The 70,565-nt window shown below is 49.1% G+C and overlaps 1 protein-coding gene across 1 annotated transcript; it reads right to left on the bottom strand.

The window, feature by feature from the left end:
- Positions 1 to 22,634: 22,634 nt before the first annotated feature.
- On the bottom strand, positions 22,635 to 27,867 carry BOD1 (biorientation of chromosomes in cell division 1). Its single transcript, XM_054287960.1, has 4 exons — positions 27,676 to 27,867; positions 26,504 to 26,628; positions 24,585 to 24,785; positions 22,635 to 23,447 (listed from the first exon to the last, which is right to left on the bottom strand). The coding sequence occupies exons 1-3, from the start codon at positions 27,865 to 27,867 to the stop codon at positions 24,587 to 24,589; spliced, it is 516 nt and encodes a 171-aa protein (XP_054143935.1). The 3' UTR covers positions 22,635 to 23,447; positions 24,585 to 24,586.
- Positions 27,868 to 70,565: the final 42,698 nt, after the last annotated feature.

Here is a 70,565-nt window from a genome sequence, read left to right on the forward strand (position 1 = left end):
CCCTCTGGTCATTCCTCCACCCCACAACTGCAGGACAAAGGGGGAGGCCTTTGAGCTCTTCTGGTGAAAAATGTTCCCAGGAGCAGGGGACAGCAGTGACAACCCTCCCACAGCATCCAGGTCCCCAAACTTCCAGTGCGGGGTGCTGAGGGGACATGGCTGTGAGAGGGTGCCAAGGGCAGGGCTCCTGCAGCCCACTGAGAGCTGTCAGCATCCCAGAGTGGGAAAAGAATGGGCACCAAAGAGCCAGGAACTATAGTTTCAAATGTAAAGCAATCCAGGCATTTCCAGCCAGAGGCTTTCCCCCAGCTGTTGGTTTCCAATAGAGAATTATGATCAGTAATTGATACTCTCAGATGTCTCAGTGCAATCCCCAGAGAAGAATGGTCAGAGCAATATTTTTTTTTTTCTCCTCTCACTGGAAAATTGAGCCCCAGCTGGGGCTAATAAGTGCTTTCATTAAAATACTGATCTTAATCCAAAGCTGAGAATAATGTCTCCTCTGTGCTGCAGCTCTGACAGGGGCTCTGCTTTTGAACAAGAAATGAAAGAGGATAAACAGACACTTCTCACCCCAACACCACAAAAGCACTGATGGAGGATCCCAGTGAGGGCAATTTCTATTTGATTGCACCAGTGGAATATGTTCTGAGTGATGGAGATGGGTGTAGGCAGTGATCCCCCTGCATCCACCCTGCTGCTCTGCCCAGGATGGTCCCAGAGGCAGAAAATGGGGAGCAGGGGTGTTTGCTGGGCTCCAGGCACAGCCAGAGCCTTTCCATGGTCTCAACACAAGGAATTGTTTTGTTCTTCCACTTCTTCATTTCCTTCTGGACGCCACAGGGAGATTATTGGTAAAATTTTCTCATCCAGAGCTTGTCAGAGAGAGGGAATTTGCAAACTACATCTTGAAAGGGTGAAGGGATTTCCCCCCACTCTCACACAGAGAAAGAGAAGGGATCTCCCCTTTTATTTCTAGGAATAGGGCCTGTGCATTTCATTAAGAAATTGCCAAGAGCTTTATTTCATGTTTTATTTTGACACTGACCTCTTTCCAAGGCTGGACATGAGTTTTGTCCTGATCCAGAGCAGGATCATAAGGCATCAAGTATAACTCAGAATGCCACTGCTCTCCCTCACTTTGTCCTGCTCTATTTCTGTCACCCCTTTAATTTAAAGGTGATCCTGTCCCTGCTCACATCTTTTTTACTTGTTCTACACAGAGGACTCAGACAGGGACACTCCAGGAGAAGCCTCAGGTGTCATGGGAAGAGAAAACCTTGATTTTCTCTGCAAGTAAGGCAGACTGGGACTCCCAGCAGAGCCTCCTGCTCGTGTCTCAGGTGTCAAACCTGTGAAGCTCCCCTGAAATGAACCCTGTTTTTTCACCCTCTCCCTCTCAGTGTCCAGCTTTCTGCCTCCTGGTTTTCCTGGAGGGGATAAAAAGGACATTCCAGGTGGCAGAGTTAGAAAGGGAAGGGCCCAAAAATAGAGAATTCATCAGATAACTCTGAGAATGTGATCAGAGGAGTCACAGAGCTCTGGGGAAAACTTTAAATGAATGGCTGCTCTGGGATTTATTCTCTTCCCTGGTGGATCTAGGATGTCCCCTTGAACAGCAGCATCTTCTTGCCCTCACTGGCCAATAAAAGTGAGCAGCCAAGTTTTGAGAGTTCCCCTGACAGCAAATTGCACATTAGTTCTTAAGAACTGCTCTTCACTTCATTGACACCACTCCTGATTAGTGCTTGATACTTTTTAAAAATCTCTCGCTTTGTGAATCTTGATTTAGTTGTCAATTAAGGATAAGACATCTTGTGTGCAGGTTTTGGCTGTCCTTGGATTTACTGATATGGTTTATAAATATATTTATATGTTTTAGTACTGAACCTTGACAAATTCATTGAATTGTCACCTACACTGCTTATTCTCAGGTGGGATAAAAGTAATGCCTGTTTGACAGAAACAGGAGAAAAACTGCAGTTAAAACTAAAGCATGAGGGATGTTCTATGTGGATTTAGGAAACAAAGTGGAAAATACAGAGATTTCACAGCAAATCTAAAATGCTGCACGTAGTCAAAACTACAATTTTGACATCACAGCTGGGAATTAGTCGCACTCAGAGGCAGACAGAGCACACAGAGCCCTGGAGAGCTGCTGCTCCTGCTGCCAGAACTGCCCCATGCTCCCACCCCTGCACCCAGGTCTGGCATCACAATTGCCCTCTACCTCACAGATATTCATCCTTTAAACCAGGTCTGCGCATTTATCTTTGCTGCAGCACCACCTTGCACTTATTCTGCAGGGACTCCAGGGCAGGAATTGCCTGATTTGGATTTTTGGGGAGCACCTGACACTTCCAAACCAGCCCAATCCTGCCTTTCCTGGTCTCCTCTGGGAGGGCAGAGAATTCCTGCTGTTCCCAGAGAATTCCCTGTTCCAGGATCCTGCAGGGAGGGTCCCCAGGCCAGCTCTGCTCCAGCTGCAATCTGCTCAGCTTCCCAAGCAGCCCGAGGAGGACAAGCCACCCTTTTAGATTGCACGTAACCCTTTCTGAGCCAGGCAGCCCAAAATAGCAGAGAGAGGGCTTGGCAGCCTCCCCTGCGGGTTAAGAAGGAGCTGTTTGTTCTCCTAATTACTCGTCTAGCAGAGGGGTCTGTCTGACAGTGCTTTCCTGCAAAGCATCGTGTTTGCCCTGCAGCCAAATGAAACCTCGGTGTAAACTCCTGCCCAGGGAGAAGAAAAGGCAGCTCACAGGGAGTTGCTGTGAATAAAAAGGCTGTAACCATTTCAAGGCTGTAATCATTTCAAAGCGTCTCTTGTGCATCAAGTGAGGGTGATCCCTAATACCTCACATGCCTAAAGGGCTCTTTAATATCCAGGAATCCAGGTGTGGGCTGGTTCCCTTCCCTCCACTGAGACTTTTTAGCTGTGTGTGTCAGACCCTCTCCCACGCCGTGGCATTCCTGACACTTTTCCCAAGCCATGGCAGCACTGAAAACCTGGATTCCTTTCCCAGACAGGAGGTGCCTCAGGGCAGGAGGGTTCAGGCCCTCTCCTCTTGGCTTTTCCCACAAATGCAGAGCTGGGATGGCTGAGAGCAGCTTGGGCAGCGTGGCTGCTGCTGCTGCTGGGCTGCTAATTGTGGCTTTGGGGTTTTGTGTTACCCACTGGCTAATCCCGTGCAATCTTCTCAGGTTTCCAAGGTTCACTTCAAGCCAGACTGTCCCTTCTCCCACTCCCTGCAGGATCTGGTGATGACATTTGGCTGTTTCTCTGGGAAGGGGCATTTCACCACGGTCCTGACCCCTGCCAGACCGCGGGGCATCTGCACAAGTGAGGGTTGGGCAAGTGCCTCTTGATTCCAGAGGTTTTCTTTTGTTATTTCAGCCACTTGAATCACTTTAACCTCATTTCCAGTAACAAATGCACCTAATGAATGGGTAGAAGGATTATTGCCCTCTGTGGTACGTGGTCTGAATTGCTCTACTGTGTCCTACAGTTGTGTGCTCGAGGTCAAGGGAAATCAGCTGTGGGGCAGGTTTGTGTTTTTGGAGCACACAGACCTGAGTTCTTGGAGAGCCACTGCTGTGAGATCCAGAGTAGCTGTGGCAGCCTGAACTTCCCTGAGTAGAGAACCTGTTGGAAATTTGGGAAGGAAAACAGCATCCTGACCTCCCTGAAGTTACAGTTTGGAAAATTTTGTCTCTCTAACTTGAAAACACAAAGGCAGCAGGTGCACTGCTTGGGCAAAACAGAGTTAGGGGCGAAGTAAATCCCTGAATACTGAGAGGTGACTTTTGCTAATTTTCAACCTCTTTTTTTTTTTTTTCCCCTGGTATTTCCTATGGACGAAATTTCCCTCCCTTCCCTGGTGCAGCTCTCTGAAGTGAGGCCAGCACAGCACATGCACAGGAGGTGCCTGAAGCTGCCCAGAATTTGAGGACCTGGAAGGGGAAGGTGCCTGGTGACCTGAGAGTGGTCTCAAGTTGATATAATTCTGCTTTCCTTGGCTTTCCCTGAAATGCTTGGTGGAAAAATAACACCTGGGCCAAATCCCATTATTTCCCATCAAGGTAATCAAAGTGGTCACTTCACTGGCTGCTGCAGCACGAGCTATTTCCTCTCTGAATTAGCCAGGTCAGCCTTCAGTTTCTCTCCTCTTTGAAGAGCCAGTGGGTTGGGGGCTGAATGTCCAGATAAAACACCTTCAAACTGAGCTGGGCTCAGTTCTGGAGACATTTGGCTGTGTGAGATTTCATTGTGTGCCAGAGGCAAAGCAACCCCAGCAATTCATGCAGCAAGGGGGTGTGAGGGAGGACAGTGCAAAAGAAAGAAAATGATGGGCCTCAAACTGATAGACAGGCACATTTTGAGGACCTCTGAAGAATGCTTCAAATAAACATTTAAAAATTTGGATTAACATTTTGGACATTGTGGCACGAAGCTGAAAAAATTCTCTTTGTTTGTTCGTTCGTTTCTACAATCTTTTGATCAGCTTTTCTGTTTAGATTTGTGAGGTTTTGTCAATGGTAAGTTTTAAACTTTATTTCTGTGTCCAAAAACCTTTGGTCCCCTTCAGAATGAGTTTCCCCCTTTTCTCCAGGAAAGGATATAATTTATCCTGCCAACCACATGTGATCAGGTTGCCACACAGGTCTGGTTACAGGATTATGTTTCCAGACACCTATCATAATTTTTGTGCCTCATTCTCCTTTTCTACGTATTAATTCTCCCTGCTGCAGCTGGACAGAGGTGGATGCTGTTGGTGGAGGGGTTTAGTTCTCATGAAGTGCTTTAGGATTCACTGAGGGATCATCTCTTCTGAGATGGAAATAACCCCTGGCACATCTTGTGTTTCATAAGAGGAGAACATGATTTTTCTTAGCTAATAGGTTTCTAGAAAGGTGCCTCTCATTATAATGGAACCCATTTACACTCCCAGGCTAAAAGAAAGACTGAAGCTGTTCTTAAATATTTTGTTAAAAGGTTTCCATTGCAGTCTCTGGTCTTTAAGCAAACTCTGCTTGCAGGGAATACCCATTTTTTAGTGAGTTTTGTGCCTTGAAACCTACACTTGGTCAGAGTTTCAGGAGCTGTGTCTGCAGAGCATCCCAGTGTCTCAGAGCTAAGGTGTGCTCAGGTCAGTGGAGCAGCTTCAGGTCCTTATGCCACTGAAACCCTTCAGGGACAAACTTCCTTCACCCCATGAGATTGCTATGAATGAGATCAGCCTCTTCTGATGGAATTTGGCCTTTGGTCAAGGTTAATATAATAGAGGAAGTTGGAAGATTTTTGGGGGGATTTTCTGCCCTGCTGGGCACAGGTGGTGGCTGGGTCAGGATGAAGAGGAGGGGGGGTGGCTCATCAGCAAGTTGCTGCTCTTGTTTGTGGAAGAGTTAGAGAGATCCACCATCCCTTTTAGGATGAAAACCCCCCAGATCCTTGCCTTTCCAGGGGACTGGTCCTTAAAAGACCCTCTCCTGCTTTTTGTGGTTCCCAGCCGGCTGGCAGAGTTTGCTCCATTTGTCACGTTGGGCTGGCAGTGCTGAGTGCTGTGACTGCAGAGCTGGCAGGGAAATGTCCAGACAGCCCCTGAGCAGCAGCTTAATGCCAGTGCAGGTACGGAATGTATTTATAGCTGAATGCACAGTCTGTGTGTGTGCACATGTGTGCCTGGGAAAGTTTCAGAGGCAGAGCAGAATGCATCTCAATTACACCCCCGTCTGGAGCTGCAGCCCCGCTCAGGAATTGAAAAGCTGCAAAGAATCCACTGAGGTTAAAACCACCATTTGGTTTCCCTCGCCAGAGGGACACTCATCAATATCTCTCTCTGTTAACAGCACAGGGTTAAAGCCTTGGCAGGGCTCTCAGCCACCAGATGCAGGCAGAGGTTTTTTGTGAAAGGAGATTTCATTGCTGCTGGGTTCAAGCTCCAGTTTTGCCTGACGCTGCAAAAGCAGGAAAGGAGTGCACAGGCTGCTGGCTTCTCCCCTTTGTGTGTGTCCTGGGGATGAACTGGCCTCCTTTTTATCCCAGACAGGACAGATTTCCCTACAATTCAGCCCTCACTTGGCATCATGTGGAATCCTGGATGCCCTGAGGTGAGGGGCTGGTGCACCTCTGGACAGTGCCCAGCTCTCCATGGTCACTGCTGGAGGAGCTGGCAGAGCAGCTCTGGGTGCAGCTTCATCATCTTCCTCATGCCTGCCCAGCTGAGCTGATCTCAGAGGAGGGTCCTTACTCAACCTTGGGCTATCTCCTGTGTCAGGCTTAGAAGCAACCTCAGCACTGCTGCATCCTTTTTCTTTTCCCTCTTTAATAAGAAATCACCTTTTCCTCTCTGCTTGACAAAGGACACTCCCTCCCAGAGCAGATTTCTTCAGCACAGACCCACTGTGCTGCTCAACTCTGCCTCTTGAAAACTTAACTTAAAAACATTTCCCCTACTTCCCTGAGGTTACACAGCAGCTCCTTGGCTTCACCAAGTGACTGAGGCAGCCCTGATGCAGTGGTGGTTGTATTCCCATCTCCTCAGTGAGGAATTTGCTCTGTCTGACACCCCCAGTCCCCTCCAGCTGCCCGAGGGGCTGCACAGCACAGCTGGGGACACCTGGCCCTGCTTCTCGGGGGCTCTGCAGCCCAGGCAGGGACATCTGCTCCGAGCTGAGAGCTGGCACAGGAGGGGTTTGGCCTTGGAAGGGAGATATTTACTTTGTGCAGCTTGTCTGTAACCCAGCACTGGCTGGAGAAGCCCAGCAATCTATTTAGTCTAGGAACAGCAGAGCCAGTTCCTCTGGAAGAGCCCCCCCTCAGTCCAGCTGGTTACTGGGACAACACTTTCCTACAGGAGGGAAAAAAAGATGTTTTATTCCTCCCTCTTGGTCATCCTTGCTCCTCAGCACTGTACAATTATCTGTGGCTCACAGGTCAGTGTGGGGAGGGAGCACAAACCCTTTAAGTTCTGTGGAAATGAAGGAATTTCCATAGAGGAGGACGCTCTCCTTGGGATAATTTCTGTTCTTCTCAGCAGGACCTGCTGCAGAAATCTCTCCAAGCTGCTGCCTTGTGCCAGCCATGGCTAAACTCAAGTGGACCCTGCTGCTCTTCCACAGTGAGGTTCAGCCAGCTGGTCCTGATGGCAGAGCAAGGGTTGGGAAAGAGTGTGAGGATGAAAAGTTTATATGAGGCCTTTAATGAGGAAAAGCACAGCTCTGTGTGTGTGTGTGAGTGGCCCTGGTGACAGGATTGTGCCCGTGCCAGGGTGCTGAAGCCAAGGCAGGGATCCCTCATCAGCCTGGGAAGGACCAGCCCAGGTGCTCCATGGAGCTGGAGCCTCCATCTCTGTCAGGAGCCCAGGGCAAATCTCCCAGCAGTTATGATGTCCCAAACTCTTCAGGTTGGAAGAGATCTTAAAACTCATCTCATTCCCAATCTTCTTTTATTTTCCCATCCATTTCTGCAGTGGCCTCTCACCCCCTGTGTCAAAATCACCACTTCTAAGGCTTCTCTTTAAATCTACAATTTCCAAGACAAGAAAAAGGGGCTGGAGCATCCTTTAGCCTGCCATCCTTTTGTGCCCTGGCCCAGGGCAGCCACTGATCCTAGAGGGAGCTGCTGGCCTGTGCTGCACAGAGCAAAGGGGGTGCCAGGGGCAGTGCCAGAGCTGGCAGGGACTGGAGAACATCGGGAGAAGATCCTGAATGGGGAGCACAGAGCCAGAGGGGTGCCCTGGGCAGGGACCCTCAGGAGAAGGAGCTCAAAGCCCTGAATGGTGACAAGTTTCACTTATCCCATGTCTCCATGGGGAATTTTGGGGATTTCACAAGGCTGGGCACAGGCAGGAGCAGAGTGTGGGTGTCCTGCCAGGATACCCTGATGACACGGTGCTGGCCAGGGCACCTCAGGGCTTTGTTTGGACTCTCTCAATTCACAGCACACCTGCCTGGCCTGAAATGCTGACTCTGCAGGCTGGGGAGTGTCCAGGAGAGGCTGAGACCCACTGCAGCTCTGCCCCCTCATTCAAACCCCCTGGACTGCAGCATGAGGGTTCTCCTGTATTGTAGCTCTGTGAGCCCCCACGAAGGAGGAATGATGAGGAGGACTCCATTGATATCAGAAGGCTAATTAATTACTTTGTGATACTACATTATTCTATACATCTAAAACTGAACCTGCCAAGCACTCAACCCTGCACACAACTGCTCAGAACTTGTGACTGTCACCCTACAACCCTGACACACACACACACACACCAGGCCCTGAGAGGCCAAGGAAACTAAACACCATCACTGTGGGGAAACAAAACACCATCACTGTGGGGAAACAAAACACCAACACTGTGGGCAAACAAAACACCAACACTGTGGGTAAACAATCTCCACACTGCATTCTACTTTTGCACAAGCACAGGCACAGCAAATTATAAGAATTGTGGTTTCTTTCTCTGAGGTTCAGAGAATGTGAATCCCAGAAATATTCTTGGGAGGAATTGTGCCTTGCTTTTCTCCGTGGAGGGAAATGTGGGGCTGCACTCCTGTGAGGGCAGGAGCAGCTCTGTGCTGCTCCAGGGGGTGACCTGGGGCACAGGGACGTGCCTGCTGTTCCTGGGATGGGGCCAGCAGGAGCAGCACAGGGCTTGGCTGCCCTGTGGGGACCATGCAGTGCCTGCCTGTGCTCACTTTGGCTCTGCACAGAGCTGACGTCTCCTGGTTTGTGTCACATTATGCATTATGTGATAATTATAAAAATGTGAAAATAGAACTCGCAGTACCAGGCAGGCAGCACGCAGCTCTGAGTGGTGCCATGTGTGTTTTCCTGCCTCCCCTCTGAGGATAAATGGCTCTTTTAGAAAAGAGCCGCGTGTTTGGTTTAAGTTTCTCATTACTCCACAGGGGTTCTTCCTTGTAGGGCTCTTGGAGCAGGATTAGCTGGCAATGGGTGGCACAGTTCCCTTGGTACATAGTGATCCAGCCCTGCTTCCCAAAGGGCTCAGGGCTGCTGCAGTTGCCTCTTAACCCCTGCCAAGTGCCCAGGGGGGGTTGATGTGAGCCTGTGGAAACGCTGGGTCCATCCTGGGATGGATGTGAGGGGATGAACTGTGGTTTGCCATTTGCTGCTCCCAATTACCCACACAAAGCCAGGTCCCCTCTGAGGCAGCTCCTTGGGGAAATTGTTCATTTTCTCTTGCTGGGTGGCACTGGTTTGTGTTTCAGCACGGGTTTCCTGTTTTGCTGGCAGCTTCCAAGGCCAGTATGGGATGTGCTGAGTGGGGGATGAACCTTCCTGTGGTCCCAGAGACAATGGGATGTGCTGCTGTATGTCACCAGGGCAGAGGGGGAGCAGCAGGTGCTGCAGTGCCCTGGGGGCTCCTCTCCTGCCACTTAGAAATCACTGAATGGTCCAGGTTGGAAGAGACCTTGAAACTCATCTCATTCCCAATCTTCTTTTATTTTCCCATCCATTTCTCTCTCACACTGACCAAGAAGCCCCCTTGTTATATTTTTATTCAAGAACATCAGAAATGAGAGGAGGAGGAGGGCAGATATTCCCAGTGCTGCTGCTCAGGCTCTTGTGGGATCTCTCTGATTTTTGCTTCCCTCTGTGGACTCCTCCTTTCACCCAGAGCCTGCAGCACCCATCATGTCCTGAACCTCATCCCAAAGGCAAACAGCTGCATGGAGAACCTTTGGGTGTGACACTTTGAGTGCCACAATTCAGTTTCTTCCAAAAACTGGGGAAAAAATTGCCCTTTATTCAGAATCTCACTTTGTGTTGTGAGGTTTCTGTTCCACACAGGCCCCCTGTGCCTTTGCAGTATTGAGAGGAGGATTCCAGGTACAGATCAGTTCAATAAATATACTCCCTGGTCTTTTTTTTAGATTTCCTAAAATACAGGCAATATGTCATTGTCAGGAGACAGCGATTCTCTTCAGATCTGTGGGCTGAGTGATTACCTGAAAAGGGTTTTTTTAAAAATAAAAAAAATTATTTGAGGGAAGGAGAAGCAGCATTATAAAGGATTTTAAAGCAGGTACGACCTTCCTACCCACTGATGTAGGAAGCTGATATGTCAGATGTGTGAAAACAAATGAGAACTTAACAAGGGGAGGGGATAATGACTCGAGAGAAGTTTTTCTTGTTACGCAACCAGAAATCCCAGGACCTTAGAAATATTTGAAAGTATCACATTTTGCCCTATTATTTAAAAAAAAAAGAAGAAATAAGCAAACCCTCTTTTTTAGCATCCAGTCTAGAGGTAATCCAGTGCTGCCTTGCAATTTGAACCTGCAGCTTGTGTCTCATATGGGCTGAAATAGTTGTGTTGCACAATTTTCAAGCAGGTTGAGGGGAGAGAAATAAAATGCTGAGGTTTTATTTATTTTTTTTAAGAAATATCATTCCCTGGTAGTGTTTACAGCCTTTGCACTTTCTGATTTGTTGCCACCCTCAGGATGTGTGAGGTCCAGGAGAAGAGGCACATGTGGGGCTTTGTCATGGGTAAAAGGGGGAATTTCCTCCCCCTAATGGAGCAGAGAGTGCTGAGAGGAGTGAAGGGAGGAAAAAGGGTTATTGATAAACTTATTGATAACACTGATAGAGTGTTATTGATAAACTATTATTGATAATATTATAAAAGTGCTATTGATAGTTATTGATAACTTTGATAAAGTGCTGTTGAAAACTGTTATTGATAATGTTATAAAAATGCTATTGATACACTGTTACTGATAACTGAAAAAATGCTATTTATGAATTGTTATTGGTAACACTGATAAAATGTTATTGATAAATTTTATTGATAACAATGATAAAGTGTTATTGATAAATTTTATTGATAACACTGATAAAGTGTTATTGATAACATCGATAAAGTGCTATTGATAAATTGTTATTGATAATACTGATAGAGTGTTATTGATAAACTGTTACTGATAACACTGATAAAGTGCTATGATAAAGGGTTATTGATAAAGTATTATTGATAAATGTTATTGAAAACAGTGATAAAGTGCTGTTGATAAGCTGTTATCAATAACAGTGATAAAGTGCTATTAATAAATTGTTACTGATAACACTGATAAAGTGCTATTGATAAACTGCTATCAATAACTCTGATGAAGTGCTGTTGATAAACTGTTATCAATAACAGTGATAAAGTGCTGTTGATAACCTGCCCTTGCACTCCATCCCTTTAAGGGGCTGCAGCCCCTCTGCGGTGACACAGAAGGGATGTGGCACCATTTTCCAGGATGATAACTTTGGTTTTACAGAAGCCAGCGCTGTGAGGAGTGCAGGGGGTGGCTCTGAGATGAGAGCCGTGGGCAGGGCAGCTGCTGGCAGTGATGGTTCAGGGTGGGGCCAGGCCTGCCCGAGCAGGCTCTGACTCTCATCCCCACTTGCCTTGAGTGAAACCCTTCAGCCAAAGTGCCACAGTGAGCTCTCACTTGCAGGGACAGTGACAGCGGTCACTCAAGCTGTCATCAGGTGTGCCAGCAGGGCAGGACAAGGTTCTCAAGGCATTGCTGCCTTCAAGCTCAGGGTAGCACAAGATGCTCGCTCTGTTCTGCTGCTGCAAGTTATGTTTAGCCTCTTGGAAATATTCCCAGCCCACCAGGAGTCATTTCTGACTAACAGGCACCCCTTAATCTGTCTCTAATCCCCCCTATAATTTTACACCTATTTAGCCTCATCCAAATAAAAGCCCTCAGTTGCTTAAGTAACGACTGACGAGGCTTTGCATCTCTGCTGGGAAATAAATATTATAATCTCCTTTTCTAAACAAGCAAACTGGCTCTTGATGAGGCAAATAACTTCTCAAGTGAGGGAGGAGCAGGTCTGACAACAGATGCTCTGCCAGTGCCCTGAACCATCCATAAAACCCCCAGTGAGCACAGACACCAGCCCTTCCCCAGAGGGGATCATCCCTGGGAATGATCCCTGCATCCCTGGGGACAATCCCTGCATCCCTGGGGATGATCCCTGCATCCTTGGGGACGATCCCTGCACCCTTGGGGATGATCCCTGCATCCCTGGGGATGATCCCTGCACCCTTGGGGATGATCCCTGCATCCCTGGGGACAATCCCTGCATCCCTGGGGATGACCCCTGCATCCTTGGGGACGATCCCTGCATCCCTGGGGATGATCCCTGCCCACTTGGGGACGATCCCTGCATCCCTGGGGATGACCCCTGCATCCTTGGGGACAATCCCTGCATCCCTGGGGATGATCCCTGCACCCTTGGGGACGATCACTGCATCCTTGGGGACAATCCCTGCATCCTTAGGGATGCTGAACTCCCAGAAAACACAGCAAAGAGGACGTAGCACCCCAAAAAGGGCCACTCTGAGAGGAGTTCTGCCCTCCTTTGGCAGTGCCCAGGCATGGGGTGATGAGATGAGGCAGGGGTGGACGTGCCCCCGAGCATGCAGGGAGCAGAGCAAGCAAATCCCAGGGGGTGCTGCCAGCGCCTGCCCTATTCAGAGGGGGCTGCCTGTTTAATCAGTGACTTCAGTGATTTATGGAGGGCTGGTTAAGCGTTCCTTGAAGTCAACGGGAGCCTTTTGATGTCAGGAGGCTTCAGCTGGAGCCACAGCCCGGCCATTCTTGCAGCAGCTGGGCGGTGCTGAGCAGAGAGCAGCGATGATAAAGCAGCACTGAGAGAGGCAGGGCTGAAAGGGAAAAGCCTCCCTGGACAAAAGGCTGGCTCCAAGGTGCAGCGCTTCTCAGAGCCCTGAAAAATGCACAAACTGTTGCTTTCTCTGGGGGCTTTTCAGGGCTGTGTTTTGTTTTTTAACGGGCAGTCTGTGCTGGGGCTGTTCTTACCCCTAAGAGCTGCAGCCCCCCTTTGTGGGGGTGCCACAGCAGTGGCTTCATTAGCATTTATTTAGATGTGTGCCTTGGAAGCAGCTCTGATTGACGAGCTCATTGTCTGCACTTCCCAAATGACTCCCTGGCTCTCCTTATCTCCATTGTGCCATTCAGTTTTAAGCAACAGTGATGGGTTTGGGGTGAGTGCTGGGGCTGGATTCAATCTTCAGGACATCCTTCTAACCTTGATTCTCATAAAATTGGTCTGGATTTAATCTTCAGGACATCTTTCTAACCTTAATTCTCACAAAGTTGGGCTGGATTTAGTCTTCAGGACATCCTTCTAACCTTGACTCTCACAAAGTTGGGCTGGATTTAACCTTCAGGACATCCTTCTAACCTTAATTTTAATAAAATTGGACTGGATTTAGTCTTCAGAACATGCTTCTAACCTTAATTCTCACAAAATTGGTCTGGATTTAGTCTTCAGGACATCCTTCTAACCCTGATCCTCACAAAGTTCTCAGTTTGGGGAGGTGAGGGTGGGTAGATTGTTGCTGCTTTTCCTAACTGGGGTGATGATGTAGGGAGCCCACAAGTGTTACCCCAGATGGAGCACGGGATCCCAGCTGGAGCTGGGATGGGAACAGAGGAGATCCTGACTCATCCCCAGAGGTGACTCTGTGCTTTCCTTCTGCTCACTTCTGGCCTGATGGAGCAGTTTCTGGGTGCCCTGTGGACAAAGGATGAGCCAGGTGAAACAACTGCTGGCTGTGTGCACTCACACCCACACTGTCAAAAGGCAAAAAAAAAAACGCTTTTCCATCAGCATCATGTGAATGTTTGGAATATCTGCATCCACAGCCCAGTAACAGCTACTTGGAGATGAGGCAGTGGAGACAGAGCAGGCAGCTGTGAAATTTGTGTCATTTAGGAGCAAAGGCTCATACAGAGGTGACATTTTGCACAAGCCAGGCCTATTTCAGCATCTGCAAGAACTCTGAGAGGGTTTTTCCACCTCTGAGTTGTTAAAGCCTAAAAAAACTCCAAGTCTTTTTATTATGCTGCTCTTTAAATAATAGCAGCAATAATCCTATAATCAGATGCTTCATTTCCAAGACCCTTTGGTCTTTAAAAATCGCCCTTTGCTTGAAAAGAGTTGATGGCAAGAAAATAAACTTGAAGGGCATTTTCCTGCCTCTCCTGGTGCTGGGGAAGCTCTGGACTTCACCTTTTGCAGCCATTTAGAAAATGGCTAAATTTTCCACAAGGACACCAGACAGGGGAGGAGGGATCAGCTCCTGCGAGTTTTGGTGTCAGGAATTATCTCCCTCTTTCATGTGCAATTCTTTGTAGGGTGGATGCTCAGGTCAGGATTTCCATGAAGGCTGAAATCCCACAAAAGTGGTGAAATTCTGCAAAATGCTTCCTGCCTGCATTTGTGTGGGTGACAGGGCTGCTCAGCACCTTGCAAGTGTGGAGCCCCTGTGGGGTGTTGGCTGGAAAAGCTGGAAAATGGAAAATACATCTTCCTTACCTAGCTATTTGTAGAAATCAGTGCAGGATTAGTACCTAGAGAGGCAGAGAGGAGAAAGGGAGTGGGTAGAAGCACCTTACATCAGAGTCATGTGGCACAGGGGATGGGACAGCTGAAAATTCCTGCTCCTTCCTGTGCCGGGATCGAATTCCTTTAGTGGAAAGAGGGCAGGGTGCCCCGGGGAAATATCTGCAGAGCCCCAGGCCCCTCTGACATCAGGTCAGACATTCTGGGTCACGTAACTGGAGGCTGCAGCATGAAATTTGATATTTCAATGGATCAAGTGCTCCTGGCACATGGAGCTCCTGCCTGGATGGGCTTGGTGAGCTCAGCACGGGGAGAGCAGAGGGTTCAGCCACAGCCTGGGGTGGGAATGATGGAGTGAGGGATGGATAAACCCACTGCCAGTGCTGGTGGGAGATGGAACTTGGCTGGGGTGGGAGTGGGACAGGGGAATTATGTTGTGGTTTGCTCTGCTCTAAAACGAACAAGAAAAAAAACTCTTGGAAAAAAAAATAAATTAAAAGGCAGCCTTGATATGCCCAAAAGGAGGAAGCACCACTTTCATCTCATCCACTGGCAAAGCCTAAAATTTAAACCTATAAAATATCTAGGTCCAGAGAGTGGAAAAGTTAAATATTGCACATATTTAAATATGACTGACAGGCATTAGAGTGGAGAGACTGATCCTGCACCAAGAATCTCAGGTGGTCTGGCCCCCTTTCCAGAAAAACAAAGCCCAGTGAGTTGCCTCCAAACCCCATTTTCAAAGCTGAAATCACTTTAAATCAATTTCTGCTGCAGGTGTCCAAATAAGCTCCCATTTCTACGTCTCTTTTTGGTAAAAATAGCTTCTCCTCTGACATCTGGGAGAGGTGAAGGTGTTACCAAGCACTGAGCTGTCAGAATCCCTGTCATCATTTTATTTCTGGTGGTTGAAAGTCCCATTAGTTGGATTTTTGTTCTTCTTTTGTGCTCATTTCCATCTTGTGCTGGGAAGGAGAGCGTGGCTGATGGGGAGGACTCCCGGATCCTGCAGAAGAGGCAGGGAAAGTTCCACAAATGCATCCCCTGCCTGCAGTGCAGGCTGAGCCCTTGAACACCTTCAGGGCTCTAAGAAATGTGGAAAAGTAAGATTGAACAGCAAATCCAAAAGCAATTTTTTTCCTGCAGATTTGGTGGTTCACCCAATAAAAGGCTCAGAATTCCCAGAATTTTTAATAAAAGGCTCAGGATTCCCAGAACTTTTAAGAGCTTCTGGAACTTTTCTGTCACTTAGACTTGCCCTCTGATTTTTTGTGTGAATAAAATCCAGATCTTCAGGATGATCTGGTGTGAGCACAATTAATTGGTGCAGAGTGGGAAGTGCTGGATGTGAGCAGAGGGAATTGTAGAATCACAGTGGAATATCCTGAGTTAGAAGGGACCCACAAGAACAGGACAACCCAAGAATTTACCCTGTATCAGCAGTGCTGTTGCTGAATTTGCAGTTTAAATCTTTTTCTCTCTCTTCCTCCTCATACTCATCAAACTCTTTCCTGAAGAACCTTTCAGTTTAGAGTATCTGTGCCCAATCAGACTCTCTGCCCTCTGCTGAAACTCTATAAAGACTCTCCAGTTTTTTTAAATTTCTGATTAAAGCCATAAAGATTTTGACCAATTCTTTACTGTGCATCAGCTGCTTTTCAGTGAGGTCAATTTAATTCCTATTATGAGCCAGTATCTCATAAACTCGTTTCTTTTGGAGCCTTTTTCCATTCCCCAAGAACATTATTTCCATGCCTTTATTTCCCTTGGATGGGCTCTCACATTGCAACTGCCCTCAGCTGGTGCCTGCAGAATTCTGAGCCGCTGGTTTGGCTGGAATATTCTGCATGGATCACCTCCCAGTGCCTCTGTGTCCTGCAGGCTGGTGCCTGAGCTCTGCCTTCAGCTCTGTTTCTTCACTTTCCCTTTGATTTCACTCTCTGCAGAGAAGTCAAAAAGCTCTCACAGAGGTAAGGGATGTCATACATATTACATCTTCCAAAATTACAAATTATTCATCACAGCTCGATTCAAAGGCAGCTCTGTCATCTCTCCTACTGCTTCTCAGAGATCCTGAAGCCTCCAGAGTAAAACTCTGCTGCTGGGAGAGGTTTTTCTTTTATGCAATGGCAGAAGGAGCTGAGCTTGAGAGGGACAGATGGAATCTCTTGATCTGATCTGGCAGGAGCAATGGTCAGGGCGGCAAATCATCCCACAAACGCTTCTCATGGTGAGCTGACTGAAAATCAAAGCAGAAAGGAGATTTCTCCTTAGAAATGGAATAATCTTGCTCAGGAATTTCCCCAGGACCACATTTCTTTAGTATGGAAGATTTGGAAGATGTTTTCTTTGGTATGGAAGATTTCCCTGCCTTTGGGATAGAGGGCACTTCTCTCAGGTGTCTGCTCAGTGGGGATGGACAAACTGCAAAGGAACCTAATATTTAATCTAAACCACACCCAAACGGCTGCTCCCCTTAATTTCTTCTGCATGCAGCATTGTCCGAACAATCAATTGCCTCTTTATGCTTTTCCATGCAGGCTTCCAGGGCTGTGTGGTGGTGCAGACCTGCCAGCCCCTCTCCCTGAGGGTGCCCTGTCATTGAGATGGTTCCTGCACACGTGGCAGAATTTCCTTCACCTGCTTCCTTGGTTTTCCTACCCAAATTCCCACTGTAACTCACTTCAGGCAGCTCCCTCTTTGGGAAGGATGTGCACACTCATGAAACCCTGAGAGCAAACCCTGCCTTGATGCAAAAACTGTGACAAATGGCTTAATTGACAGGGACCATGGTGAAGTTTACCCACCAAACTTCACTTTTTTCCTTTGTGTGAAGGAGACTGTTTTCCTACAGCACAGAAAACTTCTTTTGAGATCCAGTGAGTCTCATAACCACATAAACATTTTACATCCCGCCCAGAGAGCCCTGCAGCCTGTGGGTGAGCTGTGTTTTGGGTCACCAACCCCATTTCAGCCCCACAACGAGAGCGACACCAAACAACAAAATCGCATCGCTCGGGGACGGAATTTGGACTTGATCTAAAAACCCTGATTTCCTGTCTCAAAAACCCCCCAAAACTGAGAAGTCTCATATCTCAAATCCTGCCTGGGGTTGCGTTTTCTGACACAACTCCCTCCCCCTGTCTCGCTGTCCCTGCAGAGCCGGGCGCTGCTGCAGCCCCGCACGTCGGCAGTGGCGGCTGGGGCTGGGGGACAAGGGGGGCTCGGATGGGCCGTGCTGTTGTCACAGCAACCCCTGCCCTGCCCTGCAGCCCCTGGGGCTCCCCGGCAGCCTCGGGGGCTGGGAGGGCTCCTGTCAGCCGGCAGGGATGGAGCCGCATCCCGCTACCCGCCCTGCTGCCCTCCCGGTACCCACGGAACCGGCGCTGGGTGAAAAAGGGGATTTGTCCCCAAAAGAACCCACCGGGGGTGGCTGCTGGGCACCCCCAGCCCTCGAGTGTCCGTGACATCCCTGGAGGGAGCGGGTGGGATGTTCTGGGAGCAGGGTGGGATGTTCTGGGAGCAGTGTCAGCCTGGGGGAAATGTCAGGTGTCGCCTGCGGGGCCGGTCGGTCCCAAATCCCACTTTCCCAAAGCGTTTTGGGAAAGATGTTTTTTTGCACGAGATCCTGGCTATATTCAGGTGAGTTTTTGCACGAGATCCTGGCTGTGTCCGGGTAGTTTTTGGGACGAGATTCTGTCAGTGTCCAGGTGGGTTTTTACATGAGATCTTGGCTGTGTTCAGGTGGGTTTTTGCAGGAGATTTTGGCTGTGTCCAGGTGGATTTTTACATGAGATTCTGGCTGTGTCCAGGTGTGTTTTTGCACAAGATCTTGGCTGTGTTCAGGTGGATTTTTACACGAGATTCTGACTGTGTCCAGATGGGTTTTTGCACAAGATTCTGGCTGTGTCCAGATAGGTTTTTACGTGAGATCCTGGCTGTGTTCAGGTTGGTTTTTACATGAGATCTTGGCTGTGTCCAGGTGGGTTTTTGCACGAGATTCTGGATGGAGGGGTTTGACAGCTGGCTTGCAAGCAAAGCTGAGTTAATAGAAGAAATAACAATTGGTGATTTTTGAGTGTATTTATAGTAAGGAAGAAGACAAGGCCACCAACATAGAAACAGCTTAGAAAAGATACATGAAAATATTTGTAAGCTAGACTACGTGCATAAGTAAATGTGTACATGCTCCTTATTAAATTTTTGTAAAACTTTCGCCAATTATATTGATGCTAATTGCTCTGCACCAATGAATATAGTAAGTTATTGTAATGTAATTAATTACTTAAGATCACACTTTGTTAAAAGTATATAAGCTGGAGAACACGCAGAATAAAAACTTTTTTCTTCTTAGACCCTAAGCACATATATATGTCACATCTGACCTAACAGTGACAATTCTGGCTGTGTCCAGGTGGATTTTTACATGAGATCCTGGCTGTGTCCAGGTGAGTTTTTACATGAAATTCTGGCTGTGTTTAGGTGGGTTTTTGCATAAGATCCTGGCTGTGTTCAGGTGAGGTTTTGCACAAGATCCTGGCTGTGTACAGGTGGGTTTTTGCACAAGATTCTGGCTGTGTTCAGGTGAGGTTTTGCACAAGATCCTGGCTGTGTACAGGTGGGTTTTTACATGAAATTCTGGCTGTGTTTAGGTGGGTTTTTGCACAAGATCCTGGCTGTGTTCAGGCTCTCCTGTAGGAAGCAGAGGTTCTGGCAGGGTCAGAGATAATCAGCCATCCCTTTTTGCAGGTGAAGCAGCTTTTTATTTCCCCTGGGAGTTGATTGGGGCTGGGTTGGGAGGGAAGGCAGTGGCTCAGGTGTTTCTAGGGTGAGGTGAGATGAGATTAACTGCTCCCCTGAGCCCAGGGTGGGCACAGACTGTGCCAGAGCCCAGCAGAGAGGAGCACAGAGCTCTCCAGAGCAAGGTAAGGCTCAACTGGATTTTATTTGGGGTTTCTTGATAAGATTTGTGTTAGTGATGTGCTTTTTGCAAGGTGTTGTGTGCATAGCATGGTTAGAGAAGCCAGGGGTGAAGGTGTGGAGCTCAGGCTGGTGCAGAGCAGCCCAGAGCTGCTGCTGGTGATCCCTGAGGCTTTTCTTGGTCAGAGCAGTTCTGGTTTTACTGGGATGGCAGAAGTTGGGCAGAACTACCTGGAGGAAGGATGAAATGCTGGCAGAGAGGGGTGTGTGTTTGATGTGCTGGTGTCTCACAGGAAGGGCTCTGGGGGAAGAGTTCCCATCAAGTTTTCTTTTTTTCACTGCGCTTGTGCTGCCCCCTTGTAGAAAATGTAAATTTTGTGAGCGTTCTCTGAACTGTGGTGTTTCATCTCCCTTTTGCAGAGTTGAAATGTGAAACTCATGGCAATGGTTTTCTATTTCTGTTAGAAATCCCTTCCAAAATGGGTATATTTAATGTATAAGGTTGCTTGGAATTCCCAAAAGCCCCAATGCAGCAAACTGCAGCCATCTGTTCTCATGTGAATTCTTTATAGGGCCAACACCTGAAGTGCTTTGGGGATTTTTTTCCTCTTTTTTTCTTGAGTGAGCAGGGATCTGTTATAAAGACATAGCACAAAAGGCAGTGAATTCTGTGAGTCAGGGAGATGGAATTGGTGACACACGAGGTCCTTCAGCCTGTTCAGGTGGGCTGGACTTGTTGCATTTTGCATTTTGGTTTGTCCCAGTGCTGCAGGGGATGGCAGGAGCCAGCTCCCCGGCTGATGGCTGAGGTAGCACATTTCTCTGAGCAGGGCTATGATGGTGTCTAGACTGGGCTGGTCACTGCCCAGTCATGTTCCTGAGGCTGAGCCCACAGCTCTGCTCTGTTGTGGGCTCAGCACCTGAATCACAAAAATGCAGGAACTGCACCAATGGTTCTGATACAATCTCATGGCACAACCAGCTGGGGCCTCAGCCTTGTTCACACCTGTGAATTACAGATTTGGGTAGGCCAGGATTTACAGCTTCACATCCTAAAGCTGGGATTTTGTCCCTGGTCACTGGGGCTGTTCACTTCTCTCCCTTAATCCTGGTATTTGTTCCTTTGCTAAACCTCTTGAGAAATATCAGTGTTTGCTGTGTGATTTGCACTGGCCAGGCACAGCCAGAGCTCATGGAAACACTTTGGGAACAAAGCTGTGTCCACACCTTGCTGGGCTGAGTCACTCAGGAGGCAGCGAGAGAATCCTGGCTCTGCTCGGGATTTGCAGGGAGGAACTGAGCAATGAAGCGAGAGCTGATCTCCCTCTTACGGCCGAATTCCGAACAGCTGCGTTGGGAAGGGAGGGAGGGAGCTGCAATTCCTGCCTGGGGATGTGAGACCCCAGTGCCAAACCCAGCTCTCTTCAGGGAAACTGCTAAAGTTTTTTTTTCACTGCAGTATAAACCACAAAATACCTGTAAAAGAGTTAAACCGCCCCAGTTCTCTGTGAGTTTGAAACCAGAGCTGGGCAAATATTTAATTATGGAATTTTAGAATGGTTTGGGCTGGAAGGGACCTTAAAGGTGACACAGGTGATGGCAGTTTGGTTCTGCTCCTTCTGGTGAAGTCTGCTTGGGTCTGTGACCCACTCAAAAACTGTCTTTGAGGAATCCAGAATCCCCTCAGGTGGAACTGTGACCTTGATAAGGTGATCAGCAGCTGTGGGTTCTGCCTGGCTCTGCTGGTAACCTGCTCCAGGTTTCACTGAAAAGCATTTCTGGAGTTATGGCAGAACAGTTACACAGCAAGTGCCTCAGGAATCATTCCTTTATTTTATGTAACATTTGCATAAGTTAAAAAAAAAAAATCCAAAAATGCTTATCAATTTAAAGGAAGAATCAGTTTTACTTTAAAAAAATGTTATAAACACATTATTCATCATTTAACTCCTGTTCAGTACTTGGAATTTAGTTTATCTTGGGCTGAAATATGTTTGTAAAAATGGATTGTTTTGTGTGCTTGATTTGCATTACCTGGAATAATGGGGGAAAGGCAATGGAATTCTGCTGTTGAGGTTTTCTAACAGGACAGCATTTGGGACATAGAGAGGTCAGAGCTGCTGAATGGCTGCAGGGTTTGATGGAAGAAGGGCAGAGTGGGAAAATAAGGAATGTTCTGCAGTGATGCTTGTGCAAATATCTCGGTTTAATGAGAGCTTCTGATTCCTTGAATCCTTCATCCCCAAACTCCTCAGGCTGTGTTTAACACACCCAGCACAGCAAAACCTGACTCATTCCCCAGCTTCAGTCCAACATCCTCCTGCAGGGACAATTCCCCTTCTGCACAGGCTACAGCTTTGTTCTTCTGTTCCGCTGTGGAGATTTCTCTTTCATCACTGAGGTTTTAAGGCTGGATCCTGATTCTGGCTGTGTGACTGGCAGCATTTCATCAAAGGCACTGCACAAGTCCTTCATCAGAAGGACTTGGTGACTTTTGTCACTGTCCCATTGTGTCAGGGCTGCTTCCAAGGCTCTGATGCAAAGCAAGGACTTGAGAACTCCAACATTAAAGCCTGTGGCTGCCCCAACTCTTCAGATGCTTCTGTTGTCATTGAAGGTTCCCAGAGCCACAGGAGCTGTGCACAGGCTGGGCTCCACCAAAGGCACAGCAGTGGCAGAGCTCAGGGTTAACACAGACAGACAGAACAATGGAAAAGCCTTTTATAAACTACCCTGGCTGAGTCTGCTTTCCTTTACACATCTCTTAAAGCAGCTGGCAGGTAGGAAATGTTCAGGTTCCCCCCTCACTGCAGTAAATCCAGCTTGACTTGCTACAAAAAAACCCTGAGCTCCTGTCCCTGCTCCCTGACTGCTGCTACTGTCATCCAGAATGTGCCTAAGCACAGTCAGAATCCTTTTCATTGCTCTTTCTAAACTCTTGAACAATTTTTTTCCCCTGAATAAATGTTTCAGTTCCAAAGAAGTGCTTGAGAACCCTACCAGGAGGTAAAAGGTTCTTTTCTGTCAAGAGCTGCCCTTAAGGCCCTAAGGGAAAGCATTTATTACACATTTGGAGCAGTCCTTAACCCCCAAACCAACATACAGGAGAGATGGACAATCATCACAATATTTTACATTTTTTTGGGACATCCTCTGTAGAAAGGATACTAAGAACCATCTTATTTCATGGCAAGAAACAAGCCCAGGTTGTTAAACCTAGATTAACCCCTAAAATGTGTAAGGTCACACTTTCCTCAGGGTTCCAGCCATCAGGACTCCTGGATTTCTTTCAATAGTTTCTCCTTAAAAAACTGCTGAAGAAGCCAAGCCTCAGAGATGTTTTTTGAGGTGTTTTATTGCAAAAAGGTGTGGATATTTGCTGGCAGAACAGGTTATCACATTCTCCATTTGACTGTCATCCAGAGGACACTGCATGCATTCAAGCTGAAAGCATAGGACAGTTTCCACCAGGCACCTGAGAAAGAAAAGTCTTCCAAGCAGAAAAAGACAAATTTCCACCTGATCCCCTACTCTGGTGTGCCCTTTGCTCCCCAGAGTTCCCTGGGAAACAGGAGTGACATCAGCTACAGGCACAGCCAACTGTAAACGTGCTCCTGTGCCCAACAGAATTGATCTGGGTAATGGATCCTGAAGCTTCAGCTCCAGTTTTGAACAGGAAATTCCTTTCCCAAAGCAGGCAGTGCAGCGAGTTCCACCTGTGCTGGCACCTGCTGCTCCCTGTAACCCTGCAGAGGCACACAAGGCTTCTAGCAAAGCAAATCTGACAGCTCTACTTGGTCCCCAAAAAACACCCCACCCCCAAACCCTCCTTCCTTTCTTTGTGCTCCTTGCGGCACCTCTTCCCCACTCCCTCCAGACTGCAGACAACTCCCTTTTCCCTTCCCACCCCCTTGCCCAAAGGCATGACTAATGAACACATGCTGCAGCTCACAGCAAAAATCTCTCCACACTCGGGCTGTCCCTCCACAGGCAGAACTCCAGGTGCACCTGAATTTCCCCATTTCAGTGCCCATTTCCCACAGGCCTAATAAAGGTTAATCATCTTTGGCAGACAGCAACCCTGCACCAAAGGGAACAAGGAATCCATTGCCAGACTAACAGGGCATGTTGCAACTGCAGCAGGATCTCCCTGCAAGGAAAAAAAAAAGAGATTTTAGAGGATGTAAAAGCACCTTCACAAGGCAGTGCATTAGGATGGATTAGGATATATTATTAACTGTGGTTATAATGGACTTTTAAATACTTGAACCAGAGAAATGCAAGAATTCAAGGCATTAAAGCTGCAAGTCACAAGCAAATAACTCAGGGTGATAGTACAGCCACTTAAACCCCCATGCTGGTTGCTCTGATAATTCCAAGCATTAGAACAGTCACTGTAGGTTCTTACTCCTCCTAAATAAATCAGCTGTAGATTTTATGGAGCATTTTTGCCCTCAGAAAGCCCTGGCAGATGGAACAACTGATAATTAACTGCCTTTCATGCAGCATGGTTTTAAGTCCCCCAGCAAAGCTGCAGATTGGAATTTCCCACCAAGGCAGTGGTTCCTCAATACCCAAATCAACCTCTGCAACCTTAGCAAGGATGGGCACACCTTGTGCTAAGACAGAGGAGCACTTATGGCCCCCTGAGGCCCCTGGAGTTATTTTAATCACAAAAGCCAGAATGAACCTGTTTGCCACAAAGGCACTCTCAGTCCTTGCAGCTGGAAGAGTCAGGTTGTTCTATTTAAATCAGTTTTTGAGTGAACAGTTTTTCACTCCCAGAGATGCTGCCCTTACTCCAGCAGGACTATTTTGGTCAGTGACAATTCAACACTCCAGTGTTTGTTCTGAAGCAGAGATACCCAAAACTTTCAATGCTAAGCCACAATAACTTGTCACCACTCTATTCCCACTGTGTTTCAATACATGATATATATTTTTTATCCAGTTGATACAGTTTTGAAGGCAGTCCAGCCACTTCCATGTTAATGCTGCTGGATATGCTTTTTCTTTTTTTTTCTTTTTTTTTGAATAAAAGGCCTTTTGGGCTGATCCAACCCCAGCTCTGGCACAGTGCACAGTGTTCCTTGATAGCTGATTTACATCACCCCTATGTCTTAGCCCCAGCTATTTTTAGAGGCACTGGAGTGGCAGAGGCTGTGTGACAATGACAACAGGCTGCTGATCAAAGTGTCCCCCCTGCCAAGCCCTGCTCTATCTTGCACTGCACAAATACAGAGATGAGGCACAAGGAATGTCAGCACTGAGTGCACAGATACCAGACCTTTAGGAGGCATCCTGAGATGGAGCAGGAGGATCTTTATTCTCAGGCTCTGGAGGAGGAGCTGGCACATTTTCCTCTTTCTTTTGTGCAGCCAAAAATTCATGAATCGCCCTCTCTATCTGAGGCCTGAAGATGTGGTTTAGTTTTGGATCCACCACCTGAGAAATAATTCTGTCCACTCCAGCTTCCAGCATTCCTGACCTTGAACAAAGACAAAGAAGTCATTCAGCTCCTCTGAAAAACTTCTCCCCAATCTCCTCCAGAAACTCTCCAGAGCCCTCCTGTCAACTGCAATTAGCATTAACATGGTGAGAACTGCAGCCTACTCAGGAGATCCTTAACAGGGACTTGTTTCACTCACCTATTTCTCTCCCTGCTCCCTGCAGAATTAACAACTCACATCTGCTCTCCCAGGTACTTAAATGACAACTTGGCCAAGAGCCACTTTTAACAGAGCTCCCGTGGAAACCAGGTCAACATGAAAGCAAACAAACACATTTTGGCCCTAGGAGAGAAATAAGCTATTCTGAGGAGCAGGGCAGGTGAGAGCAAAGGCTTTTTTTTGGCTGAGTGGAGGGAGAAGAGGACAGAGCACAGGACTGTCACTTGCCCCTTGTCACAGTCTAGACAGAGGGGAATGAATTCTAAAAGGGTTTGAATTGTAAAAACAAGGCAGTGAGCACACAGCAGAGGCTCTGGGCTGGGCAGCAGCAGCTGAAGTGCCTGGTGCCTGCAGGGGCTGTGCCAGGGCCCTGCATGGTGGGGCACAGATGTCTGGGAGGGTTAGGTCATGTCTGCAAGGGAGCAGGGACAGGAAATAGAGATGTTCATGGCACTGGGAGAGGAGTCCCAGGATGATGAGGCTGTGAAGGAGGCAGGGACAGGGCACCTCGTGCCACCTGCAGGTACCAGAGCCTGGGTGGGCAGGACAGACAGCTGGACACCCCCAGGGCTCAGCCCTGCCCCTCCAGGAGGGACAGGGACTGTTCAGACTGCCCAGCACTGGGGCTGTTCTTCACCACATTTTGTGCAATACCTCATCCTCCTCTCCCTGATTAAATCTCAGCACTTCTGGGAAGCAATATGAACTGTCACAGTCACACAATGGTTTGGGTTGGAAGGGACCTTAAATCTCATCCCATTCCACCCCTGCCATGGCAGGGACACCTTCCACTGTCCCAGGTGCTCCCAGCCCTGTCCAGCCTGGCCTTGGGCAGTGCCAGGGATCCAGGGCAGCCACAGCTGCTCTGGGCACCTGTGCCAGGGCCTGCCCACCCTCCCAGGGAGGGATTTATTCCCAATATCTGCTGCAACCCTGCTCTCTCAGTTGAAGCCATTCCCTCTTGTCCTGTCCCTCCAAACCCTTGTAAAATTCTCTCCCCATCTTGTTGGCTCCTTCAGGCCTGCGAGGCCACACTGAGGTCACCCCAAAGCTTCTCCTCTCCAGCTGAACAATCCCAGCTCCCCCAGCCTTTCCTCCCAGCAGAGCTGCCCCAGCCCTCTGCCCATCCTGGTGCTCCCCAGGGCAAAGTCTGCGAGAGCTGGGCAGGAACTGGTGCAGAGATTGCTGGGACAGGGGCTGGAATCTGCACACAAACCTTTGGCATCCTCAGGGTCTTTCTTTAGAGAATCTTTAAGGGCTCTTCTCTTTCCTGAAAGCTAAGATCAAGGTCACCCAGCTCAGCACAGCAGCAATAATTTGGACAGCAAATAGAAATATTTCTCCACTCAAACCCACCCATTTCAGGCAGAGCAATAATGTGCATTTTGGGGAGAGCTCAGCCTGCACTGACTCTCACAATGAAACTCAGGGGGGATAATAAAGTGCTGTGAAAACCTGAATTCTGCCAGCTCTGCCTTGCCTGAGGAGGTTTATGGTTTATAAATCCCATTTGTTGTGCAGGGTGCTGCTCACTCACTGGATCACACTCTGCCTCAGCCCGTTCCGTAGCTGGTTCTTGTTCATGGCTGGGTTCCATTCCTGCTTGTCCAGGTGGGTCGAGACAAAGTTGTCAACTTTCTGCCTCAGGTTCTGATAGGCTGGCTAAAAAAAATAAAAATAAACCCAGTTCAACAGCTCAAATAGCTCCCAAGAACCCCCTGCCAGAGCCCTGCACAGTGCAGCTATTGTCACACACAGACTGCCCTGCTGTCTGTGTGTCCCTCCTTTCACTCCCTGAACAAAGATAATCCTGTTTTCCCTGAGAACACAACTGGAAATTGCACAGAACTCTCAGTGTTGGAATAATTCAAGCAGCTGGGTAGATTGGGGCTGAAATTGTAGTGCAATGCAAACTGTGCAGACAGAAGTTGTTCAAGCAGAGTTCTTGTTGTCTGGAAAGCCTCCACCCCAGAATTCCTAGGAAAGTGGCTGAGCAATGCTGCCACTGAACAAAAACTTGAATTATTTGCTTCTGTGGCACTAGCAGAGAAGAATAAAAGTATAAAATTGTAATTTAAAGATTATTATACTTATTTGAGTTTTTTCTGAGGAAATGTAATTCCATTGAGCAGGAACTTAACTAATAAATCCATATAAATGTTCAGGACCATGCACATCCTGGATGCAAGGGAAGGACAAGAGGGAAACAGGGATATTTCAGAGTTTGATGAGTCTGCTCTGGGTGAGGATGGCAGATCCCAGGACAGGACTCCTGCTGGAAGCACAAAAGCTTTGGGAAAGCAAAATTCAGCAAAAAACGTTGAATTTTGACAGTCACTGAAAACAATCCAACTTTACAGTGAGAGCCCAATTCAATACTGGCAACAAATGGTGAGGAGTTTGCTATGGCTGAGAAAAAATTAACGTCAAACAGTCTGGGGCGATCTACTTAAGAATCAAAGGTTAAAGGTTCGCTTTGAGACTATAGGGACGTTTGAGAATATGGGAATTTCAGAAATACGGGTTGGGATCAGCACTGCTCTTATGGGAAGGCGTTTTCCCAGGAAAGCCTGAGCTGAGATGAAAAGCTGAGCCTGTTCTGTGCCAGTTCTGTGCCCGGGGTGTGGAAACGGCCGCGGGGATCCCCCGGGAGCGGCCCCAGCGCGGCGGGAGCGGGCAGGGCCTGGGCTCGCTGCCCGGCCCCGGTACCTTGGTGTCCACGTCGGCCAGGCAGTCGCGGCGGAAGCCGTCGAAGAGGCCGCGGCTCTTGAGCTGCTCCACGATGATGGCGATGAGCTGCGGGTCCCCGGGCGGCAGAGAGCCGGGGTCGGTGGGGCCGGGCCCCGCGGCCCCCGCGCCGCCGCCCGCGCCCGCCGCGGCCCCGCCGCCGCTCTCCGACATGGCCCGCGGGCTCCGCGCCGGCCCGCGCTGATGGTGTCACCGCCCCGCGCTGCATCACGGGGAGGCGAGTTCTCCTCACCAGTGGTGCTATAAGCTGGGTATTCCCTTAGAACTACAAATCCCAGCGTGAAGCGCGGCGCGGCTCAGGGAGGTGGCGGAAATGAGGGCGCGTTGCTGTCGCGGTATATACTGGGAGTTGTAGTTCTCGGTACGGTGAGGACCCTCTCCGCATCCACCGGCGGCTTTGAGGGGATGGCGGTGCTGGGATCACCCGGCCGGGGCGGTCACAGGGCTCCCCGTGTCCCCTCGGAGCGGGCTTAGCCGGGCAGAGGGCCCGGGTGTTCCTCAGCAGGGCCCGGGTGTGCAGCTGGGTGCTCAGGGATCCCCCTGCCACGATAACAGCGAGGCTGTGGCTTGTGCGCTCTCCTGTGCCGCAGTGAGCGCAGAGATAATGTAAATTGCGAATCAAATACATCAATTTGTGTGGGATCGTGCTGTATTTCTATCGGGACCCTGAGACCCGGCTGCCCCCAGCAGGGGCTGTGTGTGCTGAGACCATCGCTGACCCGCGAGCTGCCGGGCACAAACCCCACACGCTGGGTTCGCTCCCTGCCCAGCGATGGGGTACGCAATAATGAGCCCATTTCATCCCAGCTCCTGACCCCCCAAAATCCCACCCTGGGCATCCCTGGAGCGCTGTCCAAGCCCTCCTGGAGCTCTGGCAGCCTCAGGCCGTGCCCATCCCTGGGGAGCCTGGGCAGTGCCAGCACCTCTGGGGGAAGAACTTTCCCAAAATCCAGCCTGACCCTGCCTGGCCCAGCCCCAGCCCTTCTCTGGGAGCTCTCGGGGGTTCCAGGGGCGGTCGCTGCTCGGGGACAGGGACAGAGCCGTGGCCGAGGTGCCGGCTCGGAGCGGGGGAAGCAGCGCGGCCACCCCGGCAGGTGGCACCCGGTCCCCATCCCGATCGCTTCTCTCGCTTTCTCCCCTGGCAGGGACGAAATTAATGGATTTTAGCCTAGAGGGGTGGCTCATCTCTTGGGACCCTCGCAGCAGCAAGGATAGCGACGGAGGAGTCGGATATTTATTTATTTATTTATTTATTTATTTATTTATTTATTCTGCGTGATTTTCCTGCTGCCATGGGCTGGCTCCTTCCCGCGGAAAGGCTGAGAGGCAGCGACCTCAAAAGCAAAACCCTTCAGCAGCACAGAATCCAGCCCAGGGTTTTAGTGGGGACTGCCCCGAGCAAAGACCCCCTCCCAATTAACAAATTACTGGAACGGACTGTGATGCAGGAGGGGAAAATCCTCAGTGCAACTTGCGGTACCCGGGATGCTCCCGGCTGCTCTGGAGCTGCCCTGGGATGCTCCTGGCTGCTCTGGAGCTGCCTTGCCCCCGGTGCTGATGCTGCTGCACTGCCCCAAGTCCCTGTGCGAGGTCTGTGCCTTTTCCTGTGGGTGGATGCAGTGACCTCTCTCCCACGGTGGCACAATTGATGCTCCAAGGCAGAACACAGGGGGCAAAGCAGGTAGTTATGAGATAATGAGGGTTCACGGGTTCTCTTACAAGCTGTGGTAGAGGTCAAGCAGTGTTTAATAGTTTTGAGATCTGGAGTAGGGGGGAGAGAAAAAACTAGAGTGTTTAATCTGTTTTATCTGTGTGTTTTTGCCCGACATCACAGCACACAGAGCATTAAACTGTGGTGCCTCAGATAAAGCAGCCTGGCCCCCAGGGAGCAGAGCTGTGAACCTCTCCTTGAATACATCCTGAGTACAGAATTTATGAGATCTGTGAACTCTCCCTATATCTGTGGCCTCGAGGAAAGCTCCAGGCAGTTTCCACAGTTCAGGTCAGCAGAAGGCTCAGGGAGGGAGAATTTTTGCCTGTTTGCTGTTGTGTTGGAGATGCAGTTCTCATGGTAGGATAAATGCTTTGGCTGAGGAGAAGCAAACTTGTAAAGCTTAGGGAGAAAGATTATTTCAGGTGAAATAAATAGGAAAAAATTGGTGTAGAAAGTTGCTTCCATCATGATGGCAATCAATGATTTTTAATCTTATTTTCCTGTGTTACAGTGCCCTTGAACCCTATTCCTGTGGCTGGTCAGGGAGGTGTGGGTATTAAATTGTAATTTCAATTTGTGAAAAACCTGAATTCCAGTCACACTTTCTGTCACAGATGATCAGTGCCACAGGCCAGTCCTTTCTTTGTCAGTGTTTGTCATCACTGCATCGCACATTTCATCCATTCTCAGCCCCCTTCTTCACCCTCCTCCTGTCACCACACTCACAAGAGCTGTAAAGCAGCACCTCTTTCCATGGAAATTCTGATATCACAGGGGAAAAGCCATCTTTGCTACAGCTGCCTGCAAAGAGTTCATGGTTCTTGCAACTGGCTGACAAAACCAAGTTGTTCCCAAAAAGTGCTGTGAATGAAACCTGCTTTCATGGGTGCTCGTTTCTGCTCCTTAAAGCTCTCACTGAAAATTCACATTGTGATGCTGCACGAGCCAGAAGGTCCTGGAAGGGCTGTGAGCTGGCAGGGTGAGGATTCCCGTGTGGAATACGCAGCAGTGGGGTCCTGCCTGTGCTCACTCTCATTGGAGCCCTTGTTCCCTCAGCTTCTCATTTTCATTGGGTTTGTGTAAATCAGTTCGTGCTGCAGGGTGTGTTCTGTATGAATCCTCTGTGGAGATGGAGTTTGTTCCTTCCTAAGCAGCGGGGACCAGATTTCCACCTCTGTGTTTGGCCTGGCACCAGGCTTGGCATGATCCTGCCCATCTCTGATGCTCAGGAGCAGGGCAGCTGCTGGAGAGGCAGGAAAAGCCAAAATTCCAGAAAATCTCATGAACCCTGTGCTGTTTCTCATTGGGATCCAGTCAAGGTTGGATTCATCATCATCATGATGAAGATTTCTCCCTGGAAAGGATGGTCAGGCATTGGCACAGGGCAGAGGCTCAGGTGGAAGATTCACACGGAATATCCTGAGCTGGAAGGGTCCCATAGGGATGAGCCAGTGGAACTCCTGGCCCTGCACAGACACCCCAACAATCCCACCCTGAGAGCAATATCCAACCTCTTCTGCAGCTCTGGCAGCCTCAGGGCTGTGCCCATCTCCTGGGGAGCCTGTTTGGAGCTGGGCTCAGCATCACAACCCTGGTCCTGTGCCCTGTGCTGGTAAGGAGAGAGCAGGAGCTGCTGAAACAGAGCAAATGTGTATCGGGTTGGTCCTTTTGGTGCCAGCAGCCCCAAAGTTGTGTTTGATCTTTGCCCCAGCCTTTGGAGGAGTTAAAGCCATGTTCCCTGGGGCTCTGTGTGCATCAGGGTCAGCTCCAGAGTTTTGAGATCCTGGAGATTTACACAAAGAACAGCTTGGCTGTGCAGGTGGCAAATTATTGAAAGAGTTGGGAAGCTGCAGGAATGTTCCCCAGCCCATAATTCTCTCCCAAAGAATGTGCAGCACGCAGCCAGCCTGCCAACCTTTTGGAGGCTCCAGAGCCCTGGAAGAAAATGTCTATTCCCTACATGTTTGCCATTTGTGCTGGGCAACATATTGCCCATGGAGCATATGCTGTATACACCACACGCTTTCTGAATCACTCTATTTCTGAAACACTGCATTGAAATTTATACTTTGGTTTGTTTTATATGTAAATATACATTTATATGTGAGTGAGTGCATGCATATGCATTATATTGGAGTGGCTGGTGTTATAGCAGAGATGTAAGTAAACAGAATTTGTGTTCAACATGCCCACCTCCACAGGATGGTGTTTTATTCTCTGTTTTTTTTGGTGGGTTCTGTTTTGTAGCTGAAACAATTTGGAGCTCAAAGTATCTGCAAATACCAAAGGAAAATGTATTTGTAAAGCTGCTGCAGAGCCTTTCAGAGGAGATGCATGCTGTGTCCTCAAACAGAAATGTCAGTTGTTCATTCTTATATCATTGTTTCCATTATTATGAAAGGCTGAAATCATGTGGTGAAAATAATATAAACATTATTGCCATATATGCAGAAGGGATAACTTTCCAAACTAGATCATGAAATGAAGCCTTGGAGTGTATCTGTGTAATATAATCCCTTGGAAGAGTTGCTGGCATTTGAAGTTTTCACATGTTTTATAAATGTTTATGAGAAATGCCAGGTGAGCTGATGGAGTCAGTAACTGCCCCTCTGGGCAGGGAAATGCAGGCTTTTTGCTGGGGAAATGAACAGCTTGTGATTGCTCTGGTATGCCGTGTCAGAGATGGGAGCAAACCCAAAAAAACCTGGGCTATCTGTGCAAACTGCTGCATGAAATGCTGTTTCTCCAAGGCCGCTATTTACTTTTCTTGCCTGAGCCTGAGAAATTTTCCATAGCACAGATCTCACCATTGAGGGCAGCACTGCTGTACAAAGCACTGTGAGGAGCAGTGTGTGGGGCACAAAGTGCTGCTTATTCCTGCTCTTTCCACCTGAATTTCCGTGTCAGGATAACACCCCCTGCTCCTTAGTGGCCCTTGTTTGCACTGCTTGTCCCCGCAGCATTCCTCCCTTGGCTTTGAATCTGTGCAGGTTTGATCTTTTCTGCCTCCAACTGGGGAGTGCAGCCCCACATTTGGAGTTTGTGAGCGTGAGGACAGCGTGACACGCTGGGAGCATTCAGGGATCTGATGGTGCCTGACAGCTGATGGGAAATCCACTGGTGTCAGGGAGGAAAGCAGCTGTTCCCTCACCTTGTGCACAGAGGCAAGCACTGCTCTGGCACACCCAGCAGCAATTACCCTGACATCAGAGGATGAAAAGATGAAAACAAGGAGGCTGGAAATTAATTTCTTTCGCCCCTCTGTTTCATGCATCCCTCAGCAGCGCATCTGGGCGTGGTGGAGCTAATTTAAAAGTGTAATTTCTATCCCAAAAGATTGTACTCAGTGTGCTTCCTGCTCTCAAGTGAAGTTCAAGGGGATGCAGCGTGGGGTTGAGGTTATTTCTGCCTCTGTGTGGTGGGTGTGGAGCTGGGGTTTCCCTCTTTGTGCATTTGTGGATCTACGTGGTGCCTACAACGTGTTTTATGCTCCACATAAGTTACTCATCCCTTATTTACAGCTTGCACTTTTCTCCCCTTCTCTAAGGACCTGCAACTCTTGACCTTTCAGCCTGGTAAATTATTTACATGTGAAACAGTGAATCAAAATGATGGCTCTCAGGAAGATGCTGCTTATTCTCAGGGAAAAAAAGCACATTTCTTCCTGAAATCTCCTTCCTGAGGCTTGTTTGTCCTTCCCTCCTCACCCCTTCCCGCCCTCAGAAGGAGACACTCTCCTTTTTCACACAGGGAAATGTTTCTCTGCCTCTGATTTTAAAACATCCCCTTGATATTTTGGGGGTGGGGTGAGGACATTAGTTTGATGTCTTTTCATGGAAAACCATGAAAGAATATGAAGGAAAGATGTGTAAAACAGCCCAAGTGCTGCAGAAATCCCAAACTGGGGCAGATACCAGCAGAGCTGGAAATGTTTAAGGCTCTAGAGGCATAAAAGTTATTCCACATGGAATGGTTTGGGTTGGAAGGGACCTTAAAGCCCATCCAGTGCCCCCATGCCCTGGCAGGGACACCTCCCGCTGTCCCAGGGTGCTCAGAGCTCCATCCAGCCTGGCCTTGAACATCAAGGACTTCTCTCAAAGGGTATTTTTAACATGCTGTAAAGTGTATTTTTAACAGACTGTAAATCATAACACTTCTCCTTGGTAAAGCTCGTGCAGATCCTTTGCTGAGAGGTGCTGTTGTAAGTGAGACAATCGTGCACATGGGGGAATTTTAGTTTTTTTCCTAGAGCTGTATTAAAATTAAATGGAGAAAATCCATGTTATTGTTCCTGGAGCAAATATCTTGTTCCTACTCACACGGTTTTATCTGCAGGACAGGGAAAACATCCACAGAGAAATGGGAAACCAAGAAACAAAGTGGATTGAAAACAAAGTTTTTTCAATACTATGATTTCTTACCAGGGATTTTTGACCATTAAAGGATTGTGGGAAAGGAAACAATAAGACAATGTTTGAAAAGCAAAGAATTGTTTTGAAATTATCTATATCAGCTCTGGGGTTTTTTTAATCTATTTTTATTTTTTAACAGTTTTTCCTTCACATGAAAAGGCTGGTTCATGACAAGCACCACTTTTTCTGAAAGCACCCTGGTTCTGAGTCAAAAAAAAAGGAAAAGAAAGCATTCTGACATTATAAAATGGAGAATTTTCTCAGATTAAAGTGGTTTATTTTTCAGGAGCATAAGGAATTCTATAATTCATGCATATTTCATGAGGAAAGTGGCCAGTTTGTGGATATTTCATGAGAAATAAAATTTCCACATCATTAAATGGCCAGAGAGTAAAGTGAAAATGAACATGTGTAATTCTTATGAGAGCTTTTCAACCAGTTTGTTGTAGTTTTAGAAATCATAACGTGATTTCATAATCGTGCTCTTGCTGCCACTCATGGAAAGGTGAGCTGCACCTGCATCCAGGCCCCAAAAATTTGGATAATGGGAAAAACGTCCTTGTGCAAAGGGATTTTTTCACAGTGTGGCTCTGGGAGGAGTTTTAGGCTGGTAATTGTCTCTTATAAAGCTCACATTTGAGGGGAAATAACCCAAAAACTGGGCTTGACCATGAAATCTTTGGAGTGAAAGATGTCTTATTTCTTCTTCCTGTGTGTGAGTGCATAAAGCTGCCTTTGCCTGGGCTTTGTGCTGTGCTCAGTGCTCATCATTTGCCTAATGCAAAGTAGCCAAACACTGCAGCTGCTATTTGAGCTCCTTTTATCCATCTTTCCTCTCTCACACACATCCCCACACCCAGACAAAAGTTGGTTTCCTTTAGGCAATAGGGAGCCCTGGGAGAGTGGCAATTTCTTTGATTGCTTATTGTAGCTGGAGCACTGGAGATAAAAGTTTAATGCATTCTTATTGTCTGGGTGCTTTTCAGCGCTCAGCTGCAGGAGCAGTGCAGCCTCCGAGCGTGGGCACGGCAGATTGGGTGTCACTGCTGCTCATGGGCTCTGCTGGTGCCCACGCTGGCACTGGGGGCTGTGACAGCCTCTGGCAGATGGGGAGCAGCCAGCTCAGGGCCAGGGCAGTGCCAGGTGAAGCAGGAGGGTCTCGGGTTTCTGTGGTTGAGATGACCCCCGGGGTGGTAGAAAGTCTCTTTTTCCATGACTGAAGAAGAAGTCGAGATTCGTTGGTTCTGCTTTTCAAGGCTGTTTATTTTCTCTCATCTATTCCATTCTTTCTCTGACCTGCTCAGATCTGTCCAGCAGGTTGGGTTGTGGCACACTGACCACTCTTGGGGTGGTGTTAACTTTTTATACTAAAAACTACGTGTGCTTTATTTACAATAATTCTCCAATGCCTATCACCTATGTCAGACAGTCTGTCTCTACTCTAAACCAATCCAGAAGTGCCACCATCACAGCAGAAGATGGAGGACAAGAAGGACAGGACATGCCCAGATTCCTCCATCTTGCCTCTTGAACCCCCATTCTAAAACCCCAAAATTCTACTTTTTCACCCTGTGACAAATTCGCTATCATTCTACTCAAACTCTTGTGCCTTGTGACTCTCCACACAAAGTTGGGAATTGTTTCCATGGGCTAAAATCAAAGGCACAGGTGGTTTTGACTCCATGCCAAGGTCTCTGAGCTCCTTGCCAGGGTCTCAAATCACCCAGGGCAGCCAGAGGAATGTGCTGGGTTCCAACAGGAGGGCAGCAATGAGATGTTGCTGTGGCAGAGTGGTTTGGGAAAACAAACGGATCTGGAATTTTCCTAGGGAAGCCTGCTGTGCTGAGCTGCTGGGATAAACATGTCTGGTGTGGGTGAGAGCTGCTGAGAGCAGGGCACAGCCTTCTCTTCACCATTTTCCTACAGGGGAGAGGTGGAATTGCTCCAACCAAGACACGAATTGCACAGCCACTCCCATCAGATAGAAACAAAAGAAGACCGAGGCCAAGTTTTGGGCTGTCCTAATTTTAGACCACCACTTGGACATTTCTCTGGCCTTTTGTCCCAGCTCTGGTTTCCCCTTGCAGCTCCTTGGGAGATGCTCATTGTGCTGTTTTGCTGGCATTTCCTCTGCCCTCTCCAGGCCACCATTCAGCTCCTGTTGCAAGAGGAAGGTCAGGAGAATAATGCCCTTTTGCTGACACATGGGTAACCCAACCCTGCACCCTGTGGGTCTGCTCTGCTGAATTCCAGCTCATCTGATTGCACTGAGGGCTATTGAAGCATCCCTGCCATCAGAGCTGGGTAATTGATATGCTTGAAGGGACTTTAATGAGGAAGAAAGCTAATTAGTTAATGTAAGGAGTGAAAAATAAGTCCGACAACCTTGTAGTCCATTTTGTTCCATTGCAGCTTCCCCCAGTGCTCAGCACAGTTTCAAGCTGGCCATGGCTGAATGGAAAGCTTGGCAGATCCAGCAGAACTGGGTTTAAGTTCAGGGTTTGGGTTTGGATGGGGTGTGGAGGGACCTCTGCTGCATCATTGCTAAAATCCTTTCATTTCAAACGTATATTGTGTGGCTTTCTACAATTAAGGAAATTTTTTCTCAAGGTTAGACAGCTGAAATGTTACAAAAATGGTTCCTTCTCTCTTGGCATCTGGTCCCTTCTCTCTTGGTCCCTTCTTCTCTGAGGTCTGCCACAGCTGGAGCCTTGCCAGGAGGGATTCACAAACTGTGAGTGTCTTTGAAAGGGGGAGCTTCAACCACTGAAATCAGGAATGAACTGTGAATTAGGAGTCAGGGCTATGAGGAGCAGTTGAGGGAGCTGGGAAAGGGGCTCAGCCTGGAGAAAAGGGGTCTCGGGGGGGAACTTCTCACTCTCCACAACTCCCTGAATCCATCCTGGCATAACACAATCCTCACTTTGTTAGCCCTGGGAAAATAAATCTGAACTTGATGAGGGAGATAGGCCCAGAACCTCTCATGGCCTTTATTTTGTTTTCTGGTTTAATGATCTCCCCGTACTTAGACACTCACTGAGGTGATTTTTCTGCCCAGGGAGAAGAGGGCAGAAGGCTTGAAAGGTTCCAAAGTTGTGGAAGTTTCCTCCCTGATTTCAATGCATGCTGACCCCATCCTTCAGAGGGGAAAAGACAACAAGAAAGGGAAAGCAGAAGGAAAAATAAATGGGATAGAAATACAGCAAAGGGATGTATAAAGAAATCCAGCTGTGTTTGTTCTGAATGAGTTTTGTTTCCCAGTGTGGCCTCCAGATTTGTGTTCTTTGTGCACAAATCCAAGTCCTGTAAACACCACCTGCTCCTGAGATAATGGGATGGGCTGGAACCAGACCAGACCTTGGGCACAACTGGGGTAGAGGCTGATCAAAGTGGGGCAGCAGGAGGAGCTTATCAATTATTTGAGAGAAAAGAGTCAATAAAAACCTTCCTCAGTATAAACAGAGCCCTGCTGGATGTGGTGGGACTCTGGGGAGTGAGCTGTTCACACGAGATGAAACTCTTCTCCTTGTCGATGAGCAGCAATGTTTGGAGACCTCTTTGAGATTCTGATCTGGGAGCTGTTGCTGTGTCCTTGCCTGCCTGGAGAGCCTGGGATGGTGCACAGCCCTGCTCTGTAGGGCCAGGGCATTTCCAGGCCCTGGTTCCTTTTCCTTGTCACCAATCTCCTGCTCACCTGAGGTTGTCCATCCCAGAGCAAGTAGGCAAGGAAAAGGGAGTCTCCAGATTTAGGAAAAATGTATTCACAAAACCAAACTTCTATCTCTGCTGGTGGTGTTGTCCCCCTTGACAGTTCTTAGGAACTCTGGATTGTGCTCCTAAGCATGTCTGGGGTGTTGTGTCAGTCCTGGGCTCCCCAGGACCAGGGAGATGTGGAACTGCTGGAGGGAATGCAGTGAGGGGTCACCAAGATGGACTGGAGCATCTCTCCTGTGAGGAGAAACTGAGAGCTCAGATTGTTCTGTGTGGGGAAAGGAGGCTCAGAGGGAATCTCATCATTGAGGGAGCTGGAAAGGGGCTCAGCCTGGAGAAAAGGAGGCTTAGGGGGACCTTGTGGCTCTGCACAGCTCCTGACAGGAGGGGGCAGCCAGGTGGGCATCCAGGATGAGAGGGAACGGCCTCAGGCTGGGCCAGGGCAGGCTCAGGGTGGGCACAGCAGGAATTTCCCCATGGAAAGGGGGCTCAGGCACTGGCACTGCCCAGGGAGGGTTGGATCCCCATCCCTGGAGGTGGCACTTGGGGCTCTGGGCTGGGGACAAGGAGGGGATGGGGCACAGCTGGGACTCAGTGCTCTGGGAGGGCTTTTCCAACCTCAGTGATTCTGTTCCATTCTGCTTTGTGCCAATAACTGAAGGGAGGCTGTGGTGAGGACAGAGCCAGGCTCTCTGCTGTGGTGCCAAGTGGCAGGAACAGAAGGAATGGACTCCCAAATAGGGTCTGTCTGAAAATTGTAAAGCAGTGGAACAAGTTTTATAAAGAGTTTGAAGGCTCTGCATCCTTGGACATGCAGAGCAGCTCCCTGGCCATGGTTTTGGACACCTGGCTGTGGGTGAACAATGATGTCCAGAGGTCCCTGCCCACCTCTGCAGTGTGTGAGATGTGATGGGTGTTCACCCAGCCCTGCTTCTCCTGGAGTGCTGCCTTCCACACTAACCCACACTGCTGAGGTGCCCAGAGGAGCAGATCCTGGGCAGGAATCCTTGTCAGGACACACAGACACACACAGACAGACAGACACAGGAGCTGTGTGCTCACAGGTGCCTCACACCTACGCTCTCCCTGTGTTGCTAAGGCTGGTGCAGCTCAATGTTTGTTAGCAACCATCAGAAATTTTTCCCAAAAAAGGTCCTTTAACAGAAGAACTCTGAAAGTGAAGGCTACTTATCTCTGCTGTCTGGTAGAAAAGGTGCAAAGCTGCCATTAGCAAGTGGCCAGCTCCAAGGCTTGGGTTTCTCAGACCTTTCCCATTTGCTTTTGCACTCTGGACCTTGGTATTTTAATGGTATCTATGTCATGAAAATTGCACCATCCTGCTGTGTGAATATTCAGTGTTCTGACAGCCACACTTGCCAGAGCCAAGGTGAATTCAGTAAATAGTCTGTGTCAGAAGAACCATTATCAGAGGCAGTACAAATGTGATACTGAGTATTTGGGACTTAATGAGGTGCTCTGGGTTTTTCCCTGTGTATTTTGTTGCAAAATTGAGGTAGTTCCTTACTGTCTGTGCTCCCAGCCTGATTTCCACACTGTGCAGCCTGACCTCCTGCCCATCCACTGCCTCCTTTTCCTCCCAGAAAAAGCTTTTGGCCAATTTTCAGCTAAATTCATCAAATTGCAGAGAGAACAAATTCTTACAGCTTTTATGCAAACTGGTGACTGGATAGCAGAGCAAATCCAGTATTAATCCCCCAGTGAGAGTGAAATAGGCCAAATTTAGAAATCAGCCACTGTTTGTAGCTCCCAGCCAGCCAATAAACAAGTTTGGAGTGGTGACCCAGCTCTTGCTTCTGCTGCCTCTTGCTCTGCCAAGCACGAGGGAGATGTGGGAGGGAGGGAGATGCTGGCTTTGGGACAGGGAGAGGACATTGCCCTGGGAATTCAAGTTCAGGGCTGGAGGGCACAGAACTGCAGGGAACCAGGCCTCGTTCCTTGTGGTGCGTGTGGAATAACTTGTTTTGATAAGTGGTTCAGAGGCCTTAGAAAAATCAATAATAGTAACAGTGCTCCCTAGCAACCCTGCAAAAACAAAGCAGTGTGTGCAGTCTGTTTTCATCAGCAACAGGATCTGCTGCAGTGCAGCTCCAGGTTCCAGGCTGAGCCTTTCCTGGGTCCCCAGCAGGCAGAGAGCAGGGGAAGGACACTGGCCCTGAGTGGTGGAGCCCAATCCTGCATTCCTTGCATTGAGGAGCTCATGGAAGAATTGGGTGTGTGGAAAATTCTGCCTTCAGGTTTTGTGCGAGTTGAGAGCTGAGCAGCAATGGCAGTCATGTGTGTGAACATGAGACAACTCTAAAGCTCTTCTGTTTCCTTGCCTGCCTTGTACTTTGTCTGTGGAGTACAAAGGATGCAGGAACTTAATCCCACATGAAAGTGTTTCTTATATAATAATTACTGTGAGGGTGCCCAGGAAATGCTCTAGTTAGTATCCAGCACAGGTTGCTTCTCTGAGCACAGGGCTCTCAAAATCCTTCTCCCTCAGCCTAAAACCTTCTCAGCGGCCTTTACTTAGAGGCAGATTTATCAATTTAGGAGAGTTTAGAGAGGCTGAGGAGCAGGGTTTGCTGATGGACCATGCGAGTGCAGGGGGAGAAGGGTCAGAACCCCTGTGCAGGGTTGGGTTTGTGCTGGGGTGGGAGCAGCAGCCCTTTGTGCATCCAGCGGGGCTGAGATGCTCTGACATCTCCACTGTAAAAAGCCCTCACCATTTCTGTGTCCTGGCATTTGTGTCTGTCCCACGCAGGGGTGAGGTTAATGCCAGTTTGTGTCTGCTCAGGTGACAAGCAGCACAGAAGTGTCATTGTCCTCCTGTCCATCCTCCTGAGCTTGGGTCACTGCTGGCTGACTGCAGAGACACCCCAGGCGCTTCCCCAAGGAACAGAGTCACTGCTTTTAGCTCCTTTCTGGAAAATGAGCACTGCAAAACCCCCTCCTGCATGGAGGACAGGCCCAGCACACAGAGAGAGCTGCAGGAGGTGCTGAGCTGGACCCATCCCTCAGAGGTTCCCATGGAATTTGGGAGCATGAGGAGAAAGGCAGAGGTCCTCGATGGGAGCACTGAGCTGCAAAGCAGGAGCTCTCCCCGTGCTGCCATGGCAAAGGTGACAAACACATGTGGGTGATGACTTGGTGTGAGGGACTGTCAGGGTTAAAATGTTGTAAATCGGATTAACTGGGTTTGATGGGAGGCAAACCATTTCTGTTTCTATTACTCACCTGTGGCTGGGCCTCCTGGACCCTCAGTGCACATTTCTATCTCAGCCCTGGTTCAGGGCCTGGGGAACTCTGCAGCACCACAGGGTCACCCAAACCTGTGCTTCCACCTCCCCTCTGCTCCAGCCCGTCCACACCACCTTAATGCTGGAGCAGGGGGAGTTTCCCAGGTCTGACACTGACTGTACATGCTGCCTTGAAAGGGAGTGTGTTCATATTTACTCACTTTCGTAATGACCTCTGAGGTCCCTGAACAGATTTGGGTGAAGCATATGAGGCTTCTTTTTTGCTAAGCTTTATTCAGACCCAAAGGCAGTTAGCAGAGTGGAGCAGAACTGAGAAACACAGAGAATAGACCTGGAAGCATTCCAGATGTGCTGAGTGGGTTCCCCAGTGGGTCACTGAGGGTCTCTGGAGCTGCAAACCCCAGTGCTCTGCCCCAGCAGGGCCTGGCAGCCCATATAAAGCTGTGGTGTCACAGCATGCCTATGTGCCACTGTCACCCTGCAGTGGGCAGCTCTGGAAGCTCCTCCAGCAGGCGGATTCCCAAGGGGAGGCATCCCCAGGACTCTCTCCAAAACAGGCAGCGGGAACAGAAAGTTCAGCGCCAGCTCTGCAGTGTCCTTGAGTGCCCTCCCTCTGGCCCAGCCTGAGCTCCTGCAGCTTAACCCATCCCAGCAAACATTCCCTTCTCCCTCTCCACCTCCTCAGGCTCTGCTCCAGCCCCATTTCCTCGGTGCCTTTTGAGATCCCCCTTTCCTGAGAGGGCTCTGGATCCGAGGCACAAACCGCGGCTCTCTCTCATTTCCCTCCCTCGGTTGCTTTGTCATGCAAAGCATTTGGGACAGTGTGCTTGTAAGATGTGATTAAAAATAGTGTTTGAACTCTCTTGGCATACAGGACTATTAATCCCTGCTGAAGCTCGGGGAGGAGGGAGGGAGGGTGGATTTGAAGGTGAGGATATATTCCAGTTCAAAAGTACATAAAGATAATTTGCATTTTAAAGTATTTTTTGCCTTTCTGGAGTAACAAGGTGCTGTTTTTTCCAGTACTTCCTGCAGTATTTATATTTGCCATTGTTAAAATGAAGAGAATTTGGCTCTTGGGGTGAAGATTTCTAGGTCTGTCTCCTTAGTGATTCCTGCATCACAGGCTGAGACAGAAATTTGGAGTCTGAGAGCTGATTTTATCAATAATTGGTGCAGTTGCAGACATTGGGGAATGCTGCTTAATGCAGAGTTTAAAATGAGCAAACAGGAACCTCTGTATTCATTCAGGAGCTCCATGTGTCTGGTTTGGGAATGCTGAGTGTGTGTAAAAGTGGAAAGCTGCCACCTGAAGCAATATCTGGCTACACATCCCAAGAACCCCTTGCACACCTGCGGCCACCCAAAACTGCAGGCACCAATCTTGCTGGAATTAGGCTGGTTCCTGCTCTCTGCTGCTGACAGCAATAAGGTATGAAGCAGAGGGCAGCCTACAGCTGGATTTTTATATTTTCTTCCCCAGGGAATTGGGTTCTTAGGGCTGGCAAGCTGCGCACAAAGTCCTTCTGTGCCAGGGTGGGATGGGCCAGGCAGGCAGGCAGAGCTCTTTGCTGCCATGCTGCTCCCAGGGTACAAAGGACCACATTTAGGGGGGACTTTTTAAAAGGGGGTTACCCCAGAGATGCACTGGGTCCAGTGCTGGAATCCAAAATACACGTAATTCTCAGAACTTTGAGCATGTAAGCCAAAGCTTGAAGTTAAACGCAATATTTGATCTGAAACCTTGGAAAAAGCTTCCAAACTGAAGTGCTAGAAGCAAGAATGTAGATTTATAGTTTAAAGCAGTTAAATTAGGAAGAAGAAAGTTTAAAGTTTTAGAGTTTAAGAAATAGAAAAAATAAAAGTAGTTACAAAGGTAAACAAGGAGTTTAGAATGCAGTGCTGTAGGTTTGTGTGTCACAACATAATTAACTATGAAAGCTTACACTGTAACATGAATCCATATGATGAAATATTTAAAGATTAGATCAAAAACATAAATATCCTTGTTGGCAGTGTTTTATTAGTCAATAAATCCTTAAAAGGTCTTGTAACTGGGGGTCCTGTGACCTTCTGAGCTATGCAGTAAAGATGTGAGCACAGCTCATCCTTTCTGCCTATGTAGAATATAAGAAAAATAATCTAAAAATTCAGAAGTCCCATCTCTAACTCATTCAAAATTCCTTCAAAAATCCCCATAGCCCAGGGAGGAGCCTCTAAAGCGACAAGAAACAACACAGAGGGGGGAAATGAGAACAATTAAAAAGATGAACCTGCTTGACCCTAATTTTGCAAATCTCTAGCTGTCAAAGAACGTACCTCGACTAATTATGTTTGGATGTGAAATTATAGAATCATTATAGCTGTGATTACACAGGTCCCCCAGCTCTCGCCTGCCCTGGTGTCTGGGTGTGTATGCTTTCTAGTGTGATCTTTCATTTTAGATTTGCTTTCTTGTTTTAGCTGTCCAGTTTTCCAGAAATAGGCCTCCAAAAAGAAATAGCTGCATCCCACGTCTGAAATGTGCAATTCTCAGCTCTCCTCCCACCTCCCTCCTTTGTCCCTTTTGGCCTTTGGAGACCAGAGTCACTGCTGTAGTTGGGCAATTATGATTCAAGGCTGAGGACTGCACTGAACTTGGCCAAAAGCTGCTGAAGCAAGGGCAGCACTTTGGCTGTGAACCTGAGGTGTGGAAGTGCAGTCACTGCCCTGTCAGATGCTCTCAGGGTAAGAGCAGGGCAGCTGAATTGCAAATATTAATCTAAGATGAATGTTGGGGGGCTGAGAAACCAAGTTGAGGGAGCAAATTAAGTGTGGCCTCTCTGATGCAAAATGTGTCTTTGGTTCCAGGATAAGGTCTGAGGTATTTTTCAAGATTTCTGGTTGTTTCTGAAAAAAAGTTTCCAGTTTTTCCAGTTTGTCCAGCTCAAGATGTACCCCCTCTCATATTATTTTTGTTCTGTAACCCAGCTCCTGGCAATGCCCACCCTCCTTTTCACCAGGTTGCTGAGATGCCCTGCATAATACCAGAATAATTCAGGAATCCAAACCTTTATCGGGGACCTTGCTCTGAGAAATCAATATGAGCTGCCATCCTCACAGAGCTCTGCAAAAAGCCCTTGCCTGCAGCTCTGATCACCAGGAACAGCTCTGCAGGAGCAAATTAATGGGCACAGCCTTGCTCTTGTCATTGTGAGCCTCCTCATCCCCACTCAGAGAGGACAGTGGAGCGAGGCAAAGCCTCAGGACACGGGATCTGCAAGCCCTGTCCTTGCAGCTCCCCAATAACAAACCAACTTTCTGCATCTGCAACAGAACAGTTGGGGGAAAAAAAAAAAAAAAGCAAACAAAACAAGGCTCTGCTGCAAAATGCCACTCCCAAAATAGATTTGGGAGAGATTATTACATGAAGCAGCGAAGGGAGGGAAGGATGATTCAGGAAATAGCTTGAAACAGTCTTTTAAGCAGCTTGGGATTGTGTGGTAAATAATGCAGGAAGGAAGGGAAACTGCAGACTGTAAATGGATGTGCTGGAAGGTCTCATCAGCACCTGAAATGTCTTTGGAAACCTTCCAGCAGCAAGGAAACACATCACAGGCATAACCAGGTATTCTAACAGCCCCCTTGGCCTCCCTGCATCCCTGGAGAAATTGGAATTTCTGAGGATTTAGGGGCAGTGGGGCTGAGCCTGGCCTTGAGGGACACCCTGAGCCCCAGCCCTCAGCAAGTGCCAGGGCTCTGTGTGCAGTTCCTGCTGCAGGGAGCAGAGAGGGGACAGGGCAGAGTTTGGGAGGAGGTCAGTCCCATCACAGAGCAGGACCCTCCACAGCTCCCCTGCCCTCCCTGGCATTCCCAGGAATTCCCTTTGTGGGTTGGCTGCTGGTCTCACCCTGCTCCATCACAGCAACTGGTGCCCAAAATTTCTCCTCTGGCACCAGGAATTGCCAGGAGATTTCCAGAATTTTGCCTTCCTGGCCTCCCAGCTCATATCCATGACCCAGAATGATGTGATCTGGCAGCACTAAATGAGTTATGTGAGCTGATGGAGAGCAGGTATCCTGTACTGTAACCCCCTCCTGCACATTGCTGTTTCTGCCTCCTCTGTTGGATGTTTTAGACTGTTTTTCTCTTAAAAAATAATAATTATGGTGATTAATTAAAAAAAAACAAAAACGACCCACAAACGAACCCTGATCTTTAATCAGGGAGGAGATGAGGACCTAGAGGGTGTTGTGTGATAAGGACACAGCAGGGTGAGGAACAGGGCCGTGTGTCCCTGACCCCTTATCACCCAGCACAGCCACTGTAACACAAAATCACCCTTCACTTGCATGACAAAACTGCTAAAAAGCAGCTCAAACTTTCCTCCCAAGGCCACTTTGTCCTTGGTTTGCCGCCTTCTAGAACGTGGCTTGTAGGCAGTGCCTGCCTGGGCCTGGGGCCCTGCTGTGCTGCTTCCCAGAAGGAATTTGTGCTCGTTACAGAAAATGGGCAGCAGATTATTGCATGGATGTATATCCTGCATCCTGACAAGTGTTTATGGAAGCAGGCTGCGTGCTCCATCATCGTGCCAAGCACACACTTGCAAATGTATCCTCACTGAGACATTAATGTGTGTCAATGTGTGTGCAGCAGCAGCAGCGTTCGCATGCCTAATCGGGCACGTGGCCTTTGTTAATTAGACAGTCAGTTAATGCTTTATGTCTGTGGGGCTGCATGGGCAATCATTTGCCCAGAACCTCATTAATTTTACTGGCTGCCCCTCCTGTTGGAGTTCACAAATCAAGCTGAGCATGCACACAAATCCCTTTGAGTAGGTTTCTCTAATAAAGCAAATCAGAGGGAACTCTCAAAGAATACTGAAAACAGCAGAGCTGCAAGGGCCAACCTGGTGATTTTGCAAGTGGCTTTGTGCTCTCAAAAGGGAGCTGCAAAGATCAGCTGAGAATTCCCCTTTGCAGCCAGGGGCAAGCAGGACTCTCCTGACTTTTAGTTGTTTGCTGTGTATACCCACCAAACACACCCATATACAAATGTGTGGTCGTTGTCCCTGTGAATTTTTGTGTGTTCTTGGTGTGGATGTCTCCTCTGAGGCCTCTGCCTGCAGGATGCAGCATCTGCCAATTGCCAACTGAAGGAACAGCCCAAGTTCCCAGATTTACCCTGTACAAGGGCAGGTTGCTTCCACAGGCTAATTCACAGCCCAGGAGAAGGGAAAGCAGCCAAGGGCCTCAGTTGAGAGTGAAATTAGAGAAATAACATTATCACTCAGTGTCCTAGACTGAGGTCAAGGGCAGCAATGAGGCCCCTGGGACTGGTGGTGACTGAGGACATTTACAAGGATCTATTTTCCTTCTTAGTGATCTGTGCAGCAGGGGGCTAGGAGATTCTTGTGTTCTCCCAGCTCCAAGGCAATGAACATCACTGAAACACAGCCTGAACTGATCCCAGGGTGGGATCCTCAATCCCACAGGGTGGGAAATTCCAACCCCACAAGGTGGGATCCTCAGACCTACAGAGTGAGATCCTCAGTTCCACAGGGTGGAATCCTCAGTGCCACAGCCTGCAGTGCAGAAGATTTCACTCAGGATCTTCTGGCCATTGTTCTGTGTAATTGCTACACCAAAGAGCCTCTTGTATGGACAGGAAGGTGACGATGCCTCAGGAGGAGCAACCTCTCTTGCCCTCCTCACTTCTCTGAGCTGCTCTGCTGCATCACCCAGGGCTCTTGGCAGAGGCACAGCAGAGTTGTGACTGTGCTTTTGCCATCTGCACTGCAGTGCCCATTATGGATGCAGTGCTGAGCAGCTCATTTCACAACTGACTGGAGACAAGGGGAGCAGCCTGGCTGTGAGGCTGAGGTTCTTCCTCTCAGCACTCAGACCTGGCTTTGGGGCTTGGCAAGGGACAAGCTCCACAAGGGCAAAAGCTGCTCACCTAAATGTGCTCTGCAAAAATGAAAGGAGGGGCTGTTGTTCTGTAAAGGGCTGACCTACAGCACAGATAGAAACAATTAGAAATGGATTTGAGCCGCAGCATGTGGAAGCGTTGGTGCATGTTTCCACATTCCTAAACTGAAATGTTTTTCTGGACTAACCCTCTGCTAGAGGAGTTTTATTTCAGTACTGCAAATACTCAAGAATATATGTGGAAATGTGGTAATGACATGGCTCTGTTCCACCTGTATCTCCAAACTGGACCATGTTATTACTGTGCTAAGGGATAACTGATGGAGCAAGGGAGAAGTGCAACTCAGGTCTTAAAACAGAGAGAGGCTATTTTGCCTTTTTTTGTTTTTTATTTTCCCAGCTCTGCTTGCATAAATCTAGACTTAGTTCAAATGTTACAGGAGCTCCAATTGCTTTGGAAAAAAAATCAGTTGTAGTTGTTTTGAAATAAATGTCTCTGGCCTGGCTGGGAGGGCTGGGGTGAGACAGACAGGCTGATGTGCCTTTAGCTGCCCTGAAACAGCTCCACAAGTAATGTTTAATCAAAGCAAGCTGACATTTGTCTATTGAATTGTTATCAGAATTGCTTAGTCATTCATATGCCATTGTGTTTCAGGAAGGAGAGCAGGGGATTTATTCAGCTTGACATGAGCTGCTCCCAGCCATTAGCATTTCCCCCAGCATCCAGCCCAGATCCTCATTTCCACGAGTCACCTTGGGGCCAGGGGACTGCTGACCCCTCTGCACATGGCTCCTGATTCCAGCCTTCCTGAGAGAGGTTTTCTTATTTATTCCCCCTCAGCAGGCCAGGTCTCCAGATTGCTCAGGGGTATGCCTGCTCTTGGTTCTGTGCCTTCATAAGGAATCTGAGAGATCTCCAGTAAATATGTCCAGGTCCAGCTTTGCTGTCAGTGAGGCTGGAGGATCAGGAGATTGCTGTGGGATTGCTGGCATTGGGGGCAGTTTGGATCAGAACCTTTGCCCCCTCTTCTGCTGGGTCCCAAGAAACAGCCACACTGAATTTTCAGCTGTGTGTGGGAGGAAGAGCAGAGGTGTTGTTTGGAGTGAGGTGAGAAGGGATGTTTGGTTTGTGTGTGCAAGGGGGAGACAGACAGACAGACAGGGTGAATGTGTTGCTGAAAGCAGCAGTGAAATCCAGGCAAGGTGTAGCCATAGTATACCATACAAGCCATACCCTGTGCTTGGTAATAATGGCTCACAGCAGCACAGCCCATTCCTTCAGCCTGTGGGAACCAGAATATTTTGGAGATTTTTAGCTCTGTGCTTGCGTGCATCTGCCCAGCGCATGCACAAGCACCATTTACAGATGACTGTGGCAAACACACAAGAGGCCATGGACACAGAAATCCCTGCCTAGTGGTGCCATGAGCACAGAAATCCCTGCCTAGTGGTGCCAGGAGCACAGAAATCCCTGCCAGTGGCATGGTGCGGCTGAAAGGAAGACACCTTGGAAGGCTGGAGTGGAGCCCTGGGCTTTTTCTGAAAGGCAGCAGAGCAGTGGCCAAGGGATGTGCAGGTGGAGCAGGTAGGGAGGGGAGGTTACAGCTCAGCATTACCCAAAAATGCCTTTTCCCCTCTGGAAGCTGAACAGGAGCATGGAAAGAGCCTCCTGACAGGCAGAGGATCCTTGCCTGGGTGGGCACAGGGTGGGCCATGGGTGTTCTCTGTGGGTGTGGGTTTAGGCTTGGTTTCAGCTGATCTCAGTCCCTGCTGTTGGGTCATGTGTTCCCTCCGGTGCCAAAATCAGCTCTTGAGCGATCTGCCAGATTAGGAATCTGATCCTTCTGAAAACTAACCCAGCAGAAAGGGAAAAGACAAGCAGACAGTTTCCAGCTGGATCAGTTCCCTGCCTTGGCTGATGCTCATGCCAACAGAAGGACAAAAGGTAGGGACAGGAGCAGGGAGAAAGTGAAAATACCCATTTCCTTGGCAGTTTGAGCTAAAATCAGCTTGCTTACAAAACCACTGCTCCCTGAATCCCTCCTGTCTGCACCAAAAAAAACCAGGAGCTGGGGTGAGGAGCACAGGGAGCTGGTGAAACACTGCTGTGTTTGCTGGGTGCTCAGGAAATATTGGGAGGGAATGCTGGGCAGTAACACTGCAATCCCTTACCTCTGATTTTAGGCACAGATTGCATGAAGCTTATTAGTTAAGAGGGCAATGTCCATGAATCTCCACAGCCCAGCATTCCCAGCAGGTCTGGAAAGGAGTCAGGGCACTGGAGAATGTCTGTAAATGAGGCTGAAACAATGTTTGGCTGAATCTGGACAAGAGGGAGAGAGAAATTTTAGCACCTCTCACCCAGCACACCACGTGCTTTGGGTTGCATCTTCTGTATTGAAATGGAAATCTGAAAATCTGGGCATATCTTTGTGGGGAAAAATTTCTACTGGAGTTTGATCTTTTTAATTCAGTTCCTGTTTAGACATTGCCATGTCTGCTCTGCTGTGTAGTGAACATGCCAAATTGATGGGTGTCAGTGCAAATGAAACTGATGTCACATGTAGGTGTCACACAACCAGGAGTGTCCCACAGCCCCAGGTGTGTCACGAGCTGCTGTGCAGGTGCAGCTGGGCCAGGGGCAGCAGGAGCTGATGGAATCTCTGCTCAGAGCATCCCTGCCCCCAGCCTTACCCCGAAACCAGGGCTGCAGGTCAGGCTGAGGCTCTCGTGCCTCTGCTGGGTTTCGGCTCCTTTCCTTCACCCTCTGTGTTTTTGTTCCTCCCCTCCCTGCCCACTGCAGCCCAAACCCAAAACAATAACTAGAGGAAACCTCTGGCTGCATAGTTCTCATTCCTGAGCCGGGCTGCATATGGCTTTGCTTTGGGTGGGGACCAGCTTGTGCTCCAACTTGGTTTTACTCCTTTTGTTTCCAACCTGAGCGGAGCACGACTGTCCCACTCCCTGACCTTGCTGCATCCACCCTCCCACAGCAGCTGTGGTGGTGAAACCCTCCCAGCCCTGAAATCTGGGAGACTTTGAGATGGGAGTGAGGGCTGCCTTCAGCCTCAGAGGTGCCAAGCACAGGCAGGGGTGGGCAGGAGCCACCAAAACCTCTGTGCCTCTGCTCTGAGATGCTTTTCCAGCCCGGAGCAATACCTGGGCACTTACCCCTGTTGTGAGCAGATATTGCTGTGTGTGAGCATTCAAACCATGCCATGTCAAAGCCTTTTGCATTTGTGCTCAGGATGCCCCATGGGTGATCCTGCTTGGGTTAATGGTTTGTGTGAGAAAATAATGGACGTGACCCGGCAGCTCCAGCCTGGGCAAAGCTTCTGTAGGGGAGCTGGGGTAATCAGAGATGGGATCTCCTGATTTCAGCCTCTTGGATTTAATGGTAGGTTTTATTTTGCACGGCCTTGCTTTGGAGTAATTTGTGTCTTTGTGCTGCTGTGAAATCAGATTTTCTTTTTTGTGGCGCCGCCAGCTTGGGAGGCGTTTTCTGAGGGAAAGTGCAGAGACAGGACCTCAATTTCTTCTGAGTGACCATACAGCAAATGTGCTGCTTTGAAATGTCACTGCCTCCCCTACCAGGAAAAAAATGAAACAAAACCAGAGTGGATGAAGAAAACAAAAACCAACCAAAAGACCCCAGCACATGGAACTTCAAACTCTGGTATTCTCTTACAAGAAAAGGACAGTGCTCTCAGAAGTTGATGTAAGGGATAATAAAGCTGTGCTTGAAACAGTCAGGCAAGAAGCTCTGATGATTTAGGAGGTGACAGGAAATCCTTTTTCCTGCTGCTGGGAAAAAATATGGAGTGTGAAGCAGATGACTTTGCTATGTGCACCTCTCTGTAACTGGGATGTTGCAGGAACCCCTCTTTGTGCCAGTGGGATTTATTTGGGATTAATCCCCCTCATCGTGTGCTCTCTGGCCACAGCAATGGGCAGAGAGCAGAGGAGACCACTCTGCTCCGCCAGCTGGGCCCACAGGAGGTTTGGTGTGGAAAATGGGGGGTTCTGACCCACCAACCCCTTCTCTTGGTCCCACTGTGACCCAGCTCCAGCCTTCAGCCCCTCGTGGAGATGAAGGAGAAGGTTGGTGCAGTCCCCTCCTAAACTGTGAGGGTTTATGGCACTTTGAGGTAAACTGTCACCTAATTTAGGTTTATCTTTGGGTGCTGGTTGTGAGCTGCTCACCAGACACAGCTTCAGGGGTGGGGTAGATGGAGGCAGCTTTGCCCTGCTCATTCCCCATCTGCCTGCATAGGCCTGGCTGTGATTCTGGCTGTACAGTGTGGCAAATATCAGAACTGCAGCCATCCTGGAGCTGTAGCTACAGCTGAGATTCCCTCTATATTTTTCAGTGCTTTCACACCAGAGTGGGAACTGCAGTAGATTTTCTCTTGCTTTGTTTGTCATATCTATTTCAGCTCAAAGCTAAGACCACAAATTACTGCTTTATGCACAGTGTCTCTGCAGCAGTGGGGCAATAAGCAAACCTCATGCAGTCTGGGACTTCTGGAATCCCAGGAAAAGCTGTCCCTGCACACTTCAGCTGGACAGCAGTCTTGGGACAGGGGAGGGTTCAAATGGGTGGGAATTGGTGTGGCTGGAGAGGAGCCCAAGCTCGGGGCAGCTCGAGGATGCTTGGCTTCCCAAAGCCCCTGGAAGGGCGAGGTATCACATGGCCCCCTGTCTGGGCTGCTCCTCACAGACCTGCTGCTTGTTGTGGGTGGGCTTGCTCCAAGTCATGCCCTGCCTGAAGGCACAGGCAGCCACAGAAAGGGTTTGTTATCTCCTGAACCCGAGGCTGCAGTCTGGGCAGGATCCTGTCACGTGAGGCCTTGTGGCAGCTCTTGGGCTGGGAGATGCTCTGGATGCTCTTTTGAACTGAAATAAGTAACAATCCTATTTTTCTCCCCCTCCAAACAAGCCCATTAATCAATTAAAATCAGTGTGAGCATTCTCAAAATTGGTGAACATATCCTTCATGTTTATGTCTCTTAGGGAAAAATGCATATGGGAAAGGCAGCTCTTTTTTCCTCTCCCTGAAAGGCCCTGAGCTGAGCTGCTTGTGTGCACAAAGGAGAGGCTTTCTGTGTACACAGCAAAGAGCAGCAAACGCTGCCAAAATTTCTGCATCTCAGAATTGAGATGTTGCCTCGCTTTTCCACTGAATTACCCAGAGCTCGTAGGTCTGGGAGGCTCGGGCTGGATGCTTGGTGGGAACAGATGTTCTTCCAAAATTTCCAGCATGTTTTGTTTTGGATCAAAGCAGGAATAGCATGAGAGCAATCTTTTGTAGTAGCTGGCACCTCCTGGCCCTGGCCCCAGCCACAGTGCAGACAAGAGGCTGATGCTGCAGTGAAGCACAGGGAAGAGCCAGCTGGAATTTTCTGGACCCTTAAAAAAAGGCTTTAAACCATGTTCCAGAGTTTGTACTGGTTCTGACAGTAATTCTCCACCCTGGCTTTGGTCACTGGGGTGTGTTTTTTTAAGGAGAAACTGGTTATTCATGATGGATCTGGCTCACAGTGGCTGTGCTGCCTTGGACTGAGACCTTGGGGTGTATTTTGGGATTGAGCTCAATGTGGTGAGTGCATCCCTTTGTTCCAAATTATGTTCTGGAGAAATATCACTGCTGGTTGTGCTGCTTGAGCCTGGTTCTGACTGCCCAGAGTCGTTTTCTGCACCCACACATGCAGCTCTTCTCCTCCATCTCATTCCCAGCTGGTGCCAGGAGCACAAAGCTTTGCAGTGTTTCAGGTCAGTGGGTAACCAACAGTTTTGCTGGAGAGGCACTGCTGGAAAAACTCCCCTTTAGGAGGACAGAGGTTGTTGAAAATGCTGCACAAGTGAACAAACAAATGCAAACCACAAACCACAGCCCTCCTCTGGGGAAAGCTGCTGAGGGACACACCTGAGTGCTAGTATGGGAGGCAGCTCCATCCCCTGAGCTTGTTTCTGCTCTTTTCCTGCTCTCATTCTGGGTGTTTCCACACATTTACTGGGATGCTCCCTGCACAGGGCATCAGCTGAGGCTGCCATGAGCACAGGAACCAGCACGTGGCACCACCCCTGCCTTTGATGTGTTCCTTTGATGTGCCAAGGTGCTCTGTCACCTGCCCTTTTGCGTCTTGGCCAGGGAAGAGCTTTTTCCTTTCCCCTTTTAGCTCCATTTTCTAAGCACAGTGAATCCATCAGATCCATTTGTGTTGGTCTACCACATCTGCCAGTTACTCAGGGAATTCTGTATCTTCAAATCTCCTGATTTATGAGCTCAAAAAGGCTGCCCCTTTGCTGGGCACAGCACAGTCTTCTGGAAATATAATGATGGTAATCACCATAACCAATAAAATACAGCAAACCATGATTTGGGTGTAAGGAACCTTTAAAGCAGCAGCCAGGGGTATCTCCACATTTTAATCTCCAAGCAACATTTCTGGTTACAGCAAGATGAAGCCCAGGATGGGCTGCCAGCTCCTTGGAAACTTGGAAATGCTCTCATTCCTTGTTCACTTTGGTTTCTACACTGCTGCAGATTGGCTTTAGAGCTCAGCTAGAAATTGCTTTATTGGTGTGAGCTGTAATGACTGTTGTGTAAACATCCCCACATTGGGGCCTTTTCTCATGAGATTTTGATGATTCCAGCAAACCTGCTTTACCTTTATGCAGCACAATGTTTGTCCTGCCCTCTGGGTTTTCCTCAGAGCCAGTGGGGTATCTTCATCAGGCCAGGATATGTTCCACACCAGCCAAGTGCTTTTACCAGCCTACCAAAAAGACATCACTGCTGGTCTTTTCTCCCCCTCCATTTTTTTTCTTTTTTATTTCAAATATATCCATGTGGCTGAGCCAGTTTCCTGCTGGCAGGTGCAGGGATCTCCATTCAATTCTCTGAGCCCCAAAAGCCTCTTCCCTGTGCTGGTGGCCGAGCTGGCCGTGCCTCCAGCTGCTCCCAGGGGCCCTTGGCACAGGGACATGGGACAATCCTTCCACTCCTGCCATGCCCATTCCAGCCCTGCTCCATCTGCTCGGGGACCACGAGCTGCTGCTCCTCACCAGAGGGGAGGTGGAGGCTGCTCATCCCAGCAGCTTTTCCCCTCTCCCCTTTGTTCGTGCGGGGAGCTCCGTGCAGCCCAGCTCCCATTAGCGGGAGCTGGCACAAATTAAAAACAAATTTAGCCCCGGTGTCTGTGTTCACAGAGAATTTCACCTCGGCTGATTATTTTTATGGCTTGTTGACAAAACGGGAACGTGTGTGCGGGGAGCCTCTTGCAGGTCCCTGGAAAATGCCAAATGAGTCACTTTGGGAAGGCTGACACACATCCCTCCACATGGAGCACGCACACATGGGGCGGGAATGGAGGCACGCACCACGTTTGTCTCCGTAAATGATTTTTTTTGGTTTTTTTTTTTGCCTTTTTCCCTTTTCTGGCGTGTGTGCTCTCGCTGCTTTGTGGTGATAGCTGCATCTGCTGCTGCAGGCTCGGCAGCGTGGCCCCCTGGCCCCCTCCCCGAGTTGCCAGGCAGCGGCTGATGGCTGCGGCGCCCATGGGGAGCCCATCACTCAACTCCTCGTGCGCGCTCGCCACCGCGCGCGTTCTGCCGATGATATTTACGGCCGCAGCTGCTAAAACGGTGTTTGCAAATTTATGCTGATTTGATTAGCTAGTTTAGTCATCATAGCTCCTAAGAGCAGGATCTGGCCATAAAATTGCTTTCTGCTCCGTGTGACTCGCTAATGGGGTGTCACATGAGAGCATGAGCCCGGGCGCCGAGCAAGGGCTGCAGGAGACCATATGGTGCCTCAGAGTCCCCTCCACCACCTCCAGAAAACGTTTTACCCTCTGCAACAGCACCGTGGGCACGGGATTATCAGCTCTGTTGAGCCATGTTCATCCACCTTAATGATGTACCAGTGGGTTTGCAGGGGCTGGGATAAAACCAGCCCTCACTCGGTCACTGAGCGGACATTTTCTTACCCTGTGTCATTTTTTGTCCCCTGGGCTGCTCAGAGGCTTCTCTGCCACTCACAGAGGTGCTTGGAGCACGTGGATTTTTGTATCCTGCCTGCCCCTTGATTGAGAAATGCCATCCCCAGTCCTGCTCTGAACCTCCACTTGAGGCCTGTGCCTGATGGATTTGGGCACGGCTCACCATCTGCCATTATCTGTGGGTGATGGAGCTTTCTCTGCGTCAGCCACGACAGAAATAAACTCACTCCACCTTAAAATTCAGCTTGCTGCCATTTAAAAGAAAGAAAGAAAAAAAAGGCTAAAACCTTGTTTTCCTCCAGAGAGATTTCTAAATTACTACCAATACTATAGATATGTTTGAACCATCTGTGTAATTCTGAAGTCTCTCTGGGTGAAGAGGAAACATTCCTTTCATACAATAAGTGCTACCTAAGGTGTGCTCTTAATATTTTCAGGGTTATTTTTGCACTGGTAACATTCATTCCGCCTTTCCTTAAAGTGGTTTTTGACCTGGGAGGCGAGGCTGTGGTGGATCTGGAGACACATCCTCCAGCTGAACTCCCTCCTTTTCCCAGTGCCTCCCATTTACTGCTTCCCAGCCACTGCTACCATTTCAAAGGATCCTTTCAGAGGCAGTTTCCTCACTTTCTTCACCATGACTCTTTTTTAGGGCTTTTCAGACAAGTGCACTCACACACTGCTGTGCCTTGGGTTTTTTCCTTGGTTTCTTTGAGCTTGTCTTCCTCTTCCCCTGATCCCCCAGGCCTTTCAATTACTTTTTAATGTTCTTCTAGCCTTCTTCCTGAAAAGTTCTGTGAGCATTACCTTGCCTGTGGCCCTATCCAGACAGGCTTTGAGCAGGCTATAAAGGAGTTCTCATCTGGGATGTTGAAATTGGAGTCTCTCTGTCAAACATCCATAGCACTGGACCTTCTGCTCCTCCCAGGCGCACTGTAGATGGAAGGGGACTAAGTTCAGCATCAGGTTATGTGGATCTTGGCTCCCCTGCCATCATTCCAAAGGGGGAAATAGGCCCTGTGTGATGGGTAAAGAGGGGAGGTGGTGGCTGGGTGGAGCTGGTCCCAGGTCTCCATTAGGGGAGCAGTGGGGAATGGTGGAGGTCGAGGAGAACAATTTAAATTTCAGGAGAGGTTGGCAGACCTAGCAGAGCTAGCATTTGTAGAGGACATGAGGTCATTAGCAGTTAATATTTGTGTTTAGGACTGTTCTGAAGAGAATCAGCTTGTCCAAACCACTTACTCCAAGCTGCAAAGTTCCTCTCCTGGGACCTGTGCAGCAGTACCTTAATCATTTATAGAGAAGCCCCGTTGGATTCCTTAATTTTGTTCTATTTCAACCAAACGTTTTGTTGTTTTTGTGCCATGAGGATTTAACACCTTCATCAGGGCTTTGCGTTTCCTGCCTTGAACCCCAAGCTGAGGGTAGAGGGCAGATTTTGGAGAAACGTGCTCAGCTTTGTACCAGGTTTTGATGGCGCTTATCCCTCCTGCACAGATTGTTTGCCCATATGAAGCAATTCCCCACCTTGCCCACATTAACATTTCCTGATGAGCCAGTGTGTTAATTTTGTGCTCCATGGCTCTCTGCTCACGGGCTTCTGCTGGCAGAGCGGCTGCCTCCCCTTCTGTTAAACCACACCGTGCTCCCCTGCCCTCAGCTCTCATCAGCCTCTGCTGGCTTTGGGAATCCATCCCCCCTTCCCCTCTGAGGCAGCAGCACATTCTCCCCCCCAGATTTTATCCAAGAGGAGCCTTTTGTATCCCCATCTCTTTAATTAAACAGAACGCCCTGACTCGATCGAGACATAAAAGGCATGGCACAGAAGCTCCCTGGCAAACCATCAAGCAGCGTCCCCCATCTGAGCTGATAAACTCAAGGAGAAGCTGCCCTTTCAAGCCTCTGGAAGACTAAATACCAAGCCAAGATGTGATACTGCAAGGCCACGATAAGAAAGGGACTAAATCAAGAGTGTTGATTGCGAGGGAGGAATAAAGGGAGAGAGGGAGCCCCGTGTGTGCACCTTTTCTATGAAAATCCTCGCAGGGAATCAGGTGGGAGCAACAGCTCTTCCCCATCCTGGCACGAGCTCTGCTTCCCATCCAGATCTGCTGTATTAGCAGGGATGGAAGGAGCCAGCAGGGGGAAATGCCAGGGAAAAGATGCACTCAATTAAAAATAGAGAGAAAGTCCCCAAAGCTCTGACACGGTTTTGTCAGACAGGACTTGCAACAGATGATTCCTGTGAGGATTTCTCGCTCTTGGGAAACGCTTTGCGGTTTGTCATCGCCGGGGAACAGGCAGCAGGAAAGGCACAGAGAACAGAACAGGCCCAGGGGGAGAGGGTGTTAAAAGAGCCACAGCTGAAAAATCAACATGGAAATTACATTAGAAATGTTTGCTCTGGCTGTTGGCAACCCGGACATTGCGACAGTCGGAGGCAGGAAGTGAAACTGTCTCTCCACAGCCGATTCCAGGAGCTCAAATCCTGTGCTCCAGCCCTTCTTCCCCTCAAAATCAGGGGGACAGTGCAAGAACCTCCTCCCTCCCCTCAGACAAGGATGCTCTGAGTCTCCTGAGCTCTGCAACCAGGAGGACTATGCGCTTCTTTTAGAGAAAATGTGAAGTGCTGCAGTTGTTTTCGCTTGATTCCCGGAGCCAGTGCTTTAAGAAACATCCCTCCCACCCACCTGCCCCTTCCCTGCACCTAAAATGTCACGAGTGTTCCAGTAAACCCACAGGGATTGACAAAATCGCTGCACAGCAGCGGCTCTGTGATACCATGGTGATGGTTGCTACTGAAAATCCTTCACTGGGTGGGAGCAGAGCCGTGCCCGAGCGAACAGCCCGGCTGCTGCCTGCTAAATTTAGATTTTCCACCTCTGGTTCTTCCCCCTGCCCTGGTTTAGGAGAGCTCTCAGTAACAGCAGCTTCTGCTCGCTGCTGAATGCTTCAGCAAAGGGGCCAAATGTGTTGTCAAAAAGCCAAGGAGCCACAATCAATATTTCAGTGGCTCTGTTCTCGCTGGGCCCAGGTGAAGCACTGTCAGCTGAAGCCAGGAGCTTTTCCTGCTGCCTGCTCCGGGGTCCCTCTTCCCCCAGAGCTTGCCTCTCAGTTTCTGTAGGGCAAGCCAGAATTTCCCTCTAAAAACCACCTCAGGATAATCAGCACACACTGACACAGGCCTGCTCCAACACCCAGTTACACCACAGGGCTGTGTTTGATCCCCATAAGAGAACAGGTCTGTACCTCCAACATCCCTCCCTCTCCTTGTAGTAATTTTACTTTGCCTATTGTGCCTCTGTGAAAATGCTGAACTTCAGCAAAATCCACTTTTGTATTATTTTATACAACAACGCAGTGATTTGATGATTCCATTTTTGGATCACTTCATTCAAGCTGCTTTTCCTCAGCTTCTCTATGCAGATGCTGTCTCCTCTGTCTGGGTAATGACAAGCTTTTAGTGAAAAGTATGTCTGAAAGATGCCATTATGCTCCATATTCTTTGCAGTGCATCAGGACATCTTGTTACAGCAGCCTTGTTTCTTATTAACACTCGACTTAAGCCATCCAGACTGGCGTGCTGGGGGAAATGAGGGGGCTGTTATTTATTCTGACCTATTTGTCTATTAGTTGCAATGACTATCTGGGAATGCATGGGAAGAAGAAAGCTTCAGATCTTCCTCTGCAGACATGTTGGAGCAGCTCGCTCTTATCAGATCAGCAGAGCTCAGACAGAGAGATAGGGCTGCTTTGCTCTCAGCTTTTTGCATATCCTAATGAATCTCATTTGCTCAGCCCCCAAGGCAGGTCATCAAACGAGTCTGTCCTGCTGCCCAAACCTCAGAGGGATCCGGGGGTGAGGATGGTAAATCCAGGGATGGCAGCAGGGAGCTGGGCTGGCACCAAAGGCCAGGCTGGGCACTGGGGCTCTGGTCAGTGGGGTGAGCCAGCCAGGGCTGTGTGTGCACACAGCTCTGGGTACCTGCCCCAGACAGGGCTGAGCTTTGTCTGCCTCCTGCAACAGCTGTTTCATTCCTGAAAGCTCTGCTTTAAAGTTTTTAAAAGGAAAAACCCATTCTTCCTTTACATTTGCTGGTGCTTTGCAGGATGTAAAGCATGGACAAGATGGCAGATCAAACTTTGGAGGCAGACAGGTGGCTTGGCAGGATTTGTGCCTCACTTCCAGAGCTTGAACAAGCATTATGTTAATGTCCTGAACTTCCAGGAGATGTTATCAGGGTCCTCACTTCATGTACAGCAGGGCAGGATCCTGCTGAGCACCACTGTGGGTCACACCTTTGGACTTTCCTCACCCCTCCTGGAGCTGAGCACAGTTATCCCTCGGGGAGTTGCTGTCTCTTTGCTCATCTCAGTTTTCCCAGGCCCCTGACGTGTTCCAAAAGCACAAAGGTGATTAAACTCCCCAGCTTCATGGTTGCCCATTTTCTGAGAGTCCACCTCCAGGCACACACAGGCCCTGGGGAAGCCTGCAGTTCATTTTTCAGGGGTCATGGCTCATATCAAACAGCTCTGCAGCTTGTTTTCTATTTTTAAGCATGTTGAAACTGCCTGTGAACCACAGAGCTCGTGGGGCATTTGGGCTCTCTGTGCCAGCTCTGTGCCAAGTCCAAGCCCAGTCAATCAATGTCATTTTCATAGAAAAGGAAGAAAAAAGTCCCATCTTGGAGTCTGTCAGCTTCCTTAACCACTTTTCAACTACCTGCACACCAAATGCATTCTGCCATTCTGATTCTTGGTGATAACTTCAGGCTCATTTTTTATGCTGCTTTCAAAGTTCACAGGAAATCTGTTGATATCAGAGATGTACCATCCCTTTATTGGGTGCTCTGGGAAATGTCTGAGGACAGCAAGCACCTGAATTCCCCTGTAACTCCCCAGAGATTTATGTGCCAGGGTAATGAGAATGAACACTGAGCAGCAAAGGGACACCAGAGATGTATAGCTCTGCCTATAGGTTTGGAAGAGGATGACCTTTGAATTCCTGGCTTGTGCTTTGAATAGGTGCATGAGGAGAAAATAACTGAGGAGCTGCACAGCCAGAACACAGCAATGTGAAAATGAGCAGTGTGGGCTGAAAGTGAAGCAGACATTTATTTATCAGCTTAGATGGGAGGTGGCTGAGGATGAAGTGGTTTGGTGCAGCTTCTGGGACTGACTTCCATGTGAACAGGGAAAGAGCAGGGGGTGTTTTGGGCTGGCCCTTCAGTCCTGGCCACCCTGAGGACCCTCAGGGTGTGCTGTGAAATTCCAGGAGCAATGCAGGCTTGCAGCACGCTAGGGGTGAGCTGGGGTGAGGCACTTTGGGGAATCTGACAGCAGATTGAGTTATTTGTCTGAACACAGCTCCTTTCACTCTCCTGATTGTTTTGAGCTCTCAGGTTTGAATGTGGAAGTGCTATCTCAGCTGCATCACTTGCCTTTGTAATGAACTTTCCAGGTGAATGCACGTCCAGGAGAGAGCAGAACTCCTTGTGCATTACAGAGCATTTGTTTTAGTGCAGCACAAGCACTACCCACAGCCTGGAAACCAGAGTCAGCAGAGTGTGAATGATGCCAGGGAGAAGCATTAAAGCCAATTCTGCTACAAGGGGAAGCTGTTGAACCTGAGATACTTTTTTCCATGATATTTAAACATGGAGCATGGTTTTTAGGGGAAAACACTGGGCCTTGCTGCTACTTACCACAGCTTTTAAATTGGTTTACAGCTTTCAAACTGGATTCCTGCATTGATGGTACTGCCAGTACACAATCAACTGGCATTTGTGTCAGGGACACACTGTATGGGGTCTGTCCTGTGCCCTTACACAGACCCCCTCTTTGAACTTCATTTAAAAATGCCTCAGGAGTCCCTTAAACGCCAGTTCTGGTTTTCTCACAGCAGCTCTGTGCCTGGGTAGTAGATGTCACAAATATCAGTAGATAGGGGTACAATTTTAGCTCCCTGAGCTTTCCGAGTGGGAAATAGTCTCTGCAAAGCCGGTGTGTCATGAGACATCTGGGGTCTTGCATGGGCCCTTTTGTGCCGTGGTTCCTTTTTGGGGTGACAAAGCAGAAGTCATCAGTGTCCACTCAATGGAAAGTCCCAGCCCCTCTTGCAGAGGTAGGGAAGGAGACAAATACAGATAACATTCAGAGAGAGAGGCACAGCCATGTGTGTGCTGCAGCCTCCACCCACAGGTACCAACCCCTCAGCAATCAGCCATGCTGCCTTTGTGCTCCCAGCAGATGATGTGGCCATGCATGATTTATGCAGAGCAGAGCTGCCTTTGCCTGCCTGGGAGGTGGCCTTGGTGCCTCTCTATGTGCTCAAAAACACAAGGCAGGAGCTGCATGAGGAGCTTTTGCATCCTCTAGAAATGATCCTGTGGCCGCTCTGAGCTTGCTCTGAGGGTTTCTCCACACTGGGGAGAGTGAGAAATGATGCTCACTTCCAAAAATTTAAAAGGTTTATTAAAACCTTATCAAAAATACAACAGAAGACTGAATAGAGAAGATATTACAGTGTTGGGAGCAGAGGATCTTTCCCACCATGTTGGAAGTTTCACCTTTTAACCCTTTAGCCCTTCCCAAAGTTCTGTCCATGACTCCTTCTGTGTCTGAGTTTGCTTCTTTACACCTTGATTGGAGGTCAGCTGTTGCCATAGTGACAAGCCAACCCTCCCAAATGTCCCAAACCCAGGTCACCCCTGATAACAACACAAAGGGGGAAAAACATAACTATAAATCTATAAAACAATAGCTATAAATCTATAAAACTTCTCTTAACATATATATATATATGTGTGTCTATATATATATATATATGTATATGTATATATATTTATATACATATATGATATTTGCCTTTCAATTGTGAGAGTCAGCCACTCATCTATCACAGGAGGATGAGGAGGCAGCCAGTGGCTCTTCAGCCTCCATCCTGCCACTTCCAGGTGCATTTATTCCTTTTTTCCCTGCTGGAGGTGTTTGCCTCTGGGCTGTGGCTTGGCTGCCCCTCCCCAGCATCTCCAGAGTTTCAGGCCAAACCTTGGCTGTCGCACACTGCCCATGCAAGGGGCCAGTCCTTCTCCTCATTGAAAGCTCCTCCTATCCTTCCAGGCACACAGCACGTCTGAATTCTGTTATTGCAATGGTGTTACAGCATGAACTGTACAGGTAGAGCTCACCTGGGCACAGACCCCAGTTCTGCAGCTGAGGGAACACTCCCATTCCCTGGGTGAACACCCCAGAAGCTGTGGACAGCCCTGTCCTCTCCAGCAGTTCCATTTGTGACCAGTTTTGCAGCTCTGTGGGTCTTGAGTATCCTGGAGAAAACAGGGATCACCAGGAGGGAAAACATAAAGGGCTGGACTGGGTGATGTGATGGAGCTTTTGTCTCTCTGACATCATTTATGGATTGCTATTTAGAGGATAATACAGGGAATAATGGCTTGGACTCGTGGTTAGGGAATTTTGTGCTTTATAAATGACGAGAATATTTAAAATACACCTGGGTTATCCTGGCAGGTGAACTGGAAGCATTCACACACACACACAAGGTACACCTGGGGCAGGTACAGGGTAAATGCTCCCTGAGGAGGGGCCACACATTGTCACCTCACAGCAGGGAATAGGGAGAGACCCCAAAACATTGGGGTTGAGCTGCTGTGGTGCTGAGTGCCCCCAGCACCCCAACACAGGGAGATTTGGGGGAGCATGGAGCAAAGCAGGAGGGATGCTGGAGACCTGGAGAGTCACAAGTGCACTCCCAGCTCTGCCCTTCCTGCCTGCCCAGTGAAGTAAACATTCCCCACATCTCTCCCTGTTTTCCTGTTTACTGGGATCCCAAAAAGGGTGCTTGTCCTCCCCAGCAGCTGCCAGGCCATCTCCCCCACACTTCTCCTCGAGGAATTTCACAAATAGGTGGCTGAGGCAGGCTGGGATCCTGCCTGTGGAGCCAGCAGTGTTGGGCTTGTTGTCTCTACCTGCTGATTTCCTTTGTGTGTGTGTGTTTGGGGAGGTTGCTTTGGTTTGGATGGCGGTTTTTTGGTTTTGTTTTTTTTTTTACACTGCTTAAAAATAAACTCCAATCTGCTGCAAAAGTTGGCATTTCACTCCCACTGGTTGGGTGCTGACACATTCCTGTAGATGGGTTTTGAATTGAGGAATCTGGGGAGTAGGAGGCAGGTTTGGATCAAGCAGAAGAGCCCAGGTTTGGTTGGTGGGTGCTGGAGGGGCCACCCCACCCTGCCCAGCACACAGAGAGTGTCCTTGTCCTTTGGGACAGCAGGGACCTGCCATGCCAGGCCTCTGGGGGCTGGCTGCAGGTGTCACCTGCAGGATCTGGGGCAGACTGTGACTGCTGTTCTGCAGGAGCAGGAGCTGAAATCAGCTCCAAACCTCTGTGAGTGCCAGGTCAGAGCACGTGTCACAGGCTGGAGCCAAGGGAAGGAAACCTTGAGCCTTCATGGGATGGCAGAGATCAGCACAGGCTGTCCCCCGGGCTGGGGAGGACCCATGGATGCAGTCAAGGCACAAATGTGGCAGGAATGAGTGGTCTGGGCTTGCTCTGACCCCCTCAGTGTGACTGTCTCTGGAGATGAAGCAGTGACACGACCTTGTCCTGCTTCTCTGGTAGATACCTGCAGCCTGTGGAGGGCACAGGTGACCTGTGGGATGTGTTTGGGTCAGGGTAGGACACCTGCAGTATCACACAAGGCTCCTGGGGGGAATTTTGGCCCCCAGGCATCCAAAACATCTTGCAGCAGGCACTGAGCCAGGTTCTCACACCCCCTCGGTGTCCTGGGCTGGAAAAGGGTGGCAGTGACATGCTGGCCACCCTCTGCACCCACACAGCACAGCCTGGTGGCACTGGGACAGCTTGGCTGGCAACTGCCAGCTTCTGTGCTCCCTGGGCTGGGATGCACAGGCAGCTTTGGCCAAGCTCAGCACCAATGGGCACAGGCACTGGGCTGGCACCAGCACCCCAAAACCCAGGGCAAGAGGGCAGGAGGGGCTGGGGGCAGCCAGCAGCTTGAAAACCACATTGCCATGGCTCTCAGGAGGGCTCAGCCTGGCACAGAATGGGAATGCTGAGTGTGACTGGGTCTCTGCAGCTCGGGGGGCAGCAGGGACAGAGGCTGACACCCCACACAAGGATCAGGCTTAGCCCAACCCCAAGTGAATGTGCTGACAGGGGGACAGGGATGGCATCACAGGAAATGACTGAATCATATCATGCCAATCTGAGCACTGCTGAGAGCTCATGGGGCAGGGTTTGTGAGCAAACACCTCACATCAGGAGCAGCCTGGGCTGGACATTGTCCCACAGAGCACAGGGAGGATTTTGCAGTAGTGAGAGGTGCTGTGTTAACAGCTACAAAACTCAAACTCTTCCATCTGCCTTTAAGGGGGCAGTTAAATGTGAGCAACAACAAAAGGCTCCTCTGTGCCATCCCACCCTGGTGCAGGCTGGAAAGGCAGTCTGTCCCCTGACACATTCCATACGTGGCCCTGGGAAGGAGTGCCAGCCACCAGGACAATAAATGCCAAATGTCACAGTGCTCCTGAGATGGAGACACTTGCCCAATGGAAACTGGCCTGGAGCCAAGCTCATTTAGCATAAGCCATCAAACAGTCATGAATTAATTGTAATCTTTGACAGGTGCAGCAGGAATACTTTTGGAGAGGCTGCTGTTTGCCCTGGGTGCATCTGGAGATCTGTGCCCACAGCGACAGCAGGGAAATGTTGTCACACACTGTGCAAAGCCACCAAACAAACAGAGGTTTCTAGGAAGTGACTTGCATGCTTGAATGGCCTTCTAGCAAGGCATTTGTGGCACTGCTAAATATATATTTGTATACAATTACCACTCCTAGAGCCCCCATCCTTTGCTGGGCTGCACCTCAGCCACCATCAGTGGCATCCTGCTGAGGGAACTGAGCAAAGTGACTTCAGGTGACACAGGGAGCCAAGGATGAGCCCAGCCCTGGTGCCCAGATGGGAGCTTTAACCACAGAACTCCTTCCTGCTGAGTGTGTCAGCTGCAAATGCAGCACTGAAACTCTCTGCTCTTTCAGGCAGATTTATGGATGGCACACACAGGAATTGTAAAGCCCAGTGACAGCAAGATGCAGGAGGTTTAAGTTAATGTTATTGCTGTACATGTCCAAGCAAATGTCTGCACATTGTATTTCTGCTCTTTCAGCCATTTACAGAGTGGTTTTACACCCAGCTCCTCCTGCAGAGGTGTTCAGGGATGTTTTTGGAGAACTTGTGCCTGTGCACAGGCTGCTGATCAACTTTTGCAGGCAGATCTGAGCTGGGTTGGTTCAGTGCTTGTTGGGAAACCCCTGAGGATATCACAGTGGGCACTCAGAGGATTTCTCTGCAATGAGCAGAGTTTGTGTGGCCACCCTGGGAAACACAGACAGGGACTGATGGGCAGGGATGGGTGATTCTGGTGATGGTGGCCCAGCACCCTGGCAGGGGTTTGCACTGCAGAGCTCACTGAACACAGCAGAGTGTGGAGGGTCACACCTGGGCACTGGAGCTGTCACTGCACACAGCAGAGACCCTTCCCCACCCAGGCCCTGCTGCAGGCACAGCTCAGCCAAGGATCAGCACAGGGAAGGGCTGCTGGGATCGTGCAGGAGCAATCAGGGGGAGCATTCCCAGCAGCTCAGGGAGGGATCCTGCCCTTCTCCCAGCCCTGGGAGGCACCTCTGGGGTGCTGTGCCCAGCTCTGGATCCGCAGCACAGCAGGGCCGGGAACTCCTGGAGAAGGGGAAGGGCTGGAGCATCTCAGGGAAGGCTGAGGGAGCTGGGGCTGCTCAGCCTGGAGAGGAGGCCCAGTGAGAGGGGCCTCAGCCCTGGGTGTCCCTGAGTGTCCTTGGACATCTCTGGGTGTCCCTGCGTCTCCCTGTCTGTCCACGGGTGTCCCTGGGTGTCCCTGAGTGTCCTTAGATGTCCCTGGGGGTTCCTGGGGGTCCCTGTCTGTTTCTGTGTGCCCCTGTGTCCCCCTGTCTGTCCCTGTGTGTCCCTGTCTGTCAGTCCCTGTCTGTCCCCGTGTCCCCCAGTCTGTCCCCATGTCCCCCTGTCTGCTCCTGTGTCCCCCTGTCTGTCCATCCCTGTGTGCAGAGATCAGAGCAGGCCCATCTTCCCCAGGCCCAGCCATGGCCCCAGAGCACCAGGCAGGGCCTGAGCCCAGCCCAGTCTGTCCCTGTCTGTCTGTCCCTGTGTCCCTCTGTCTGTCCCTGTGTGCAGAGGTCAGAGCAGGCCCAGCCATGAACCCCGAGCCCCGGGCAGGGCTGATCCCAGCAATTCCCCTCAGAGGAGGCAGAGCTGCTGCCCTGGGCAGGGCCCAGAGGGGCTCTGGGGTCCCATGGCAGAGCAGGCTGGGCCCTGCTGTGCCCTGAGCTCAGGGATGGCCCTGCTGGAGCAGGAGGTGCCACCAGGAACCCTCTGTGGTCCCTCCAGCCATCCTGGAATTCTCTGCGTTCAGGGAAGCTGATGCTGCCCTTGAAGGGAATTCAGTCCCCAAAGGCACCTCAGGGCTGCTTCCTCAGAGCCAGAGGAAAAGGGGAGCCCCGGCAGGATTTTCCTGGGAGCAGAGACACCAGAGGGTGTGGAAGGAGAAGGAGCAGCAGCAGCAGGGACTGCCAGCACATGGGACAGAATAAACAGCACCCAGGCACTGCTAGGGAAAAAGGAGCCTTGTCAACAGCTCTGCCACCGGATCCCCAGCCTGAACCAGGGGAAACTGAAGCCCTATTTCCACTGGGCTCAGACTGATGACTGGAAAAATGTTTCTCTGTTTACAGGAATCTGAAACCTTGTAATTCTCCTCTGCTCTCTCTCTGTGCCCAGCAGCCAATGAACAGTGGGCACATTGGGAAAGGAGGGTTGATTCCAACTCGAAACCTCTGTAATTTAATAACAAAAACAGCTTAGGAACAATAGGAACCACAGCAGCAAGATAAAATATTTTAAAAGTCCAGGGTTAGAAAAGTTTGGGCAAAGTGCCCAAATCAGAGATGAAATCAGAGATGCTGGGGTGTCCTGGGAGCAGCACCAAGAGGACAAACACCTGAGCCCAGCAGGAAAGCAGCACCTGCAGAGCAGAGCAGAGCTGGGTGAGCTCTGCTAGGAGCTGTTTGCTCTCCTGCAGCTCTTAAATTTCAGCACCAGAATCTCCTGATCCTGAAATTCTGCTGATTTGAAAAGCTGGGCTATGAGAAGCATGTGGCTGCTCCCAAAATGTCGGGTCCTGCTGGTACAAGGCTGTGTGCACAGTCCGTGGTGAACACAGGCAGTGAAAAGTTCAGGTATTTTTAGAAGAAAATTCATCTGAAATGCAGTCTGTATCCCAGAAAAATCCTGATACTGCAGAAAAAAATAGGCCTCTCCTTGCCTTTACTAATTCATTTCCCAGATCACTGTTGATTTGAGAAAGGGTTCTTGCCTCCTTTCTCAATTCTTGGGTTTTATTTCCAGGGAGGTTGTTGCATCTCTACTAGAGGAAAATTCCTAAAATTGCTATATCAATCAGAGGAACAGCTTGTCCTTCTGTTTCAGTGTTCATGGGGTAGAATAGAAATTATCAGGAAAACAGGAGGAGGATGTTTGGAGAGGCTTTCTCCAAGTCCCTCTTGCAATTGCTGTGCCGTATTAATTCATTTAGCTTTGAGTTCAGGCAAAGCAGGAGCTGGATTCCAAATTTGGATGCAGGAATTTTCTCCAAACCAGCAAAATCCTGGTGACCCCTGCCCAAAGCTCCTGGGATGTTCCAGGCACTTGTGTCAGCACCAGCAGACAGCCCCCAGTGCAGGAACAAAGCTCAGAAAGCTGCACCTTGCTGCACCTGCTTTTTCCTTATGTTTCCCCCCTTTTTTGAATCCTACTGTGAATTATTTTGTAGGTTAATGCTGAAAGATTCAGCTGCATTAACTCCTTGTTGCCTGTGTGAAAGGGGAAGCTAGGAGAGGCACCAGCAATTTTAGCACCCAAAGGTCAAGGTGGAAATGGGAAGGGCTGAAGGTTCAGGGAGCCCAGCAGGAATTTACCTTCCTCAGACTTTCTCTTATTTCAAAGTCAGCAGTGTTAAATCCATAGTATTAATTGGGGACTGTGAGTGTTTGAACACTAGAGATGCATTATTTACCAGCAGAAAATTCTGGCAGGTCTGAAAATTCCCTGAGATCCTAAGTGAAGCAGGAACCTTTTGAATTATTCAGAGCCTGGATAGACAGCAATCATTGCTGCTGTTGTAACAAGTTTATTATTTTAAATTATTATTTTCTGCTACTCTCTTGTGCACACTCATGCCTTTTTAATGCCTTCTATCTTTCTTTTCCCCCCTTACATTCAGCAAAGACTTATAAACTTTCACAAGTGTGAGTTTTGCAAGATTCCCCCCCTCCCCTCATCCTGACACTTTGCTCCTGGGGGTAATTGGTTTTATTGGTTTTCATGGAATATTTTATCCACACCTGACTTGAGCAATTCCTGATGGTTGCCATGAGCAAAGTCCCAAGAAAGTGCCCCTGCCCTTCCAGAGGAAGGAGCTGCCCCTTTTCAACTCAGTTTTGTATTCTGAGGCTCAAGTTTTCTTCTGAGAGATTTTTCTTTCTTCTTCCCCTTTAAATCTTGTAAATAGGCTCCTCTGCTTCTTGGGTAATTACAGTTATTTTTGGAGCAGCGAATTCTCGTTAAGGCAGAAAGTATTTACAGCAAAAGGCTGTAAAGGCAGGTGGAGCATTCCTGCACGAGGGGGGAGTGGGGTGGGGTGGCTCTGCTGTCCCCCTGGCACACGAGGAGCCACCTGAGATGTCCCCTGCCAGGTGGGACATGAGGCTGTGTGTGCAGGGAGCTGTCAGAGCCACACTGCCCTGGCCTCAGCCTCAAGGACAGTCAGCCAAGGAGGGCAGGGAGCAGGGAGTGGCCAGGGGCACCTTGGGCAATGTGTGTGACCTGTGCTGCCTTATCTGTGCTCTCCTGGTGCCAAGGGAGCAGAGCTGAGAGCCAGCGTGTCCCCAGGCAGGTGAAAAGGACAAACAGTCCTGCCAGGTAACCCATGGCTCTCTCCAAAGAATTGGGATCTCTTTATCCCTCCTAAATGCCTGAGCTCCCAGCCCCAGGAACGGATTTGCCCTGGCTCTGCTTTTGTGCAGAGAGATCCCTTCCTAATCTCTGCCCTCCGTTTTCCCTGGCTTTTAAAAAGTGAATTTGACAGTGGGAAGCACTGCTGTTGTGATAGGCTGCAGACTGGACTCCTGAAAGAAAAAAACCCCTATTGTCATTAGAGAAGAGCTGAGGGAGCAGTGTTTGGATTGAGTTGGATCAGTCTGGGTGATAGGATTCAGCATTCAGGGCTCAGCCTCTCGTTTTGCAGCCATGCAGTCCCACGAGCTGTTCCCCTGAGAATCCAGCTGTGGGTACCAGACACCTTATCAGAACTGCCACAGCCCCCAGGAGCTGCTGCATTTTCTGCTGAATCTCTCAGAGAAATGCTTTTGAGATCAATTCTGCATCTGAACTTTTTCCAGAAAATCACAGAATAATTTAGGTTGGAAGGGATCTCTGGAGGTCACCCTGTCCAACCTCCTGTTCAAAGCAGGGTCAGCTTCAAAGTCAGGTCAGGTTTCTCAGGGCCTTGCCCAGTGGAGTTTTGAACATCCCCAAAGATGGAGATGGAACAGGGTCTCTGAGCAGTGCAAACACTCTCATGATTTATTTTCCTATATCCCATCTGAATTGTCCTTGCTACAGCTCATGGCTGTTGCCTCTCCTCTCTTTTCTGTCTCTGAGAGGAGACAGCTCTGGATTTTCACTTAGGATGTGGAAGATTGACTCAAACACCTCCAGAATTTCTGATGATGCTCAAACCCTAGGCTATGTGTCCCTGCTCCCCAATACCTCAGTGCTCCTCTGCTCCATTCTCTCCTGCTCGCCAAGCTCTTCCTTCTCCTGAGGAGCCCCAAAATGCCCCAAATGCTGAGCAGAGAAGGATAATCCCATCTTTTGGCTGGCTATGCTCTTGTTAAAACCCAAAAGGTTACTTCTCACACAGTGAATTTATCTCAATTCCCATCAGGATGCCAGGCCCTCTTCTCTGTTCCCCAGGCAGACCCCACTGGTAAAGGATAATTTCAACCTGCTGAAATGATCCTTTTCCAGACTGGGATGGGACTCTGGGCTCAGCTTTGCATGGCCAAAATACCTTGGAAATTCCCATTTGGGAGCTCAGCTCCAGGGGCTGCACGTGACAGTCACATCCCCTGCTCAGGCCAGGAGATTGCTCTGCAGTGCCTGTAAAGATTGTGGAGATATCAGTCACAGGAATAAAAATGGGAATAAAAACTGAAGGCTGGAGTCAGGCAGGCTGTGCTGCTGTGTCAGACCAAGGGGCTGCCATCCCCTCAGACGTGCCAGCAAAACTGAAAGTGTAATTGCTCCTTATCTCAGCTCTGTCACAATATTTGTGGCTCCTCTGAGTGCAGGGGAAGGAGATGATGCTGCTGGCACAGCAAAGATAGGAAGGCGACAAAGGGACTGCACTGCCTTGGGGATAGGAACCTGCAGGCAAGGAAAACTCCAACCTTTGCCTCTGAAATATGGAAATCCAGAACAGGAGGCTTCAGCAATTCCATGAGAGGGCTCTTATGCATCCCAGGTATTTGCAGGTCCTGCTTTTTCCCACATGAGAGATTTGAAGAGGCTTTTCAAGAGTACAGATGGGGGTGAAGCCCAGTCCCACTGATTTTTATTTTTTGAAGGGCACATAATTCCCTTGAGCATCTAATTAAATTAATCCTGCTTGAGAATTGAGGGGAAT

This window comes from Melozone crissalis, unplaced genomic scaffold, assembly GCF_028551555.1.
Source record: "Melozone crissalis strain CALT ecotype California unplaced genomic scaffold, PUWL_Pcris_2 ptg000061l_1, whole genome shotgun sequence".
Taxonomy (NCBI): Eukaryota; Metazoa; Chordata; class Aves; order Passeriformes; family Passerellidae; genus Melozone; species Melozone crissalis.

Coding starts and splice junctions, on each gene's coding strand:
- BOD1 (XM_054287960.1), bottom strand. CDS start 27,867: ATGTCGGAGAGCGGCGGCGGGGCCGCGGCGGGCGCGGGCGGCGGCGCG. Junction 26,629..27,675: donor TGGCCGACGTGGACACCAAG/GTACCGGGGCCG, acceptor TATTTTTTTTAG/CCAGCCTATCAGAACCTGAG. Junction 24,786..26,503: donor CTGAGGCAGAGTGTGATCCA/GTGAGTGAGCAG, acceptor TCTTTGTTCAAG/GTCAGGAATGCTGGAAGCTG.